Consider the following 72,089-nt stretch of genomic DNA (forward strand, 5'->3'; position numbering starts at 1 on the left):
AACCTCTGTATCCAAACAGGCGACTGCGCCTGCGCAGGGAAACTGAGAAAGAGCCGCTGTGGTCCTGCCAGCAACTGCGCCTGTGCAAACCTCCTCCCCGGAGTCCCTCGGCAGAGGCTGTGAAGCCTCTGTCTTGAAAGCAGGCGACTGCACCTGCACAAACCTCCTCCCTGGAGTCCCTTCGCAGAGGCTGTGAAGCCTCTGTCTTCAAGCAGGCGACTGCGCCTGCGCAGGGAAACCAAAAAAGAGCCGCTGTGGTGCCACAGGCAACCGCACCTGCACGTTCGGTTTCCTTGAAAAAGATAGGAAGAACCGCTGGGTCTTCCAAGCAGGCGACTGCGCCTGCGCGTATAGATTGGGAAGCGGGGACCTTTAAATGGGTGACTGCGCATGTGCACGCGGCCTTACAGTGGACAGGAACCGCTGGGGTTTCCAAGTTCACGACTGCGCCTGCGCGAACCTGGTGTTGGCAAACCTCTCCCCTCAGGCGCGCGACTGCGCCTGTGCGGGAAAACTGAAGAGGAGCTGCTGGGGGTACGGGCTGGGGAACCGTGCTTGCGCGAGCAGCCTCTGTGAATGGATTGGCAGCAGCCTACAGATTTCTAATCTCAGGTTGCTGTTTCTCTGTTTCTGAGCCACATAACTTGTTCAAATTTAAACTTTGGCCAAAACTTAGGTTCCACTGGGGCAGGGAAGTTTCCCAATTTGTGGGCTGGACAACTTTTCCCTGGAAACGAGCCACAGTGCCTGTCTTTACAGGCTGTGAACTTGAACTTGTGTTGTCAGATTTATAAAATTTTCCTGATTTTCCCATCCCTGCCTGTAATCGCTGCCACTGGCCCGGACTCATATGGGTCCCAGAAAGTGCCTGCATGTGCACCCTCCTCGGCCAGCCTACCGGCCAGTCATTGTGGGGAGGCAGAGGTGTGCAAGAGGTCTGCAGCACCACTGATGGCTGCTACCTTTCCCTGATTGGCTCTGAGGAAAGATTTTATCGACTCCAGGAAGGACTCGACTGTATCGGGAGGAGTTTCTGTCTCTGCCTTCTGAGTTGGGGCTGCGGGGGTCCCGGCTTTATCATCCATTGGCAGACCGTACCTCCGTTGTCGGAGGGGGTACACTGGTCCTGGTCCCCGCCTGCCTAGCGGGACCTGCTGGCATTCTCCTACCACCCCTTCTGGCTGCCATAGCTCCTCAAAACTCGGAGCTGTGGGCTGTTGCCTTGGGATCTCTAATTCACTGGCCAACCTTGCCCTGGGTGTTGCCTGTGGGGCAGTTTGATTTGGGCTGCTGGTAAAATCCGGCTGACCTGCCTTCGGGCCGATCAGGCAAATCATCCCCCTTGCTCCTTTTAAAGCCATGTTAAGGCATTCTATCTCTGCCCTACAGGGGCCATGATCTGCTTCACTGAACCTTTGGTCACAGGCCAGCTTATAAGCTGCTGTAACTGCCGAAATGAGGCGGACATTCTCTTCCCACAGTCTCATCTCGCTATCTCTGGCCTCAGTGGCTTCCTGCACAAGGCGCTCTATCTCTGCCTGGCATTTTTCCAACTCTGACTCCCGATTCTTGGCCTCTGTCACCTGGTTCTGCTTCCTCATCTCACCCTTCTTAACCCAGCCACCTATGCTATAATAGGTCAGCTTACATGCTGCCGCTAGCATCTGCAGGGCTACCCACAGACTGAAAGCAAGAAAAGCAAGAGCCGATGCTTTCTCCAGATCCAGACCACACATCATATCAAGAACTGCCTCCAGTCCTGCCGCGGTCGCCAATTTGTAGGGGGGGCATCTTTTCCGTGGTTTATGGTAATTTACCTTCCTTTACCTGGTTTATGGTAATTTACCTGGTCAAGCAGCCTTTTCGTTTCACAGACTGAGACCAATACCAAACAGCAGTTTTGAATCGCTAAACCCACCCTTCCAGTTCTGACTGGAGGACTTATAATTAGTGATATATTAAAACGGACAACTGGTCTGGATGTGGGAAATCAGCTTTTATTAAACTAAAGAAAAATACACCACACAATTTTAGTAATCACTGTACAATTGCTTAAATGGGGGAAGACAGACGGCAAAACGAGTGATAAATGGCTACAATGTTAATTAAACAATCTTAGCAATTTCCCTTAAATTACCACCCCCCTTTAACTCCTTACTAGGTTACCGTGCTGAGGAGTCAGAAACCTGCTCACCTGTGGTCCAAGGAAATAAGAGAGTGAGATAGCTTCTCAGGAGCTATCTTTATATCCTGCCAGCTCCTGCTGTTTGGCGCTGAAAGGGTCTGTGTGCAAATTGGTGCCCAAAAGTTCTAATACACAAGAGAAAGGCTATGATTGGCTGATTCAAATAAAGCTTGGAGTGGTTTGAATGTGTTTCCATTCTGGGGCCAAAATGTTCCCGCCCACATCCAGAGTTTAATGGGTGATTCAAAAACCCATTCATTCCTTATCAAAGTCCTTTCCGTAGTTTTGATGTGTCCCATTATGTGTAAGTGGTGTTGAATGGGGTTGGATTTCTGTGTAATCAGAAGCCCTTTGTCCTGCGGTCAGTCTCAAGTGGTTTAATCCCTTATGTCAACATCCTGCAGTTTCAATAAATAAACATCGATTGTCAACAGGGAAGGGAAATCCCCTTTGATTGACAGAATCTGACTGCCACTGCTTGATCCTCCCACTCTACACAGACACTTCGAGCTGCTTTCTTTTGTCTTTTGGCCATGCCTTTCTGACGGCCATTTTCAAATCTCTTTGCAATATACACCGTTCGAATCTCAGAGGTACCATTTTAACCTTAAAGTCCTGATATTGTCCAAGAGTTCTGGGTATGCTTTTAAAACATTGTCCAACCCAGAGACAATTCAACTCACACAATTCTTTGTCTACGATGTGGACCAATATTTTCCGATCTTCAGGGATTTAGGGGATTTTTGCGAACCCCTACATAGGTCCCTTGCAGTCAGAATCAGGGAAATTTATAATGGGGAACAAAGAAATGGCTAACCAATTAAATACATACTTTGGTTCTGTCTTCACAAAGGAGGACACAAATAACCTCCCAGAGATGTCGGGGAATATAGGGTCTAATGAGAGGGAGGAATTGAATGAAATCAGTATTTGTAGGGAAATGGTGTTAGGGAAATTGATGGGATTGAAGACTGATAAATCTCCAGGGCCTGATCATCTACATCCTAGTGTACTTAAGGAAGTGGCCCTAGAAATAGTAGATGCATTGCTGGTCATCTTCCAAAATTCTATAGACTCTGAAACAGTTCCCATGGATTGGAGGGTAGCTAATGTAACCCCACTATTTAAAAAAGGTGGTAGAGAGAAAACGGGGAATTATAGACCGGTAAGTGTGACATCGGTAGTGGGGAAATGCAAGAGTCCATTATAAAAGATGTAATAGCAGAGCATATGGAAAACAGTGACAGGATCGGACAAAGTCAACATGTATTTACAAAAGATAAATCATGCTTGACTAATCTACTGGAATTTTTTGAGGGTGTAACTGTTAGAATAGATAAGGGAGAACCAGTGGATGTGGTGTATTTGGACTTAACATAGAAACATAGAAGATAGGAGCAGGAGTAGGCCATTTGGCCCCTCGAGCCTGCTCCGCCATTCAATGCGATCATGGCTAATCATCCAAGTTCAGTAACCGGTCCCTGCTTTCTCCCCATACCCCTTGATTCCTTTAGCCTTAAGAAATATATCCAACGCCTTCTTGAATATATTTAATGTATTGGCCTCTACTGCCTTCCATAGGTTCACCACTCTCTGGGTGAAGAAATTCCTCCTCATTTCTGTCCTAAAAGGCCTACCCCTTATCTTTAGACTGTGACCCCTGGTTCTGGACTCCCCGACCATCGGGAACATCCTCCCTGCATCTAGTCTGTCCAGTCCTGCCAGAACTTTATAAGTTTCAATGAGATCCCCTCTCATTCTTCAAAACTCCAGCGAGTACAAGCCCAATCATCCCAATCTCTCCTCATACGTCATTCCTGCCATCCCAGGTATCAGCCTGGTGAATCTTCGCTGAACTCCTTCCATGGCAAGAATATCCTTCCTCAGATAATGCGACCAAAACTGCACACAATACTCAAGATGTGGTCTCACCAAGGCCCTGTACAACTGCAGCAAGACATCCTTGTTCCTGTACTTGAATCCTCTCGCTATGAAGGCTAACATACCATTTGCCTTCTTAACCGCCTGCTGCACCTGCATGCTTACCTTCAGTGACTGGTGCACAAGAACACCCAGGTCTCTTTGCACTTCCCCTTCTCCCAATCTATTGCCATTCAGATAATAATCTGCCTTCCTGTTTTTGCCACCAATGTGGATAACCTCACATTTATCCACGTTATATTGCATCTGCTATGCTCCTGCCCAATCACCCAACCTGTCCACATCATCCTGTAGTTTCTCAGCATCCTCCTCACAGCTCACACGCCCACCCAGCTTTGTGTCGTCTGGAAATTTGGAGTTATTACATCTAGTTCCCTTGTCTAGATCATTAATATATATTGTGAATGGCTGGGGTCCAAGGACCGATCCCTGTGGTACCCCACTAGTTACTGCCGGCCACTCAGAAAATGACCCGTTAATTCCAACACTTTGCTTTCTATCTGCCAACCAGTTCTCTATCCAAGTCAGTACCTTGTCCCCAATCCCATGTGCCTTAACTTTACACACTAATCTCTTATGTGGGACCTTATCGAAAGCCTTCTTAAAGTCCAAATACACCACATCCACTGGTTGTCCCTTATCTATTTTACTAGTTACATCCTCAAAAAATTCCAGCAGATTAGTCAAGCACGATTTACCTTTTGTAAATCCATGTTGACTTTGTCCGATCCTCTAGTGTATGTACCTTTAAGAGAGAACTACTTTTACAGCTCCTATATACTGTAGTACCGGCAGTGACCACACCTGTATATAAGCCTTGAGCATGCCTCTGTACTCTCAGTCTTGAGACTACCCTCCTCCAGTAAACACCTGTTGATTGATAAGTTACAGCCTCCGTGTAGCTATTGGAAAACATCATACTTTAAGAATCACGGATTCAACAGTGGTGACGAGGTCGATTCGAATATGCCTGCAACTCTGCATTTCCCTTCAAGGATTCGCTCCGGGAGGGCGGTGGAAGAAAGTCGAGGCCAGAAGCACGGGCGTCGACCACGAGCAACCGCCCAGTCATCCGGCAGAGAGTGAACATCGCAAGGGAGGCTGTTGATAGCCGGGCTTGGTTCCCCAGCCACAACGATCCAGCAACAGACTGGCAACAGGTACAGCGCAGACCCTTCACGAACAGCGGCGGCTGGAGCCGACCGACGGCATAGAAAAAGCCGAGCAGCGTCGACGGGGTAAGAGAGAGGGTGAAGCGCACAGGGCACGGCCAGGGGTTGAAAACCGAGCGGCGTCGAGTAAAAACAAACAGAGAGAGAGAGAGGGTAAAGCCACAGCCGGGTTCAGGACCGAGTGACGGCAACAGGAAAGGCGCACAGGAGAACGCGCAGAGCACAGCCAGGGCTCAAGGGCTGAACCGCGTCCGCAGGGAGAAGAAGGGAGAGCGCGGGAGATGCCATTGAGCCGCGGAGAAGAAGGGAGAGCGCGGGAGATGCCATTTTAGAAGCCGCAGCGGAGAAGAAAGGCGAGCGCGGAAAGAAAGGAAAGCGTGGGAAACGCCATTTTGTGCCAGTGGAGAAGAAGGGAGAGCACGGGAGATGCCATTTTAGACAGTTAAATCACACTCAGGGACGCCGAAGAGTGGCAGTATCACTGCGTTCGACAATGAAGTCGAAGATTGGGCGACATATGTGGAACGCATTGAGGTGTACTGCAGGGCGAATGAAGTGCCACATGCTAAGAAAGCACTGGTTTTGTTGAATTCCATGTGTGCAAAAACTTATGGCTTACTGCGAAACCTAATAACCCCAGAGAAACCAGTGGATAAGAATTTCGAAAACATAGTGGAAATCCTACAGGACCATTTAAACCCCACACTGCTGCTGATAGCAGAAAGATTTAAGTTCCACAAAAGGAACCAGCATAAAGACGAAAGTAATGCTGAGTACTTAACGGAACTGCGCAAGCTATCGAAACACTGCCAGTTTGGAGTGGGACTAGCAGATACGTTAAGGGACAAGTTTGTGTGTGGGCTTCAAAGTGAAGGAACCCAGAAACGGCTTCTATCAGAAAAGGATCTTACGCTGGACAAGGCTTTCAGCATGGCAGTATCACATGAAGCAGCCGCACGGGGCGCTGCAGAGATACAACGGAGACCGCAAGAATATGGCACCAATGAAATGTCATATAGAGCAGGGAAGTGTTATCGCTGCGGCAGAACAACACACGACCAGAAGGATTGTTGGTTCAAGGACCAAGTGTGCAGACAGTGTGGAAAAGCAGGACACATAGCAAGAGTCTGCAGGTCAGGGAAGAAAACCAACAGCAAGAAATCTCCACAGGAGAAGTACAAAAAGGTATAAAGGTGATGGACAGTAGTTCAGATGAACAGAAAAGTGATACAGATTCCGGAAGCAAGGAGCTGGGTTGTCTGAAACTACATAAGGTAACCATAATGGAGGATCACCAGGTTATCTGGGTCATACTCAAGATAGACGGAGTCCAAGTGAAAATGGAATTGGACACAGGATCAGCCCTAACAGTCATAAAACAAAGGGACTACAAGCGGCTATTTTCACATATACCCTTGAAAGCTACAGAGATTGTCTTGAAGACGTGCACGGGGCAGAAAGTCTACCCCAAAGGAAAAGTAAGGGTGAAAGTGACATACAAAGGCCAGGAAATACCTAAAATGGACTATATGTATTGCCAGATGGAGGATCACCACTACTAGGATGTGAATGGATCCGGAAGATACAATTAGATTGGCATTCCATACAGGCACTGAAGGTTGAGGCCAAAAAGGATGACGACGTCACACCTGGACGACTGTCAAAAATGCTAACTGACGCACAAGAAGTGTTCCAGGAGGGACTCGGAACACTAAAAGGCATAACAGCAACAATTAAAATAGAGGAAAATGCAAGCCCAAAGTTTTTTAAGGCCAGACCGGTGCCTTATGCGATCCGACCAGCCGTCAAAGCAGAGCTGGAAGGGTTGGAACGTTCAGGAATACTGTCCAAAGTAGACTGGAGCGAGTGGGCTACACCCATCATTCCTGTAATGAAGAGGTCATTGAGTAATACGCCTGGGGAATGAAAGAAGGTCCGCATCTGTGGGGATTTTAAGGTGACAGTGAACCCAGTCCTTCACACGGTACAATATCCACTTCCACGGATTGAGGGTATTTTCGCCTCGCTACCTGGAGGCAAACGCTTCACCAAAATTGATCTGGCCCAGGCGTACTTGCAAATGGAGGTAGAAGAAGCCTCAAAACAATACCTCACGATCAACACTCATAAAGGTCTCTACCAATACAACCGGCTGGTGTTCGGGGTAGCATCGGCTCTGGCTATTTGGCAAAGGGCAATGGATCAAGTCCTGCAAGGGATTCCAGGGACCCAGTGTTATTTGGACGACATCCTGGTCACGGGCGAAAATGACAGTGATCACCTCACCAACCTGGAGAAGGTGCTCACTGGTTTAAAGGAATATGGGCTACGAGCTAATCGCCACAATTGCGAGTTTTTCCAGAAGCAGATCTCGTATTGTGGCCATGTTATTGATGAAGAGGGGTTACATAAGTCCCCTGAAAAGATTGAGGCAGTAGTCAAGGCTCCAGCACCGGAAAATGTGTCACAACTGAGGTCGTTCCTCGGGCTGGTGAACTACTACCATAAGTTCTTACCAAATTTGTCTACAGTATTACACCCACTGAACACCCTACTGCAAACGGGGGTACCATAGAAGTGGAATGACTAATGTAAACGAGCTTTCCAGAAGAGCAAAGAATTGATCACATCAAAAGAGGTGTTGGCCCATTACAACCCAGCACTACCAATTCGGTTGGCATGTGATGCATCAACCTATGGTATTGGAGCGGTGCTGTCGCACAAATTCCCAGACGGGTTGGAGAGGCCAGTAGCCTTTGCGTCTCGGTCACTAACCTCAGCCGAGCGCAACTATGCCCAGATCGACAGGGAGGCCCTCAGCCTAGTATGGGGAGTAAAAAAATTCAACCACTGTCTGCATGGGCAGAAGTTCACCTTGCTGACTGACCACCAACCACTTGTCTCCATCTTTAATCCAAAGAAGGGCGTTCCGGTGATGACTGCACAACGGTTACAAAGATGGTCCCTTTTTCTAGGGGCGAACAAATATGGAATAGAATATAAAGGCACGAAACAGCATGGAAACGCTGATGGGCTATCACGCTTGCCACTGCCTACTGTGGAGGAAGCACCAGCAGTGGACCCTATCAAGATATTTTATTCGTCAATAATTGAACGATTGCCAGTAACTAACGTGAATATAGAGAGGAGACCCGCAATGATCCGACACTGTCTCAGGTATATGATTTGACAGTGAGGGAATGGCCAACACATGGCGACTCACTGTTGCCAGCATTCTCATCCAGAAGAGAACAGCTGTCAGTATGCCGGGGACAGTGATGTGTGGATCCCGAGTGGTAATTCCACCCAAGTTAAGGGAGAGAGTGCTCAATGAGCTTCACGAAGGTCATCTGGGAGGGGTGAAAATGAAAAGCCTTATGTGTGGTGGCCGGGGATTGATCAACAAATCGAGGACCTAACCAAGAGCTGCTCAGGATGCCAGAAGGTCCAAAATGCACCACCACATGCCCCTCTACACCCATGGGAGTGGCCCTCCTCTCCATGGCAACGGGTGCATATTGATTTTGCTGGTCCATTCATGGACTCAATGTTCTTAATAGCAGTGGATGCACACTCGAAATGGCCTGAGGTGATAAAAATGTCCTCAACCACTACAGAGAAAACGATTGCAGTCCTACGGACCATATTTGCCAGGAACGGCTTGCCAGAGCAGATTTGCTCTGATAATGGACCACAGTTTGTGTCCGAAGATTTTTGGAAATTTATGAGAAGGAATGGGGTAAGGCATTACACATCCGCCCCGTATCATCCAGCCACAAATGGATTGGCTGAGAGGTTCGTACAAACCTTTAAAAAGGCGATAAAGGCCATGTGCGATGATGAAATTCCACTACAGCATAAGGTGGACAAATTCCTGTTAGCCTACAGAAATGCGACACATGCAGTTACCAACCAGACCCCGGCCATGATGTTCTTTAACTGAAGGTTGAGATCTCGTCTGGATTTGCTCAGACCAAATGTGCGAAGAAATGTTGAGGATAAACAATTCCAGCACATCAATGAGAAGCCGACAAGGAGCTTCAATGTAGGACAACCAGTCTTGGCCCGTGACCACCGAACAGAGAAATGGCAACCCGGAACGATATGCACACGGCAGGGGCCATTAATGTACACAGTGGATGTCGGGGAGAACATTGTGAGACGCCACGTCGACCAGATCTTAGCGTCACAGGAATGAGTCAACCCCATGTCTCGCGTACCTGGGGATGAACCCGACATACCGGTAGCATCTACCTCAGAAACAGTAGCAGTGGAAACTGATGAAATAACCGACTAAAGGGGGCCAGAATCGCCTCTGCACCAAGAACAAGAACCTTAGGAAAGGCGCTATCCAGAAAGGATCAGGAAGCTGCCCCAAAGACTGAATCTAATAATGGACTATTTCTGTTAATGTGCATGTTAAAGTGTTAATTGTTATTTGAATATTATGGGTACTGCTAATCTAAAAGGGGAGGAATTGTAGTGTATGTACCTTTAAGAGAGAACTACTTTTACAGCTCCAGTATACAGTAGTACCGGCAGTGACCACACCTGTATATAAGCCTTGAGCATGCCTCTGTACTGTCAGTCTTGAGGCTACCCTCCTCCAGTAAACACCTGTTGATTGTTAAGTTACAGCCTCCGTGTAGTTATTGGAAAACATCATACTTTAAGAATCACGGATTCAGCAGATCCTGTCACTGTTTTCCAAGTGCTCTGCTATTACATCTTTTATGATGGACTCTAGCATTTTCCCCACTACCGATGTCAGGCTAACCAGTCTGTAATTCCCCGTTTTCTCTCTACCACCTTTTTTAACTTTCAGAAGGCTTTCAATAAGGTCCCACATAAGAGATTAGCGTGCAAAGTGAAAGCACACGGGATTGGGGGTAAGGTACTGTCTTGGATAGAGAACTGGTTGGCAGACAGGAAGCAAAGTGTTGGAATAAACGGGTCCTTTTCCGAGTGGCAGGCAGTGACTAGTGGGGTACCGCAGAGATCGGCGCTAGGACCCCAGCTATTCACAATATATATAAATGATCTAGACAAGGGAACTAGATGTAATATCTCCAAGTTTGCAGACAACACAAAGCTGGGTGGGTGGGTGTGTATGCTGTGAGGAGGATGCAGAGAAACTCCAGTATGATTTGAACAGGTTGGATGATTACACATCCCCTTTCTACACAATTGCAGTCAACATGAGCAAGGACGTGGGGGTCAGAAGGCTGGAGGGAGGGATCGGAGGCCTTGTGGGCAGGGGGAGGGGTGTTGTTGGTTGCCTCTGGGATGAGGTCGAGGGGAAATTGGAGGGGTTGTGGGGGTGTCCAATTGCTGGGGAGACCGGGCTTCTAGATCCAGCAGGTAAGTGGAAAGCCATTTAAATCCTGGATCCAGCAGTCCTTGCCTTCCTTTAGCTGGCGGTTTTCCTGAGGCCAAGGAATCCCGGCCAGCCAGAGTTAAATTTAAAATGGAGCTTAAAAATGAGGCATGCGGCTTCATTATAATATTTGGCCAGCAGCCCTCCGTTCCGCCTCCATTAAAACCAGAAGTGGGTGGGTTGGGTTCGGGATTCAGATTTTAAACAAATTAACCTCCCACCCGACCCCACCCACCCGTTTTTGGGGATAAAATTCCCCTTTGGTTTCTTTAAAAATAATGCCGAATTCGGAGGGTGTTGTGGGGCGGGCGCGTTCTTATAATGTGAAGGACTGCACCAAATACAAAAGGACATAAACAGGCTTAGAGAGTGGGCGCATAAATGGAAAATGGAATTCAATATAGTGAAGTGTGAGGTGGTTCATTTTGGTAGGAGGAATAAGGAGGCTACTTATTCCTTGGAAGGTCGTTGTCGTACGTGTCTTCACACTGTTCCCTTTGGGGAACTGTATGAAGTGGTGGAAGGATTTCTGGCTGCGTTAACACTCCTTCCGTGACCGTAACTGTTAGATCCGTGGTTCAGTGGATAAATAATTACACGGATGCTGTACATAAACAAATAACAGGTCTTTACTGGGGGAGGGCAATCTCTAGACTGGAGTACAGAGGCATGCGCACAGCTTATATACCGGTGTGGTTACTGCCGGTACTACAGTATACAGGAGCTGTAAAAAGTAGTTCTGACTTAAAGCACATACACTATAATTCCTCCCTTTTTAGATTAATAATACCCTCTCAATATTCAAATAACAATTACATTTTTACATGTACATTCAATAACAAAAGTCCATTTATAGATTCAGTCTTTGGGGCGGCTTCCTGACCCTTTCGGGATAGCGCCTTTCTGGAGGTTCTTGTTCTTGGTGCAGAGGCGATTCTGACCCCCTTTCATCAGGTAGTTCATCGGGTTCCACTGCTACTGGGTCTGAAGTAGATACTACTGGTATGTCGGGTTCATCCCCAGGTACTCGAGACATGGGGTTGACGCATTCCTGTGATGCTAAGATCTGATCGATGTGGCGTCTCACAATGTTCTCCCCGACATCCACTGTGTACATTAATGGCCCCTGCCTTGTACATATTGTTCCGGGTTGCCACTTCTCTGTTCGATAGTCCCGGGCCAAGACTGGTTGCCCTACATTGAAGCTCCTTGTCGGCTTCTCGTTGATGTGCTGGAATGGTTTGTCCTCAACATTTCTTCGCACATTTGGTCTGAGCAAGTCCAGACGAGAACTCAACCTTCGGTTAAAGAACATCATGGCCGGGGTCTGGTTGGTAACTGCATGTGTCGCGTTTCAGTAGGCTATTAAGAAATTGTCCATCTTATGCTGTAGTGGAATTTCCTCGTCGCACATGGCCTTTATCGCCTTCTTAAAGGTTTGTACGAACCTCTCAGCCAATCCATTGGTGGCTGGATGATACGGGGCGGATGTGTAATGCCTTACCCCATTCCTTTTCATGAATTTTTGGAACTCATCGGACACAAACTGTGGTCCATTATCAGAGCAGATCTGCTCTGGCAACCTATTTCTGGCAAATATGGTCCGTAGGACTGCAATCATTTTCTCTGTAGTGGTTGAAGACACCTTTATCACCTCAGGCCACTTTGAATGAGCATCCACTGCTATTAAGAACATTGAGTCCATGAATAGACCAGCGAAATCAATGTGCACCTGTTGCCATGGAGAGGAGGGCCACTCCCATGGGTGTAGAGGGGCATGTGGTGGTGCATTTTGGACCTTCTGGCATCCTAAGCAGCTCTTAGTTAGGTCTTCGATTTGTTGATCGATTCCCGGCCACCACACATAAGCCCTAGCTAGGCTTTTCATTTTCACTCCCCCCAGATGACCTTCATGTAGCTCATTTAGCACTCTCTCCCTTAACTTGGGTGGAATCACCACTCTGGATCCACACATCACTGTCCCCTGGCATACTGACAGCTGTTCTCTTCTGGATGAGAATGCTGGCAACAATGAGTCACCATGTGTTGGCCATCCCCTCACCGTCAATTCATATACCCGTGACAGCATCGGATCATTGCGGGTCTCCTTCTCTATATCCGCGTTTGTTACTGGCAATCGTTCAATTATCGACGAATAAAATATCTCGATAGGGTCCACTGCTGGTGCTTCCTCCACAGTAGGCAGTGGCAGGCGCGATAGCCCATCAGCGTTCCCATGCTGTCTCGTGCCTTTATATTCTATTTCATATTTTTTCACCCCTAGAAACAGGGACCATCTTTGTAACCGCTGTGCAGTCATTACTGGCACGCCCTTCTTAGGATTAAAGATGGAGACATGTGGTTGGTGGTCAGTCAGCAAGGTGAACTTCTGTCCATGCAGATAGTGGTTGAATTTTTTTACTCCCCATACTAGACTGAGGGCCTCCCTGTCATTCTGGGCGTAGTTGCGCTCGGCTGAGGTTAGTGACCGAGACACAAAGACTACTGGCCTCTCCAAACCGTCCGGGAATTTGTGCGACAGCACTGCTCCAATGCCGTAGGGTAATGCATCACATGCCAAACGAATTGGTAGTGCTGGGTTGAAATGGGCCAACACCTCTTTTGATGTGATCAATTCTTTACACTTCTGGAAATCCCGTCTACGTTCGTCATCCCACTTCCATGGTACCCCTGTTTGCAGTAGGGTGTTCAGCGGGTGTAATACCGTAGACAAATTTGGTAAGAACTTGTGGTAATAGTTTACCAGCCCGAGGAACGACCTCAGTTGTGACACATTTTCCGGTGCTGGAGCCTTGACTACTGCCTCTATCTTGTCAGGGGACTTATGTAACCCCTCTTCATCGATGACGTGGCCGCAATACGAGATCTGTTTCTGGAAAAAGTCGCAATTGTGGCGATTAGCTCGTAGCCCATATTCCTTTAATCTGGCGAGCACCTTCTCCAAGTTAGCGAGGTGATCACTGTCATTTTCGCCCGTGACCAAGATGTCATCCAAATAACACTGGGTCCCTGGAATCCCTTGCAGGACCTGATCCATCGCCCTTTGCCAGATAGCCGGAGCCGAGGCTACTCCAAACACCAGCCGGTTGTATTGATAGAGACCTTTATGGGTGTTGATCGTAAGGTAATGTTTCGAAGCTTCTTCTACCTCCATTTGCAAGTACGCCTGGGCTAGATCAATTTTTGTGAAGCATTTACCACCAGATAGCGAGGCAAAAATATCCTCAATTCGTGGAAGCGGATATTGCACCGTGTGAAGGATTGGGTTCACTGTCACCTTAAAATCCCCACAGATGCTGACCTTCTTTGGTTCCCCAGGCGTATTACTCAACGACCTCTTCATTACAGGAACGATGGGTGTAGCCCACTCACTCCAGTCCACTTTGGACAGTACTCCTGAACATTCCAACCCTTCCAGCTCTGCTTCAACCGCTGGTCTGATCGCATAAGGCACTGGTCTGGCCTTCAGAAATTTTGGGCTTGCATTATCCTCTATTTTAATTGTTGCTGTTATTCCTTTTAGTGTTCCTAGTCCCTCCTGGAACACTTCTTTTGCGTCAGTTAGCATTTTTGACAGTCGTCCAGGTGTGACATCGTCATCCTTTTTGGCCTCCACCTTCAGTATGGAATGCCAATATAAATGTATCTTTCGGATCCATTCACGTCCTAGCAGTGGTGGTCCTCCATTTGGCAATACATATATATCCATTTTAGGATTTCCTGACCTTTATATGTCACTTTCACCCTTATTTTTCCTTTGAGGTAGACTTTTTGCCCGTATACGTCTTCAAGACAATCTCTGTAGCTTTCAAGGGTATGTGTGAAAATAGCCGCTTGTAGTCTCTTTGATTTATGACTGTTAGAGCTGACCCTGTGTCCAATTCCATTTCCACTTGGACTCCGTCTATCTTGAGTGTAACCCAGATAGTCTGGTGATCCTCCATTTCGGTTACATTATGTAGTTTCAGACAACCCAGTTCCTTGCTTCCAGAGTCTGTGTCACTTTTCTGTTCATCTGAACCACTGTCCATCACCTGGTGTACCTTTTTGTACTTCTCCTGTGGAGATTTCTTACTGTTGGCTTTCTTCCAAGACCTGCAGACTCTTGCTATGTGTCCTGCTTTCCCACACTGTCTGCACACTTGGTCCTTGAACTAACAATCTTTCTGGTCATGTGTTGTTCTGCCGCAGCGATAGCACTTCCCTGTTCCATAGGTCATTTCGTTGGTGCCATATTCTTACGGTCTCCGTTGTATCTCTGCAGCGCCCCTTGCGGCTGCTTCGTGTGATACTGCCATACTGAAAGCTTTGTCCAGCGTAAGGTCCTTTTCTGATAGAAGCCGTTTCTGGGTTCCTTCACTTTGTAGCCCACACACAAACTTGTCCCTTAACGTGTCTGCTAGTCCCGCTCCAAACTGGCAGTATTTTGATAGCTTGCGCAGTTCCGTTAGGTACTCAGCATTGCTTTCGTCTTTGTGTTGGTTCCTTTTAATGAACTTAAATCGTTCTGCTATCAGCAGCGGTGTGGGGTTTAAGTGGTCCTGTAGGATTTCTACTATGCTTTCAAAATTCTTGTTTACCGGCTTCTCTGGGGTTATTAGATTTCGCAGTAACGCATAAGTTTTTGCACCCATGGAATTTAACAGAACCAGTGCTTTATTAGCATCTGGCACTTCATTCGCCCTGCAGTACACCTCAATACATTCCACATATGTCGCCCAATCTTCGACTACATTGTCGAAAGTAGAGATACTGCAACTCTTCGGCATCCTTGGTTGTGCGTCAACTATCACCAATGGCGCCTCCCGCGCTTCCCCTTCTTCTCTGCTGGCACAAAATGGTGTCTCCCGCGCTTTCCTTCCTTCCTGCGCTCACCCGTCTTCTCCGCTGCTGCTTTGCAAAATGGCATCTCCCGCGCTCTTCCTTCTTCTCCGCGGCTCAATGGCGCCTCCCGCGCTCTCCCTGCTTCTCCGCGGCTCAATGACATCTCCCGCACTCTCCCTGCTTCTCCGCGGCTCAATGGCATCTCCCCTTGCTTTGCCCCGCGGACCCTGATCAGCCCGTGATCCCTGGCTGTGCTCTGCACGTTCTTCTCTTGATATTTGTCAATGCCGCTCAGTCTAGAACCCGGCTGTTTCTTACCCAATTCACAATTCACAATTCAAATGCTTTATTGGCATGAAAGTTTACAGAGAACCATATTGCCAAAGCTTTCACAACAAAAAAGTACAGTTTTCCAACATTCTGTAGGTGTGAAACAATTTTGACCCTTGTTGGGTACATACAATATTACTTTTAAACAATATTAATTTAAACAGTCTTTGTACATCATTGGGTACATTCAGTATTAATTTTAAACAGTCCTCAGGTTGTGACATGTTGTTACATATTTGGCACCAAGGTATGGTCTGTCTCCTTCTCCCAGGACTAATCTTAATTTTGACAGGTCATCCAAATCTTTGAAATCTGGGGTTGTTTGGCTGAGCCTGTTAAATAATATGTTTCTTGATGTGTTGAATTTTTCGCATTTTAGGAGGAAATGCATTTCTGTTTCAACCTCGCCGGTCAGACATTGATCACATATTCTATTCTCTCTAGGCTGCCAGGATTTCTTGTATCTCCCTTTTTCAATTGCCAGTTGGTGGTCGCTTAGTCTGTACCTGGTGAGGGTCTGTCTCTGTTTTGTGTCTCTGATGGTCGAGAGATAGTCTGCCAGTTTATATTCTCTTTTTAGGGCCCGGTAACATTCTAATCTGCTTTGGCTTTTGGTTATTTTGTTCCAATGTTCCAGGTAGGTTTCTTTGCATTGTTTAATGATTTGGTTCACTCGGATTGGTGTTTGGACGGCAGTGTTGGTCTGGGACTGGTCAGGGTCCGGCTGAGTAGGAGTACTTAGTCTCAGTAGCAGCTGACTCAGGGGACTCCTTTCTGGGTTTAGCTCTTGGGTCTGGAAGGCTTTAAAATGAAGGGTGTCTGGGGAGCTAGTTTTGAGGTGATTTAGGAATTTTAGTGCTCGTTTTTGGATGTTTATTATCAGTGGGTATCTGCCTAGTTCGGCTCTGCATGCATTTGTTGGTGTTTTCCTTTGGGTGCGAAGGATGCTTCGGCAAAATTCTGCATGTAGGGCTTCTATTGTGTGTTTTTCCCATTTAGTGTAGCTATGGTGATTTAGCGGGCCCCATACTTCACTACCGTACAGCGCAATGGGCAGGATTATGCTGTCAAATATTTTGAGCCAGATTTTGATTGGGATTTGGATGTTGTAGAATTTTCTTTTTATTGCATATAGGGCTCTTCGGGCTTTTTCTTTTAGTGCATTCACTGCTATGCTGAAGCTCCCTGATGCTGTAATGGTTAGACCAAGGTAAGTGTAGCTCATAATGTGTCCTATGATGGTATCACTGAGAGTAAACTGGTATTTGTTTTCCTGACACCTGGGCCTTTTTTGAAAAATCATGATGTTGGTTTTCTTTAGATTTACTGTTAGAGCCCAGTTTTGGCAGTATTTGTCGAGTAGGTCTAGTTGTTGCTGTAATCCCTGTTCTGTGGGAGACAGCAGAACCAGGTCGTCCACATAGAACAGGGATTTCACTTCTCCATCCAGGAGACAGAGACCCGGTGACTCGCTTTGCTCCAGCATGTCTGCTAATTCATTTATGTATATGTTGAACAGGGTTGGGCTCAAATTGCAGCCCTGCTGGACGCCTCTTCTCTGGGTGAAGAAACCGGTGCGTTTGTCTCCAATTTTGACCCCGCATTTATTTTTCAGATACATCGATTTAATAAGGTCATAGACTTTGCCCCCTATTCCGCACTGAAGAAGTTTATAATAGAGCCCTTCGTGCCAGATAGAGTCAAAGGCTTTCTTGAAGTCAATGAAACAAGCGAATATTTTCCCATTTTTTGTTTGGTGTATATGTTTTTCAATGAGAGTGTGAAGGGTATAGATATGGTCGGTGGTGCGGTGTTTTGGAAGAAAGCCTATTTGATTTTTTCTGAGGATATTATGTTTGTTAAGAAAATCCAGTAATCTACTATTTAGAATACTGCAGAATAATTTCCCTAGACAACTGTTGACACAGATGCCGCGGTAGTTATTTGGGTCTGATTTGTTTCCACTTTTATATATGGGAGAGATGAGACCTTGGCACCAGATATCGGGAAAACAGCCTGAACGTAATATGATGTTGAATAACTTGAGTACCGCACCCCACATCTCCATATTGCTGAACTTGAGCATTTCATTTTTGATGTTGTCTGGACCACAGGCTTTCTTTAGGTGGAGAGATTTTGTTTTTGTGGCCAGTTCTTTCCATGTGATTGGGGAGTCTAGAGGGTTTTGGTTGTCTTTAATTGTTGCTTCTAATGTGTGGAGTTTTTCTGTGACATGATGTTGACTTGGGTTTGTTTCGTTTATTGGGATGTCGTTGTAGAGGTTTTCAAAATGTGTTCTCCAGATGTCGCCATCTTGGATTGGTAATGCTTGCAATTGTGTTGTACTCAGGTTATTCCACATTTCCCAGAATTGATTTGGATTAGTGGAGTTTTCAATTTCTTCGAGTATTTTGTGGGTATAATTTTGTGTTTTGTTTCTAATGGTGTGTTTATATCTTTTGAGGGTCTCATTGTATCTAATACGTAGGTCTGGATTGTTTGGTTGGCGATGCTTTTGGTTTGATATTTTTCTCAGGTCTTTTCTGGCATTTTTGCATTCGTGGTCAAACCATTTCTCATTTTTATTTTGTCTTTTGTAACGTTTCCTCTTCTGTTTCACAAGGTCAGCTTTTACAGCTGCCTCATGGAAGATCATATTTATATCCTCTATGGCCATGTTTACACCATCTCTGGTGATCTCATATAGATTTTCTTTAAATTTTGATATTTTACTTGTGAGATCAGGTGAATTTAGTGCTGTGATGAATTTATCTCCACTGTCTGGGGCCCATCTGTATGTCTGGTTTATTTTATGTAGCTTACTGGGTTCCTTTTTTGTGTCTGTAGTTTGGGCAGAAAGTTTAAGGTACACATTTATTTGGTTATGGTCTGAGAGGGGGGATTGCTGCCTGACAGTGAATGCGTTGATATCGCAGGGGTCCAGGTCAGTGATTGTATAATCTACCACACTAGACCCAAGAGTTGAGGAATATGTGAGTCTCCCTAAGGAGTCCCCTCTGAACCTACCGTTGACTATGTACAGGCCTAAGGCTCGGCAGAGTTGCACTACCTCCCTACCGCTTTTATTTATTTCGCAATCGAGGTTGTTCCGATTTGCGATGGCTGGTGTGACATATAGAGGGGCCTGGCCAAACACATGGTTGTTGCCCTGTGGGTCTATGAAGTCAGGTTCACATCCAGTCCTTGCATTTAGGTCCCCACATAGTAGCACCTTTCCTTGGGCCTGGAAATGGCTGATTTCCATGTGGAGAGTATCAAATAACTCCTCTTCAAAATATGGCGATTCTATTGGAGGTATGTAGATCGCACATAAGTAAACATCGTTTTTTGCTATTCCTATATTTTTATCTAATTTTAGCCATACGTGTGATTTTCCCTGTTTTATCGGTGAGATGTGTTTGTTCAGTTCTCCTTTATACCACACCAGGATTCCCCCGGAGGTTCTGCCCTTGCGTGTCTTAGTGTTCTTTACTGAGGGCACAATGATTTCATGGTACATTGGAGGACAGTGGGTCGGCATGTCCTTTTGGCACCATGTTTCTGTTAACACAATTATATCAATGTCTTTTATAGCTTTTAGGAATTCAGGGTCTGTACTCTTCATCCCAAAAGTTGAGGAGCGGAGACCCTGGATATTCCAGCAGCTTATGTGGAAAGAACGCATTTATATAGTTCAAAAAACGAAATAAAATGGACCTATTTTGTGGGATGAGTGTGGAAACACTATTTTCTATAATGCTAAATGACGATTTAGTATAAATTTCATGAGGCATGCACATTTAGCTATCTCTCTCCGGTTTTGCAGTATTTTTCCTCGACGCCGCTCGGTGATCAACCCCCGGCTGCGTCCTGCTCTCTTCACCCTTTTTCTTACCCCGTCGATGCTGCCCGGCTCTCTCTTTCTGCCGTCGGTCGGCTCCAGCCGCCGCTGCTCGGGAAGGGTCTGCTCTGGACCTGTCGTCGGTCTCTTACTGCTCGTTGTGGCTGGGGAACCAAGCCCGGCTCTCCACAGCCTCCCCAGTGAAGTTGGATCTCTGCCTGACTGCTGGGCAGTTACTCGCGGTCGACGCCCATGTTCCTGGACTCGACTCTTTTTTGTTTTTTTTTTGTTTAATGTTGCAGGTAGATTCGCATCAACACTCGTCGCCACTGTTAGATCCGTGGTTCAGTGGATAAATAATTACACGGATGCTGTACATAAACAAATAACAGGTCTTTACTGGGGGAGGGCAATCTCTAGACTGGAGTACAGAGGCATGCGCACAGCTTATATACCGGTGTGGTTACTGCCGGCACTACAGTATACAGGAGCTGTAAAAAGTAGTTCTCACTTAAAGCACATACACTAGAGTAACCATCTACATACCAGCCATTAGGGTGGTTAATCCTATGACGGGAGGGTTTTATGGGCTCCCACAACCCATACGAGGGGGGGGGAGGGACACTCACACCCACGGACGCAAGTATCCTGCTGGATGTCAACCCAGAATTTAGAGCCGGAGCTCCGACTCCACTTGCCAGGACTGTCTGGAGCGGGGTTTGAAACCCTACACCTTCTGGCCCAGTGGCAGGGATGCTACTGCTACGCCAAAGGCCCACTCCCCTTGGAAGGTAAGAAACTAAATGGTGTAGAGGAGCAAAGAGAGCTGGGAATACAGATACATAAATTACTAAAAGTAGCAACACAATTTAATGAAGCCATAAAGAGTGCAAACAAAATGGTGGGATTCACTTCTAGAGGAATAGCATAAAAAATCAGGTAGGTATGTATATAGAAGCATGGTTAGATCACGCCTGAAGTACTATGTACAGTTCTGGTCTTCATACTACTAAAAGGATATTGAAGCACTGGAGAAAGTGCAGAAAAGATTTACAAAGATATGACCAGAATTGAGAGCATGCAACTGTCAAGAAAGATTGGCCAGGCTGGGGCTCTTTTCTCAAAGAGAAGACCTGAGAGAGGTTTGTTAAATTATGAAGGAGTTCGATAAGGTGGATGTGGAGAAACTGTTTGTACTTGTGGGTGAGTCCAGAGCAAGAGGGCATAAATATAAGATCAAATAAAGAATTTAGGAGGAATTTCTTTATAGAGTGGTGAGGATGTGGAATTCTCAGGAGGATTGATTCATATATGAGGGAGAAGGGAATTTAGGGATGGGGGCAGGGTGGGCTGAGGTAATTAGAATGGGAGGAGACTCGTGTGGAGTATAAATGCCAGCATAGGCTAATTGGGCTGAATGGCCTGTTTCTGTGCTGTAGATTCTATGCACCAGCTCTGTGAGCGCATAAGAACATCAAAGCCTTGTTCACAGCTTTGGCGTAGCTGTGTCTGTGTAAATCTCACACGCTTGCAGTTTCTCTTTGTTGCTGAATTCAATGTGCAGAAAATAAAAATACATGGAAGTTATAATACAGAAACTGGGCATTCAGCCCAACTAATTCATGGCAGCATTTACCCTCTATGTGAGCAGATAGTTCTAATCGCATTTAGCCACCCAATATAAATTAAGGAGACTTAGCACCAACAGCAGTTGCCAATATCACTGACTTAGTTCCAAAGGATATTAAGCTTTCTCTCGCAGGTACTGTCGGAGCAGGATTTTTTGTATCTTAGGTGCTGTGCCATTAGTACGGTTAGATGCCTCATATGATTAACCCAGGTGGTTACTGACAGCAATTTCTGCTGGGTTGCAATGGCAACAAACTTCCCATAGTTTCATTCCTGGTCCAACAACCATGCCTCAGCAAATGATTTTAACTACTGTATATGTGAATTTCTGCACACAAGGGCCAAGGTCCCAGGGGATGACAGTGTTTGGGAGGAACTTCCACAGTCAGTAGAAATGGTGCCACTGTAATTTTTGAATGAATGCAGAATACTGAGGTGCTGCTCTGGTGTTCCTGGCATAAAAGTCTGATTTACGCACAAATAATTTATGTGGTGCTGCTTCAAAAGATGATTGTACATCTCTGATACTTAATTTGGTGAAATTAGCCCCATGTATTTTTTTTTTTAAAGCATCAAATTTTGACACGGATTAGCTGACTGTATTGAGGCCTTTAAATATTTTCCTGATTAGTACTGAGAATCCAGAATATTTGCCGAGAAGGCCATAGTTCCATTCTAACAGAACATCAACTACAGCACATATTTGGCATATGTTTACCACCACAATGACTTATTAGCTTTGAGCCACTTTACCAGTCGTGTTGTTGTTCAAATGTTATTCCCTAATATAGAGACAGGATAATGAATAGCTGAGTGTCCTTGGCAGTAATCTAGTCAAAGGGTTCAGATAATGTTAGAAACTGCCAAGGGCAAAGCATGACACTTTGTAACTTTTATGGGCACACAAGATTTTGATTACAGGGTAGATTTTCAACCCGCCACCCAGGCGAAAAACTGGCATTATGGATCGGCTCCCATTATAGAAGCCATGCTGATTTTAATGGAAATGAAAACCGGGCGGTTTCTATAATGGGCGGCTGATCCGCAACTCCAGTTTTGTGACCAGGCACCAAGTTGAAAATCTACCCCTATGGCTTTTAAAAGCATCGCAGAGTATCTGTTACTTTTCTATTGTGTGTATTGCATACTTTATGGAATGTTTTGAGGTCTGCTTTTAAGTTATTAGCTGTTGTCAGTTGGGACACTAACAGACTCCATAGGGGGAGTTTTTCGGGGGGGTGGCGGGTTGGCTGGGAATTTTTTTTTGATAGTGGGTAGGGAACCTGCCTCCATGCTACTTTCCCAGATGTCGGGTCTGTCATCGCTGAACAGACCCGATACCAAGCGGCGAGGGAGGCAATTTAGATTATTAAGAGCTTGTTAACAGGCACTTATAAACTATTTTAAGCTCAACTTTAGATTTTAAGAGTTCGCCCACGGCTTTCCCACTGCTCAGGGAGCACGTCAGGTAAGCAGGTCAGGAGTTGTGTCAGCATGGGATGATTTATTAGAACATAAGAACATAAGAAATAGGAGCAGGAGTCGGCCATTTGGCCCCTCGAGCCTGCTCCGCCATTCAATAAGATCATGGCTGATCTGGTCTTGGCCTCAACTTCACTTTCCTGCCCACTCCTCATAACCCTTGACTCCCTTGTAGTTCAAAAATCTGTCTATCTCCACCTTAAATATATTCAGTGACCCAGCCTCCACAGCTCTCTGCAGAGAATTCCAAAGATTCACGACCCTCTGAGAGAAGAAATTTTGCCTCATCTCCGTTTTAAATGGGTGACCACTTATTCTGAAACTATGCCCCCTAGTTCAAGATTCCCCCATGAGGGGAAACATCCTCTCTGCATCTACCCTATCAAGCCCCCTCAGAATCTTATACATTTCAATAAGATCACCTCTCATTCTCCTAAACTCCAATGAGTATCGGCCCAACCTGCTCAACCTTTCTTCATAAGACAACCCTTTCATCTCAGGAATCAACCTAGTTAACCTTCTCTGAACTGCCTCAATGCAAGTATATCCCTCCTTAAATAAGGAGACCAAAACTGCACACAGTACTCCAGATGTGGTCTCACCAACGCCCTGTACAGTTGTAGCAGGACATCCCTACTTTTATACTCCACACTTGACAGCTGCAAATGTTCTATAAAAGCTCCCATCTCACAGCTATGCACTTTCCAAGGTTAGAAGCTATTGCTTACTGCATTTGGAAGACAGATTGAGCTTTATGCAGCTTGTAAGTGTTTGGAGAAAACTCTCTACCCAGTGCCACCTCATTGGAACAACCTCTCTCACCATTGACAGATCACTTCTGTCATCTCAACTTCACCTGCCATCTATTCCATCAGCATCAGTGCCCTTGAAATTATCTCACCTTGGTCGTCAGAATCCCACTACGATCAGCCCCAACACCAGCAGCACCAGGCACACCAGCAGCAGTAATAAAAACACCAACCTACTCCGCAATCAACTAATGCTGCACAGGAAACAGGGCATCAGCACCCAACCACATTGCCTGGGATGCCAGGAATGGCCTCACCATAGCCAGATTTACTTTACTTGATGCTATACACCCTGGCTGCCACATGATGCACCAGATTGGCACCACCCCACACCAACACCATAAAGCATCCCTACAATGCCCAAGCCATTCCTTTCACATTCATCGCCATTGTGGCGGGTACTGTTATGTCTCACCATTCACTGCAACTCACTAAGCCACTTCCAAAGGTGCACACAAATCTGTCCAAGAATGCAAAGTGTTGAAAATAAAGATTTCAATGTTTGACAGCACATTAACAGAAACTTCACATGAACATTGGCTAAAACACATAAGTGGCTACGCTTGTGTGTTGTTAGTTGGTATGATTGCACTAGGATGAGGGTGAGTGTGAGGGGTGGCTAGTGAGATGGGGAAGTGATAATGTAGATAGAGAGAGAGGGGTGGGTGGAGGTGCAAGGTAAGTTGGTGTGAGCAAGGATGTGCAGGAGTAGGGTAGGGAAGGCAGAGTGATGGGGATGTGCTGAGTGGCACAGCAGGATGAGGTTGAGTGTGGCTTTGCAGTAACATTTTGTGTTCTACTGAGATCATTGAAAGGTTTGCGCCACTGCAGCCTGGTCCTCCTTACAACATCCCTGCTTGTGTCCTCCTGTGCAATGTGCAACCAGGCTGAGTATAGCTACTGGGGAGGTCTCTTCTGCCCATGGGAAGGGAAGAGGACCTCCCTGCGTGTGGTGAATCCCTCCATAAGGATATGGAGGGAGTCATGGGAGAGCCTGGGTGCAGCCGTGCACCTTTGTGAAGTGCTTGTCAGTGTTTGCAGCACCTCAATGCTGTAGAACATTGACAGCACAACTGTCAAAATCAATTTGCGCATGGTCCCTTTAAGGAAACCGGCTGATGACGTGTCATCAAATGACATCATCAGACCCTTCTTGAGTGTTGTTGGAGCTGCACTCATTCAGACAAGTGGAGAGGATTCCATCACACTCCTGACCTGTGCCTTGTAGCTTGTGGAAAGGCTTTGGGGAGTCAGGAGGTTTAGACACTCACCGCAGAATACCCAGCCTCTGGCCTGTTATTGTAGCCACAGTATTTATGTGGGTGGTCCAGGTAAGCTCTAGTCAATGGTGACCCCCAGGATGTTGATGGTGGGGGATTCGGCGATGGTAATGTGGTTAAATGTCATGGGGCAGTGGTTAGACTCTCGCTTGTTGGAGATAGTCATTGACTGGCACTTGTGTGGTGCGAATGTTACTTGCCATTTATCAGAGCACGCCTGAATGTAGTCCAAGTCTTGCTGCATTCGTCATGGACTGCTTCATTATCTGAGGAGTTGTGAATAGAACTGAACACTCTGCAGTCATCAGCGAACATCCCCACTTCTGACTTTATGATGGAGGGAAGGTCATTGATGAAGCAGCTGCAGATGCTTGGCCTAGGATACTGCCCTGAGGAACTCCTACAGTGATGTCCTGGGGCTGTGATGATTGACCTTCAACAACTACAGCCATCTTCCTTTGTGCTAGACTCCAGCCAGTGGGAAGTTTTCCCCCTGATTCCCTTTGACTTCAATTTTACTAGGGCTCCTTGATGCCACACTTGGTCAAATGCTGCCTTGATGTCAAGGGAAGTCACTCTCAGCTCACCTCTGGAATTCAGCTCATTTGTCCATGTTTGGACCAAGGCTGTAATGAGGTCGAGGGCCGAGGTGTCTTGGCAGAACTCAAACTAGGCATCAGTGAGCAGGTTATTGGTGAGTAAGTGCCGCTTGATAGCACTGTTGACGACACCTTCCATCACTTTGCTGATGATTGTGAGTAGACTAATGGGGCGGTATTTGGCTGGATTGGATTTGTCCTGCTTTTTGGGGACAGGATGAAGTTATGGTTCAAGTTTCTGCTAAAAATCATTTGCATAATTTACAAATGCAAAATCGTCCATGAACTAGTGCAATCCGGTAGCGTTTTAGAATGTACCTTTTTTTCTTGCATTAAAAAATATTCCTTGATATATTTAAGATTGGTAACCTGTCATAGTTTTATTAACACAACTGAAAGTGGGGCTATCAACAACAACAACAACAACAATGACAACAACAACTTGTATTTATATAGCACCTTTAACATAGTAAAATGTCCCAAGGCGCTTCAAAGGAGTATTAAAAGGCAAAAAATTTGACACCGAGCCACATAAGGAGATATTAGGGCAGGTAGGCTTTAAGGAGCATCTTAAAGGAAGAAAGAGAGATAGCGAGGTGGAGAGGTTTAGGCAGGGACAAAATAAGGTACTTTTAATCAGATTGTTTAGTCCACCACCTGTGCTGAAACCATCATCCATGCCTTTGTTACCTCTAGGCTTGACTATTCCAATGCAGCCCTGGCTGGCCTCCCATGTTCTAGCCTACGTAAACTTGAGGTCATCCAAAACTCAGCTGCCTGTGTCCTAACTCGCACCAAGTCCCGTTCACCCATCACCCCTATGCTCACTGACCTACATTGGCTCCTGGTTAAGCAACGCCTCGATTTCAAAATTCTCATCCTTGTTTTCAAATCCCTCCATGGCCTCGCCCCTCCCTATCTCTGTAATCTACTTCAGCTCCAGAGATATCTGCGCTCCTCTAATTCTGCCCTCCTGAGACTCCCTGATTATAATCACTCAACCATTGGTGGCTGTGCCTTCAGCTGCCCAGGCCCAAGCTCTGGAATTCCCTCCCTAAACCTCTCTGCCGCTCTGCCTCTCTTTCCTCCTTTAAGACGTTCCTTAAAACCTACCTCTTTGACCAAGCTTTTAGTCATCTGCCCTAATTTCTCCTTATGTGATTCGGTGTAAATTGTATTTCGTCTTAATACTCCTTGGGACGTTTTACTACATTAAAGGCTCTATATAAATACAAGTTGTTGTTGTTGTTGTGAGTAATCCGATTTTAAATAACTGAAAATGACTTTAAAAAACTATACAGAACCATTTACTAGTTTCAATGGCATACAGTAGTCAGTTTCTTAGTAAATTAAATATATTTTTACTATTTAAAGGCTTTTAAAAGATACCTATTAGTGCCCTTGCACCTAAAAAAAAGCTTAATTTTAAGAGCCTCCTTATAGGCCTGCAAATGGGCGCAATTAACAGAAACTCGCCATGGTGATTAATTTGATCTGGGGGTGTGGCTAGTTTTGTGGGCGAGGCCAGCTTCCAATGCAATATTTTTTTAAATTAACGCAAAAGATTGTGGAAACTTGATTTGCATTGGAAGTAAGTTGCGCTTAAAATTCCTCGATCTTTTGCGCTGGTTTGGCCGATTTTGAGCGAATTGTGCCGGGAATACCAGCGCAACCTAATGGAAACTCTAACCCCCCATGTCCACACATGCACTTTCTAGCAGGGGTCATTGGAGCAGAAACACTTTTTTTCTTATTTTGTCCAGCCTGGAGATATTTGAGGCCAATTGTAGCACTCCTCCTGCTGCCCCAAATTACATAACATTTTACAACACAGAAACAGGCCATTCAGCCCAACAGGTCTATTCTGGTGTCTATGCTCCACACGAGCCTCCTCCCACCTTACTTCGTCTCATCCTATCAACAAATCCGATGAGATCAGCTAACGCACCACAGATCAGTGATTGAACCTTGACCTTCTTGAATGGACCAGCCAATACAGAACCACTGAGCCATCAGAGGCAATCCTCCAAAATTAACAACATTGCACATTTTGCAGCATAATTATAAAGTACCCAATGTAAAACTGAGTAACTTTCAGAAAGACTTGCACCACAGAATGGATAATAACGTGGGAGATAGAATATTATCTATTTAGTGAATTATTTAGCAGGGTTTAAATAGTTTGCCTTTCTAAATTTAGACTCTCCACTATATTCAGTGATAATAACTGGCAGAGTGATTTAAAAAGAGCATTTATTTTGTTGGCGTCTTTCATTTAAAATGCTTTATTTAAACCGTGACAAATGTAGAATCTATACATGTATTACAACCAGACTGTTGCAGATGAAAACAAAAGCTAATTGAGATTGTTTGTTGAATTCCAGTATTTGGAGTGACTGCTTATTCATGAGCTTCTGGTGCTGTCTTCTAGATTATTTACATGCCTAAATAGAGAAGCGACAGGTGATAGATATGAATAATGCCAGAGTCTATGCTGTGTTGTAATTCTCCCATTTCTTTTATCATGGATATGCAGACATGTGGGTCTGTAATGTCAACAGCCATTTTTTGCTCTGTAGTTGTTCCAGGGCAGCTATTTGCATCTGAAAACCTCTAGTCCCCGACGACTGGCAAAGCCTGACCTGTTAAGAAGAGGTCTTCAAGCCCTTCAATCATTTTAGCCAGTATAACAGTTAAATAATTCCTTCCTGTCAGAATACTAATGATCTGCACTTTGAAAAAGAGGCACAGATGTGGGTATTTTCCAAGTCCGGTATTACTGGCTGCACCAACAGCTGAATATAAAGAGGCATGGGATCCCACATTGACGTTCATATATCTATTCTGCATCAATCTGATACTTCTCTTCCAAAAGAACAGTCTTTTCTAAGCAATTTTTAAGATCCACCCATAGGCTAAGGCTTGTGGTGAAACAATAGACAGACAGATTTAGCAGTTGGTTCCTATTGATAGAGAGAGACAGGGTGGGCCACATCTGTTGAAATTGATTGCTTCAAAAGCATTAGAGATGAATAGGGGGAAAAAAGTTCTTTCAAAGTCACATGAAAATCAGGCTAATAATTGACTCCCTCTGTGTTCTCTAATTATAAATATAGTCAGTACAGGATGTGAGGCCCTAAACCATCCTGAGAAAATAATCTCCTTGTGGAATAAGTAAAGCTAATTTTATTTTGGCTTATGACTGGTTCAGAATTTTAATAACGTGGGCTAAGCTGGCAGTTTTTTGAATCTGTTCTAGAATAAATGGTGTGAAAGCTTCAGCTAATTGATATTCAAGAGTATTTCAAAACTGAGCACGGGCCGAATGTGCAACTGTACCTTTAGATAATCTACGGTTGTGCCAGATGGTGACTTAATGGAAACTTTCAAACTGCAGAGTGCTCATCAAAGGTTCCGTCTGTCTTTGTTGGTAGTTTTTTAAAAATGGGACCCAAAAAGTTTTCAGTCTGTTAGTTGGTGTATTGTTGTTAATACAGCATGTTGCTGGACAAATACATGTGGCAGCAGAGCAGACTTTCTCATTTATCAACTTTTCTCAATTTTAGGTGCTAAGAATTCTTTTGTAAATACTGTACATGATAAAATCATTTTTTTTTTTAAAGCCCAGTTTGTATGTCTGTCGTTTATTTTTACTCCAGTTATTTGTCTTTAAAGGGACACCACGTTCATCAAAAAGTGTTTAGCAAACGTTGGGGGTGAAATTCCTCCCATCAATAATTTTGCTGGAAGATTCAGCGTGAGTCTTGTTTTCTGTTCATAGTGACTTTTTCAGTAGAATTATCAATAAGAGAAAATTCATCCCTTTTACATTTTTTGTTTTGGAGAGGGAGAAGAGCCAGAGGTATCTTGCACTATTTTTTCCCGATGACATCTAATGTGAGTGACACGATGATGCACGTCAGTGTGATTAACAAACAAACATTTATCAAACACAACTTCATGAATATAGTGCCCCTTTTATAAAGCTACTCTAATTTATTGATGAGAATCTAAACGAAGAAGGTAAAGTGGAAAAATAAAATAAAAGCCTGAACACTGATTCATGAATTAATAAATGAAAAACATTTTAAAACATTTTAAAACACGGGTGCAGGTTCTGCAATGAAGGGCTTTGATATAGTATTGTGTAAATTTTAACATACCAAAGAATTTCCATTCCTAAAAAGAATGATTACAGACATGGTTATTCACCTTATTTTACATACAATTGTTGAGATTGAACTATAGGGTTTTATGTTTAGTATTATTGACAGTTGTCATCCTGTATTCGTTTATGTACATGGGGATCAGTGCCATTGAAACTGAACTGATTAGACTGACCTAGTATTGAGAGATGGATTGTTGGCAAAGATTTCTTTAGCTTTTACTAATGGATCCTTAAATAAGATAGAGGTAATAATTGCTGATGTAAAGTTCAAAGTGAATCTTCTTAATGGGAATAAAAATATTTAATTCTGTAGCAAGTTATCCAATAACTATCTGAGCCCTGTAGATTAGGAAGCATATGGGTTTGATCCCCAGTCTCTGCTGGATCACCTATTCTCAGCCAGGATGCCGGAAGGTGTGTTATAATTGTCCTCAGCACCATTGGGCAAGGGAAGGGAAAACTATTGGGAGTTCCTGCTGCTGATTGCTATACAATGATCCCTACTGAAAGGGCACATGTTCGGTGAGGACAGGAACTGGCTCAGTTATGTTACTCCCTGTGGTCAATCTAACACTCACCGTCAAGGCTCACATAGGTGTGATAGTCACTTGGCAAGGGCTCAATGCCTTCAAGAAAGAAAGAAATTGGCAAGAAGAAAACATAATCCAAATGAAAGCAGATTGGACCAATGATATTTTTTCCTTCACCTCTCTTTTCCCTCACCCTACTCACATTCACACTCACACACTCATTCTTTTACACTGTTGGACCAGTGGCCCAGAAAAATGTGGCGTGTATGTGAAACCAAGAAAGGAGGTCCATTAGCCCCATGAAGCTTTGGACCTCTGCAAAATTCAAACCAATTGTCTTAATGAAGACCCCCTGCAAACTTCCCCCGTTCGCCCTACACACACACACCTTACTCACAGACACACATCCCTATACACACACACTTTCTAGTAGGAGTCACTGGATGATAAGTGGTGTCTGGGTTGATTTTATCCCCTTTCTAGCCAATTTAGTTGGTAAATGTGCTGCCCTGTGAGAAAGAGTCATATAGACTGCTGAAAAGGGCACATGTCTGACTATTAGGTGAGAATAGGATCAGGCTTAGTCATGATACTCCCCAACACTCACGGTCTAAGCGCATGGCAGAAAAATAGCCACGTGGGCAAATTACTGAAATGTGGCCAACACCTAAGGAACTGCACTCCAATCTGAGTCAATGCCTTGATTTGTAGAGGGGAAAATTTGGGGGGAAAAGAGTACAAATACAATCTTGTTTAGTCCCATTGTTTGTGTGTACTGACATCATAGGGGTTAAATGTACTTCTGTTTGCACCAGCAATGCAAATTGGAAATTTGGGCACACATTGCGCACGATTTTGCAAATATTCATTTCAACAGTCTCATACTATTTCCCTCGATATTGTAAAGGAAGAAATGGCTCTAAATCCGAAATGACCTAAATCTGAACAAAATTTAGGCCTATAAATAAATTTAATTTGGATCATATCAAACTCTCAATTTAGTTTGCTGCTTAACCCTCAGAGATATATCATGATTGACTGAGTCCTTTGTCACTACACATATTTGAGCTTTGCTACCTTCTGGCTCAAAATGTTTCTGAAATTGTGCTGTGTGAATGCAGATGAACAGATTGCTTCAATGCAAACTGTGCATTCATTTAGGAGTTTCTGCAGTATTGTTTACACTCGGCAGTGCTTTCAGAGCTGGATTATTATTACAAAGAGGAGCAACATGGAAAAAGCATCAGAATTGTAAAGGAATCCGGTGAGAAATAAAACAGAAGAGAAATGCAAATAACACAAAAGAAGTTAAAGAAACAGATTATCCTTTGTCTACATCAGACTGTTGCTCCAGCAATCCCCAACTGATCCCACCCCACCACATGTGGCTGATATCTTTGACACATTCAACTATTTATTTTCTTATCTTCTGTCAACATGCTTGAACTAGAAAACTGTGCCCAGATAGCAAGTTTTACATTGCATTAAATCTTGTACTATGTGTTTTTTTAATTGGTTCCTGGGATGTGGGCATTGCTGGCAAGGCCAGCATTTATTGCCAATCCTAATTGCCCTTGAGAAGGTGGTGGTGAGCCACCTTATACAACTGAGTAGCATGTTAGGCCAACCATTTAAAATGCTGTTGAAGCATTCATCTAGATTAAATTACCTTTAGCAAGTTCACTACGTTGCAGGTATGATCCCATTCCAGTTTAGTGCAGCACTTGGTACACTAATCCATAGATTCCCTGGGCTTCTAAATTAAAGCCATCCTGGTATCAAAATCATGAGGGGTCTAGACAGAGTAGATAGAGAGAAACTGTTCCCATTGGCAAAAGGGTCGAGAACCAGAGGGAACAGATTTAAGGTGATTGGCAGAAGAACCAAAGGAAAAACTTTTTTACGCAGCAAGTTGTTAGGTCTGGAATGCACTGCCTGACAGGATGGTGGAGGCAGATTCAATCGTGGCTTTCAAAAGGGAATTGGATAAGTACCTGAAGGAAAATAAATTGCAGGGCTACGGGGAAAGGGCGGGGGAGAGGGACTAGCTGAAGTGCTTTTGCAGAGAGCTAGCTCGAGCACGACGGGCTGAATGGCCTCCTTCTGTGCTGTAACCATTCTATGATTCTATGATATCCAGCAACTCTATGCCTTTTGGTCTGACTCTATCACCTTTCCCAATTGCCCTCTCAAGCTAAATCCAGAGGTGCGCAGCCAAACATCTGATTTACCTGAACTGAGGTTTTTATTGTATATTTGGTCCATTGGCAAGACCACATTTTTTCCATTTCCAGAACATTGCCTGCATACCTCATACCTCTCCACACTACTGATTAAATCCTAATCCACAACTTCACCTTGAAGGCTCACTTCTCCAATGCTTTCATTGCTGGGCTTGTCCATCACAAACTTCATCGAATACTCCCCAGCCTGTTCTCTCTGCCATACAGTCTTGCAATCCAGTTACCCCCATCCTAGCCAAACTCCACTTATTGCCTGGCTCTGAAAAGCCAGTGCTGTTCTGTCACACTGCTACCGTGAATTCAGCAGAAATATGATGGAACAGCAGGCAAGCAGGGAGTTGATTCTGTATGGCGTGCATATCAAAAGGGCGGTGGGCAGTGGGCGGGGTGACTACTACACCTGCTGGATGCTATCCGAGGGCGGTGATTTTGTTGATTGGGTCTCATTTAATACAGGCCAGTGCCAATCAAATTGCTTATGTGCAGCTTGCTATTTGAGAGGGTAGGAAATCTGGCAGAGCAGGTATTGAGGTGTGCCTGCAGCAATACCTTAAAGGGGGTGGCTGAAATGACTAGGGTGAGGCAGGGGAGTCAACGGTGCAGCAGATCGAAGTGGTGGGAAATGTAAGGAGCATACCAAGCAGCAAAGGGATGAATTTATGAGAGCCGTTGAGGCTTGAAAGTCATAAAAGCTGCATTCTTCTTCAGTGGTACATTGCAGGCTCCCTTGCCTCCTCTGTTTCACTATCAAAGGCTGATATTTCAGTCAATATGCTCCTGCCATCTGGAATTCTCTCTTAAAACCTCGTAACATTGCTCCCTACCTTCCAAAACACCTGAAAACCCTTCTCATTGCATTGTCTTCAGTCAACCAACCTAAATTTTATTGTTTCCTGTTCAATGTCGAGCAATCGGGGCTATTTTCTTTTGTACGAGCAGAGATATATAAAGTTATTTTTGTTCCAAACTGAATGTGATTAAGTCAGTAATTATATCCTTGTGGCAATTGGAGCACTTCTGTATATTTTAAATGAATATCATAAAGAGCTTTTAAAGCTCGTGATTTTATATGTGTAGATTAACATGTATCACTGGTTTTATGCGGTGGTATTGTGATCAGTATTTATTTTCTGAGAGGCTGTCAGAAATCTTCCCCAGCCAATTTATACCTGAAGTTTTCAGGTCACTTCCCTCCCTCCCATTGATTCCAACTGACCACAGCACTTTGCAAAAGTCACGTGGTCCTTGTACCCTGTGCTTGATGAGATTACAGTAAAATGACCTTTTCTCCCAGAAGGGGAGCCACAGCAGATTAGTGGATAAGCCACAATTAGCGGTACATCTTTCTATTTTTATTCATTTGCAAATCCCACTAGAGGCTTTCATTAAGTCCATCAACCATTGCAGCAATGTCTCTGCAATTAGTTGTCGGGTCATGCAACTACCAAGAAAGATTGAGCAGACTGCGGATCTTTTTGTTCTGGAAAAGAGAAAACTAAGAGGAGATCTGTCAGAGGTCTTTAAAATGGGGTTTGATAGGGTGGATGTGGAGAAACTGTTTCAATTTGTGGGTGAGTCCAGAACAAGGGGGCATCAATAGAAGATAACCACTAACAGACCAAATAAAGGCCTAGAAATTCATTAAGGCGCCGGCAGCTTTGCGGCCAGTTACCGCCTAAAGAGGGCTTCTGCGCCAATACAGGAGTTTGCGCTGATATTCAGCGCAGCGGTAATGGCGGCGGTAGCCGTTAGCGCTGCGCCGGCACCGATGATGTCATCGGTGTGCGCAGTGCCTCGGTTCCGCCCCGATACCGGCCCGATCCCCATATTTAGTTGCGGCCGCCTCTTCCGCAGCGGCTGCAAACAGCGACCAGAAAACGGGGCCGTACTGTAGCCTTAGTGGGGCGCTTTAAGGTGGAGGTGCGGCCGGCCGCTTTTTCGGCAGCCGCCTGCCCGCACCTCCTTCCCCGGCCTCCTCCACGCCCCCCCCCCCCCGCGGCATTGCCGGTTGCTTTCCGCGAACCCGGCACTTCTCCGTGGTGCCGGGCTCATTTGCCGGCACTATCCAGCGGCGACCTCCCCGTGGCAGGCACCTCCCCCTTAAGAGAAGGAGGAGGCCTGCAGTACTGCAGCCTGCCACTCCACAGCGGGTGGCGCAGCGGCGCCTAGAGCGCTGAAATTCAGCTTCAGCGCCCCAAGCGGGGGCGGGCACACCCTGGAATAGCACCCGGTTCCGACTTGGGGCGCAAAAACTGAATATCTGACGGTTGCAACTGGCTCCGCGCCCAGCGCTAACTTTTGGGCGCTAGCCAGCTGGCGGGGCCATAGTGAATTTCTAGGCCAAAGAATTTAGGAGGAATTTCTTTACAGAGGGTAGTGAGAATGTGGAACTCGCTGCCACATGGAGAAGATAGCATTGACACATTTAAGGGGAGGCTTGATGCATACATGAGGGAGAAGGGAATAGAGGGATATGGTGGCAGGTTGGAGAGAGGTAATTAGACTGAGAGGAGGCTTGTGTGGAGTATAGACCAGTTGTGCTGAATGGCCTGTTTCTGTGCTATATATTCTATGTAATTCAGTCTTATCTCATTGCAGGTCACAAGTATCTGTAATGGGTCACATTATGAGTCTGCGCTGCAGGTGGAGAAACCTCGGCCGCCAGAAGAGCATATTAGAAATTCTGCCTACACTACTCACAACTTTACAACTATTAAAATTGTGACCGGCATGAACCTGAAATTCTGATAGATGTCGCTGAATGGGCATTGCTCCCTGCCAAAACAGTGGACTTGTAAAATTAGCCCCATAATCTTATATGCAGCAATATATAAAGGTACCACTTTTCCTTTTATTTGTAGATGCACAAAGTCCTGTTCCACTACAATGCACCCAAGGTCCTGTTGGCACATTTTGCCTGACTCATCGGTTCTTGAATAGTTTCCTCAACTGCTGACTGAATGCAGTCCTCTTTTTCTTCCTTTCTTAATATTTTTACTAAAATAGCCAATTCTGCACTTCCAGGGAGTGTATTGAGGGTGCATAGTCGATGATTTTCCGCCCAATAAATCGCCCAAGATGCACTCTCTATAAGCAATCATTTCTGTTGAGAGCACACAGTACTAGTAAGCTTACCACTGCTTCTCTAGGTAGTTTCACCCTACCCATTAAGGCATTCACTTGCAGGACTCTGGAGCTCCAGTGATATGTCTACCACTCCAGGTCCCACTAAGGAGCCAGGCTAGCTGCTTAAACATCTACAGTGCTCCAGCGTACTGTGGACCTACCTGGCTCAGTAAACAGATTATCGAGTCTGCCACAGAGGGTTGGCTTGGTTTCAGTATTCCAGCAGCAGGTGTATCATTTGGAGTCAACTCAACCCCAAAGAGACCTAACTTGCCTTTCTCCCCACCCCCCTCCCCCGGCCCCTCCGCAAAGAACAGTGATTGGTCATTGGACAACTGACAACGGAACTACAGTATTGCAGGCCAAAAGCTGACTACATTTTAGATCCTATTCCGATGCTGAATAGCTGTCTTCTGCATTCCTGACTGCTTCTGGACTTGGTGAACTCTCCCCTGATGCTGACTGCTCCAGGACCTGCATGGGTCTCCTATGATGGAGATTCCTCTGGGTCTGCTGCTCTCTCTTGATATCAGCTGCTTCTGTTTCTTGATGTGCTGGTTTTCCTTTTTAAATTTCAGATATTAACTGCCTGCCTCTCACGATAACCCTTGATGAGTCAAAATAGAGATAATGGCCAGAATCATTACCTGAGCATTGGGGCGGGTGCGTGCGGGCCACATAGCGCGTCACCATCCCGAAATTTTCAACAGCGCATTCTGCACTGCGCATTTAACTCAATTGCATCAATTGAAAGAGGGTTTCCCGGCCCAATTGAATGGAGCGGGTCTGATGATGTTACTGATGACTCATTTTCAGCGTGGATATTTAAAACAGACTTGCACACATCTCACTTAAAGGTTGTTGTAGGAGAGATCAAGGTGTTTGGGAGAGCTACAAATTGCTGTATAATATTCAGATTTCGGTGGGTAATGGAGACACACATACAGAAGGCTGCGCCAAGATTCCCTGATGGATCCTTGGAAGTGCTTGCCATTTATCAGCCCAAGCCTGAATGTCATCCAGGTCTTGTTGCATGCGGGCATAGACTGCTTCATTATCTGAGGAGTTGTGAATGGCACTGAACACTGTGCCGTCATCAGCAAACATCCCCACTTCTGACCTTATGATGGAGGGAAATTCATTGATGAAACATAGAAACATAGAAGATAGGAGCAGGAGTAGGCCATTCGGCCCCTCGAGCCTGCTCCGCCATTCAATGAGATCATGGCTGATCATCCAAATTCAGTACCCTGTTCCTGCCTTCTCTCCATATCCGCTGGAGCTGCGGATGGATGAGTTTTGGAGCATTTGCGATGCTGAGAGGGTCGTGGATAACACGTTTAGTGAGTTGGTCACACCACAGGCAAGGGCTGCACAGGCAGAAGGGAAATTGGTGACCATCAGACAGAGCAGTAGAGGCAGGCAGGTAGTGCAGGGGACCCCTGTGGCCATCCCCCTCTCAAACAGATATACTGATTTGGATACTATTGAGGGGGATGACTTACCAGAGGAAGGCAGCAGCAGCCAACTTCCTGGCACCAGGGGTGCTTCTGCTGCTCAGGAAGGGAGGAAAAAGAGTGGGAGAGCAACAGTGGTAGGGGATTCTATCGTAAGGGGAACAGATAGGCGTTTCTGTGGTCGTAGACGTGACTCCAGGATGGTTTGTTGCCTCCCTGGTGGCAGGGTCAAGGATGTCACTGAACGGCTGCAGGGCATTCTGAAGGGGGAGGGTGAACAGTCAGAGGTCGTGGTTCACATTGGGACCAATGACATGGGTAGGAAGAGGGATGAGGTCCTGCAGCAAGAATTTAGGGAACTAGGTAGCAGATTAAAGAGCAGGACCTCAAAGGTTGTAATGTCTGGATTACTCCCGGTGCCACGTGCTAGTGAGTATAGGAATAGGAGGATAGAGCAGATGAATGCGTGGCTAAAGAGTTGGTGCAGGAGGGAGGGCTTTAGTTTCCTGGATCACTGGGCCTGCTTCTGGGGAAAGTGGGACTTGTACAAGTCGGAAGGGTTGCACCTGAACCAGAACGGGACAAATATCCTTGTGGGGAGGTTTGCTAGCGCTGTTCGGGGGGGGTTTAAACTAAAATGGCAGGGGGTTGGGAACCTGAGCAGGGAGACAGAGGACAGGGAAACGGGGATAAAAGCAAAACATAGGAAGGAGAAAAACAAAAGTGGCAGTCAGAGAAATCAACAGTTTAAATCAAACGTGGCCACAGTAAATAATAATTCTAATAGGTCTAAGAGCATTAAAAAAACAAGCCTGAAGGCTTTGTGTTTTAATGCGAGGAGCATTTGTAATAAGGTGGATGAATTGGCTGTGCAAATAGAGGTAAACGAATATGATTTGGTTGGGATTACGGAAACGTGGCTCAAGAATGGCTAAGACTGGGAACTCAACATCCAGGGGTATTCGATATTCAGGAAAGATAGGCAAAAAGGAAAGGGAGGTGGGGTAGCATTACTGGTTAAAGAAGGGATTAATACAATTGTAATGAAGGATATTAGCTCTGATGATGTGGAATCTGTTTGGGTAGAATTGAGAAATACTAAGGGGAAAAAACAATAGTGGGAGTGGTATATAGACCTCCCAACAATAAGGCGGAGGTTGGGGATGGCATTAAAAGGGAAATTAAAGAAGCGTGCAATAAGGGCACAGCAGTCATCATGGGTGACTTTAATCTACATATAGATTGGGCCAACCAAATTAGTAACAATACTGTGGAGGAGGAATTCCTGGAGTGTTTACGGGATGGTTTCCTGGACCAATATGTCGAGGAACCAACCAGAGATCAGGCCATCTTAGATTGGGTATTATGTAGCGAGAAAGGATTAATTAGCAATCTTGATGTACGAGGCCCCTTGGGTCGGAGCGATCATAATATGATTGAATTCTTCATTAAGATGGAGAATGAAGTAGTTGACTCAGAAACTAGGGTCCTCAATTTAAATAAAGGAAACTACGATGGTCTGAGGAGCGAGTTGGGTAGGATTGATTGGGGAATGTCACTCAAAGGGTTGACGGTGGATAGGCAATGGCAAACATTCAAAGACCGAATGGATGAGCTACAGAATTTGTTCATCCCAGTTTTGCATAAAAATTAAACAAAAAAGGTGACCCAACCGTGGCTAACAAGGGAAATTAGGGATAGCATAAGATCCAAGGAGAGGACATATAAATTGGCCAGAAAAAGCAATAATCCTGAGGATTGGGAGCAGTTTAGGATTCAACAAAGGAGGACAAAGGGATTAATTAAGAAAGGGAAAATAGAATATGAGATTAAGCTATCAGGGAACATAACAACTGACTGTAAAAGCTTTTATAGATATGTGAAGAGAAAAGGATTGGTGAAGTCAAGCGTAGGTCCCTTGCAGTCAGAATCAGGGGAATTTATAATGGGAAACAAAGAAATGGCAGACCAACTAAATTCATACTTTGGTTCTGTCTTCAAAAAGGAGGACACAAATAACCTCCCTGAGATGCCGGGGAACATAGGGCCTGATGAAAGGGTGGAACTGAAAGAAATCAGTATTAGTAGGGAAATGGTGTTAGGAAAATTGATGGGACTGAAGGCCGATAAATCCCTAGGGTCTGGTAATCTACATCCCAGGGTACTTAAGGAAGTGGCCCTAGAAATAGTAGAAGCATTGCTGGTCATCTTCCAGAATTCGATAGACTCTGGAACGGTACCCATGGATTGGAGGGTAGCTAATGTTACCCCACTATTCAAAAAAGGTGGTAGAGAAAAACGGGGAATTATAGTCCGGTAAGCCTGACATCGGTAGTGGGGAAAATGCTAGAGTCTATTATAAAAGATGTAATAGCAGAGCACTTGGAAAGCAGTGACTGGATCGGACAAAGTCAACATGGATTTACAAAAGGTAAATCATGCTTGACTAATCTACTGGAATTTTTTGAGGATGTAACTGGTAAAATAGATAAGGGAGAACCAGTGGATGTGGTGTATTTGGACTTTCAGAAGGCTTTCGATAAGGTCCCACATAAGAGATTAGCATGCAAAATTAAGGCACATGGGATTGGGGGCAAGGTATTGACTTGGATAGAGAACTGGTTGGTGGACAGAAAGCAAACAGTTGGAATAAACGGGTCATTTTCCGAGTGGCAGGCAGTGACTAGTGGGGTACCGCAAGGATCGGTCCTCGGACCCCAGCTGTTCACAATATATATTAATGATCTGGACGAGGGAATTGGATGTAATATCTCCAAATTTGCAGATGACACAAAGCTGGGTGGGAGGGTAAGCTGTGAGGAGGGTGTCGTGAAACTCCAGTATGATTTGGACAGGTTGTGTGATTGGGCAGAAAAATGGCAAATGCACTATAATGTGGATAAATGTGAGGTTATCCACTTTGGTGGCAAAAACAGGAAGGCAGATTATTATTTGAATGGCAATAGATTGGGAGAAGGGGAAGTGCAAAGAGACCTGGGTGTTCTTGTGCACCAGTCGCTGAAGGTAAGCATACAGGTGCAGCAGGCGTTTAAGAAGGCAAATGGTATGTTGGCCTTCGTAGCAAGAGGGTTCGAGTACAGGAACAAGGATGTCTTGCTACCGTTGTACAGTGCCTTGGTGAGACCGCACATTGAGTATTGTGTGCAGTTTTGGTCGCCTTACCTGAGGAAGGACGTTCTTGCCATGGAAGGAGTGCAGGGAAGATTCACCAGGCTGATACCTAGGATGGCAGGAATGACGTATGAGGAGAGATTGTGTCGATTGGGCTTATACTCACTGGAGTTTAGAAGATTGAGAGGGGATCTCATCGAAACCTATAAAATTCTGTCAGGCCTGGACAGACTAGATGCAGGAAGGATGTTTCTGATGGTCGGGGAATACAGAACCAGGGGTCATAGTCTAATGATAAGGGGTAAGCCATTTAGGACTGAAATGAGGAGGAATTTCTTCGCCCAGAGAGTGGTGAACCATTGGAATTCTCTGCCACAGAGGGCGGTGGAGGCCAGTTCATTAAATATATTCAAGAAGGAGTTGGATATATTTCTTAAGGCTAAAGGGATCAAGGGATATGGGGAGAAGGCAGGGACAGGGTACTGAATTTGGATGATCAGCCATGATCTCACTGAATGGTGGAGCAGGCTCGAAGGGCTGAATGGCCTACTCCTGCTCCTATCTTCTATGTTTCTATGATCCCTTTAGCCTTAAGAAATATATCTAACTCCTTCTTGAATATATTTAATAAATTGGCCTCTACTGCCTTCTGTGGTAGAGAATTCCACAGGTTCACCACTCTCTGGGTGAAGAAATTCCTCCTCATCTCTGTCCTAAATGGCTTACCCCTTATCCTTAGACTGTGACCCCTGGTTCTGGACTCCCCGACCATCAGGAACATCCTTCCTGCATCTAGTCTGTCTGGTCCTTTAAGAATTTTACAAGTTTCAATGAGATCCCCTGTCATTCTTCTATACTCCAGCGAGTATAAGTCCAATCGACCCAATCTCTCCTCATACGCCATTCCTGCCACCCCAGGCATCAGCCTGGTGAATCTTCGCTGCACTCCCTCCATGGCAAGAACATCTTTCCTCAGATAAGGCGGAGCAGGCTCCAGAGACCGTATGGCCTACTCCTGCTCTTATTTCTTATGTTCTTAACCAAAACTGCACACAATACTCAAGATGTGGTCTCACCAAGGCCCTGTACAACTGCAGCAAGACATCCTTGTTCCTGTACTCAAACCCTCTCGCTACGAAGGCCAACATACCGTTTCCCTTCTTAACCGCCTGCTGCACCTGCATGCTTACCTTCAGCGACTGGTGCACAAGGACACCCAGGTCTCGTTGCACTTACCCTTCTCCTAATCTATTGCCATTCAGATAATAATCTGCCTTCCTGTTTTTGACACCAAAGTGGATAACCTCGCATTTATCCACGTTATATTGCATCTGCCATGCTTCTGCCCAATCACCCAACCTGTCCAAATCATACTGGAGTTTCTCGGAATTCTCCTCACAGCACACACGCCCACCCAGCTTTGTGTCGTCTGCAAACTTGGAGATATTACATCTAGTTCCCTCGTCTAGATCATTAATATATATTGTGAATAGCTGGGGTCCAAGGACCGATCAGTGCGGTACCCCACTAGTCACTGCCTGCCACTCGGAAAAAGACCCGTTTATTCCAACTCTTTGCTGAGGATGGTTGGGCCGAGCACACTGCCCTGAGGAACTCCTGCAGCGATGTCCTGGGGCTGTGATGATTGACCTCCAACCACCACAACCATCTTCCTTTGTGCTAAGTATGAGTCCAGCCAGTGGAGAGTTTTCCCCTGACTTCAAGTTGCTAGAGCTGCTAGATCTGTTCTGAATCTATCCCCTTTAGAACAGTGGTAGTGCCACACAACATGATGGTGGGTGCCCTCATTGTGAAGACGGGACTTTGTCTCCAAAATAACTGTGCTGTGGTCACTGCTACCAATGCTGTCACTGACTTCAGTTTTACTAGGGCTGCTTGGTGCCACACTCAGTCAAATGCTGCCTTAATGTCAAGGGCAGTCACTCTCAGCTCACCTCTGGAATTCAGCTCCTTTGTCCATGTTTGGACCAAGGCTGTAATGAGGTCGAGAGCAGAGTGATCCTGGTAGAGCCCAAACTGGGCACTGGTGAGCAGTGTTATGTTCATTAATAAATAGACATTCTTATTATGAACACAGCTAGCTTTTGCTAGTTACTTTATTGAGCCATGTGGACTTGGTACAGTATCTGTAGAGAGGCAGCATTGTGCTCCTGTGTGCAGGCTGCCATCTTGACTGTTGCCTTGTGGGTAGCCTAGCGCCTCATGGGTAATGTAGTCTTAATATCATACAGCTGGGTAGTGTAGTCTTATACATGCAGCTATATACAGCTCTACACAGCTCCACCTAGTGTCCACTATAGAATGACATGCTATTGATCACTACATCCCCCTTTCTTTGAGGTTTAACAAAATCAATATCAATCAACTTTCAAGAAAACAGTGAAGATAATATCAGTAACACTTTTGTTAGTGCTCTATAAACATAAACATTTTCAAAACAGTCAACACATTTTCAAAGCTTTACATTGTACTCAAAGATTAAGTCTATCAGGCTTTTTTACTTCACGTGTGGATCTTCTCAACACGGGGAAGTCTGATGTGTCTTCATGAGATTGTTCTGGCGGTGAATGACAAGATGCAGTTGCGGCATTGTCATCAATCTGCTCTTGTATAGATCGAGGTCTCCTTGCGATCTTTGCTTGGAGAGGGTTTCAGTGTTTCCTTCACTCTTCATGCCATAACTCTCAATGTAGTCAATGCACTCTCGAAAAAACTGCTGGCAGCTGGATCCCATCATACAGCATAGTCCTCTCAGCAGCCTTGGCTAATGGAACACCAAAGATTGGCCTGAGGGAAGAAGGAGTATCCACCGGAATTGCTTCCTGCTCTGGTGCAGCCTTCTTCTTTTCCTTTTTCTCTTTCCATTGCTTAACAACATCTGCTGCGGTTATATCTTTGGACTTTTTCTCCTTGTGTTTTTCCTCTTTGTGCTTTTCTTCCTTTGGCTTCTCTTTGACCTTAAAGTCTTTCTCTTTCTTCTTGGAGAAACTAGGCTTTTTTAAGCCATGGATACCCTTTGGCCTTTTCATCCTTGCTGGGCTCACTGCTTCATCACCTGAGTCATCTGGTCTGCTTACGGCACAGTTTATACGGTAGACTCTCTTGACCAGTTCTAAGTCTTCACAATCTTTGTCACCTAATAGTGAATCAAGTCTTTCAGCCACAACAGAAAACATGAGATGATGCACTTTGTCTTTGACTGTCACTTTAAGTCTGCATACACCTAAGCTATCTATTTTCTGTCCATTATAGTCCTTCAGTAGTACTGACTTTTTCTGTATTTTGGGCTTTTCTTTCATATTGTTAATGTCACTCATACTGATTAAGTTTGCTTTTGCCCCAGTGTCCAGTTTCAATGTAACTAATGCTCCATTTATCTGCAGTGTGATCATCCATTTGTCCTCTTTTACTGCATTAACTTTATGTTCAGCATTGTCTATTTCTGAGGGCTGCACATTTTCTGTATCTTTTTTGATATCGTCACATGACACCATTCCGACAAAAAATGTCTCACTTAAATCAGTGTCTTCAATCACATTAACTTGTTGCCCTTTCGTCGTTTTTCCTTTTGAAAAGCATTGCTTGACAAAGTGATTCTTTCCATTACACTTTGTACACATTTTTCCAAACGCTGGGCATTGTCTTAACTGGTGTTTGTAACCACAGCGTTTACAATTAAAAATTTCATCCTCCGATTGCTTTTCATTTCTGTTCTGCCCACGTTTCTTCCCCTTGTAGGACACAGCACCGACAGCAGCATTATCACTCATTACATTCGCATCATTATTGATTTCACTGAAAGTCTTCGCATGATTTCGAGCTAGCTCGCTGGCTTGGCATATTTTCACCGCATTTTCCAAATTTAGTTCGGTTTCTGTCAACAGACGTTCCCTGACTTTTTTATCATGAATACCAAACACAATCTGGTCACGAATCATGGATGCTTTGAGCTCAGAGAAATTACATGTCTGTGCTTTCAGTTTCAGATCAGTTATAAAGCTATCAAAAGTCTCATTTTGCTGCTGTGTCCGAGAACAGAAGATGTATCTTTCATAGGTCTCATTCCTTTTGGGAGAGCAATGTGCATCAAATTTTTTTAGCACATCTTCTAATTTTTCTCTGTTCTCATCTGGATTAAATACAAATGTATTAAATACCTCTATCGCCTATGGGCCTGCAATGCTATCTTCCTTGCGTCTGGCTTCGTACCGAATCCGATGGCTGCAATGTAGAGTTCGAATTGCTGTTTAAAAGTCTACCAATTGTAGTCGATTTTTTCTGTGAGATTCAAACGCTCTGGTGGCTTCAAATTCTCCAAGTCGCTTTTCACAATTTTCAGCAGATCTTCACCACCCTGGTTCCATGTTATGTTCATTAATAAATAGACATTCTTATTATGAACACAGCTAGCTTTTGCTAGTTACTTTATTGAGCCATGTGGACTTGGTACAGTATCTGTAGAGAGGCAGCATTGTGCTCCTGTGTGCAGGCTGCCATCTTGACTGTTGCCTTGTGGGTAGCCTAGTGCCTCATGGGTAATGTAGTCTTAATATCATACAGCTGGGTAGTGTAGTCTTATACATGCAGCTATATACAGCTCTACACAGCTCCACCTAGTGTCCACTATAGAATGACATGCTATTGATCACTACAAGCAGGTTAAGAACATAAGAAATAAGAGCAGGAGTAGGCCATACGGCCTCTCGAGCCTGCTCCGCCATTCAATAAGATCATGGCTGATCATCAACCTCAACTCCACTTTCCTGCCCAATCTCCATATCCATTGATTCCCCATGAGTCCAAAAATCTATCTATCTCAGCCTTGAATATACTCAAAGTCTCAGCATGCACAGCCCTCTGGGGCAGAGAATTCCAAAGATTCACAACCCTCTGAGGGAAGAAATTGCTCCTCATCTCATTCTTAAATGGTCTACCCCTTATCCTGAGACTGTGGCCCCTAGTTCTAGACACTCCAGCCAGGGGAAACAACCTCTCAGCATCTACCCTGTCAATCCCCTTCAGAATCTTGTATGTTTCAATGAGATCACCTCTCATTCTTGAAACTCCAGATAAAGACACAACAAACCTCCCAGAAATACGAGGAAACCAAGGGTGTGACGAGAATGAGGAACTTAAAGAAATTCTTATCAGTGAAAAAACAGTACTAGCAAAATTAATGGGACTACAAGTTGATACATCCCAAGGACAGGATGACCTACATCCTAGGGTTTTGACAAAGGTGACCATTGGGATAGTGGACACATTGGTTGTTATCTTCCAAAATTCTATTGATTCTGGAACGGTTCCTGCAGATTGGAGGATAGCAAATGTAACCCCACTATTTAAGAAAGGAGGGCGAGAAAAAACAGGGAACTACTGACCTGTTAGCCTCAAATCAGTAGTTGGGAAAATGCTGGAATCTATTATAAAGGGTGCAATAACTGGGCACTTGGAAACTAATAGTAAGATTGGACAGAGTCAACATGGATTTATGAAAGGGAAATCTTGTTTGACAAACCTATTGGAGTTCTTTGAGGATGTAACTAGTGGTGTAGACAAAGGGGAACTGGTAGATGTGGTGTATCTGGATTTTCAGAAGGCCTTCGATAAGGCCCCACACAAGAGGTTGGTGAACAAAATTAGGGCACATGGAATTGGGGGTAATATACTAGCATGGATTGAGAATTGGTTAACAGACAAAAAACAAAGAGTAGGGATAAATGGGTCTTTTTCAGGATGGCAGGCTGTGACTAGTGGGGTACCACAAGGATCGGTGCTTGGGCCCCCGCTATTCACAATCTATATCAATGATTTGGATGAGGGGGCTAAATGCAACATTTCCAAATTTGCTGATGATACAAAGCTAGGTGGCAGTGTCAGTTGTGAAGAGGATGTGAAGAGCCTTCAAGGGAATCTTGACAGACTTAGTGAGTGGGCGAGAACATGGCAGATGGAATATAATGTGGATAAATGTGAAGTTATCCACTTTGGTAGAAAAAACAGAAAGGCAGAGTATTTCCTAAAAAGTGAAAGATTGGGGAATGCAGATGCTCAAAGGGACCTGGGTGTCCTTGTACATGAGTCACTGAAAGTGGATGTGCAGGTGCAGCAAACCATTAGGAAGGCAAATGGTATGCTGGCCTTCATTACAAGAGAGTTTGAGTACAGGAGTAAAGAAGTCTTACTCCAATTATATAGGGCCTTGGTGAGACCACACCTGGAGTACTGTGTACAATTTTGGTCTCCTTACCTAAGGAAGGATGTACTTGCCATAGAGGGAGTGCAACGAAGGTTCACGAGATTGATTCCTGGGATCGCGGGACTGTTGTATGAGAAGAGATTGAGTAAACTAGGCCTGTATTCTCTTGAATTCAGAAGAATGAGAGGGGATCTCATTGAAGCATACAAAATTATCACAGGGCTTGAGAGAGTGGATGCTGGGAGAATGTTTCTCTTGGCTGGAGAGTCTAGAACCAGGGGCCACAGCCTCAGGATAAAGGGTAGGCCATTCAAGAGTGAGATGAGAAGAAATTTCTTCACACAGAGGGTGGTGAATCTTTGGAATTCTCTACCCCAGAGGGCTGTGGAGGCTCAGTCATTGGTTATATTCAAAACAGAAGTCGATCGATTTCTGACTAGTATAGGCATCAAGGAATATGACGATAGGGCCGGTGAATGAAGTTGAGGCAGAAGATCAGCCATGATCTCATTGAATGGTGGAGCAGGCGCGAAGGGCCGAATGGCCTACTCCTGCTCCTATTTCTTATGTTCTTATGAGAGTATAGGCCCATTCTACACAATCTCTCATCATAGGACAGACCCCTCATCCCAGGAATCAATCTAGTGAACCTTCGTTTCACCATCTCTAAGGCAAGTGTAGCCTTCCTTAGATAAGGAGACCAAAACTGTGCACAGTACTCCAGGTGTGGTCTCACCAAGTACAACTATAGCAAGACATCCTTACTCATATATTCCAACTCCCTTGCAATAAAGGCCAACATGCCATTTGCCTTCCTCATTGCTTGCTGTACCTGCATGCTAGCTTTCTGTGTTTCTTGCACGAGGACACGCAAATCTCTCTGAACACCAACATTTGAAAGTTTCTCACCATTTAAAAAATATTCTGTTTTTCTATTCTTCCTACCAAAGTGAATAACCTCACATTTCCCTACATTATGCTCCATCTGCCACCTTACTGCCCACTCACTTAGTCTATTATTTCCCTTCGCAGATTGTGTTCTCCTCACAGCTTACTGTCCCACCTAGCTTTGTATCGTCAGCAAACTTGGATACATTACACATGGTCCCTTCATCTAGGTCATTAATACAGATTGTCAATAACTGAGGTCCCAACACTGATCCTTGCAGCACCCCACTAGTTACAGCCTGCCAACCTGAAAAAGATCTGTTTATCCCTACTCTCTGTTTTCTGTCCGGTAACCAATACTCTATCCATGATATTATATTACCCCCGACCCCGTGAGACCTAATATTGTGTAATAACCTTTTATGTGGCACCTTATCGAATGTCTTTTGGAAATCCAAATATATAATACATCCACTGGTTCCCCTTTATCTACCCTTTATCTACCCTGCTAGTTACATCCTCAAAAAACTCTAATAAATTTGTCAAACACGATTTCACTTTCAAAAAGCCATGTTGGTTATTGGTTATTCGTGTGTAAGTGCCGCTTGATAGCACTGTTGATGACACCTTCCATCACTTTGCTGATGATAGAGAATTGACTGATGGGGTGGTAATTGGCCAAATTGGATTTGTATTGCTTTTTGTGGACAGGACATACCTAGGCAGCTTTCCACATTATCGGATAGATGCCAGTGTTGTATTTGTACTGGAACAGCTTGGCTAGAGGCACAGGTAGTTCTGGAGCACAGGTCTTCAGCATGACAGCCGGGATGTTGTCGGGGCCCAGAGCCTTTGCTGTATCCAGTGCGCTCAGCCATTTCTTGATATCACGTGGCGTGAATGGATTTGGCTGAAGACTGGCTTCTGTGATGGTGGGGACCTCAGTAGGAGGCCGATAAGGATCATCCACTCGGCACTTCTGGCTGAAGAGGGTTGCAAACGCTTCAGACTTGTCTTTTGCACTCACGTGCTGGGCTCCGCCATCATTGAAGATGGGGCTAATCATTCAGCCTCCTCCTCCCGTTAGTTGTTTAATGGTCCACCAGCATTCGCGGCTGGATGTGGCAGGAATGCAGAGCTTTGATCTGATCCGTTGATTGTGGGATCGCTTAGCTCTGTCTATAGCATGCTGCTTCCACTTTTTAGCATGCTTGTAGTCCTGTGTTGTAGCTTCCCCAGGTTGGCACCTCATTTTTAGGTATGCCTGGTGCTGCTCCTGGCATGCTCTTCTACACTCCTTATTGAACCAGGGTTGGTCCCCTGGCTTGATGGTAATGGTAGAGTGAGGGATATGCCGGGCCATGAGGTTACAGATTGTGGTGGAATATAATTCTGCTGCTGCTGATGGCCCACAGTGCCTCATGGATGCCCAGTTTTGAGCTGCTAGATCTGTTCTAAATCTACCCAATTTAGCACGGTGGTAGTGCCACACAACACGATGGTGAGTACCCTCATTGCGAAGATGGGATTTTTTCTCCAGAATAACTGTGCGGTGGTCACTGCTACCAATGCTGTCATGGACAGATGTATCTGTGACAGGTAGATTGGTGAGGACGATGTCAAGTAGGTTTTTCCCTCATGTTGGTTCTCTCACCACCTGTCGCAGGCCCAGTCTGGCAGCTATGTCCTTCAGGACTCGTCCAGCTTGGTCAGTAGTGGTGCTACCGAGCCACTCTTGGTGATGGACATTGAAGTCCCCCACCCAGAGTACATTCTGTGCCCTTGCTACTGTCAATGCTTCTTCCAAGTGGTGTTCAACATGGAGCAGTACTGATTCATCTGCTGAGGGAGGGCGGTAGGTGGTAATCAGCAGGAGGCTTCCTTGCCCATGCTTGACCTGAAACCATGAGACTTCATGGGGTCCAGAATCAATGTTGTGGACTCCCAGGGCTACTCCCTCCCGACTGTATACCACTGTGCCGCCACCTCTGGTGGGGCTGTCCTGCCAGTGGGACAGGACCTACCCAGGGATGTTGATGGAGGAGTTTGGGACATTGGCTGAAAGGTATGATTCGTTGAGGATGACTATATCAGGCTGTTGCTTGACTAGACTGTGGGACAGCTCTCCTAAATTTGCCACAAATCCCCAGATGCTTGGTCATTGCAGGACTGCTTTGTCGTATTGTTGCCGGGGGAGGGGGGGTGGAACTTAGTACAACATCTGGGAGCCGCATGGTTGCACTGATGCAAGTTAAGTAAATCTGGCCATTGTGAGGCCATCCCGGGACTCCCGGGCTGCAATGTGTGCCACTGTGGGTGCCATCTCCACCTCAGGTTCCTCCTCCTCATGTTCCACCCGTTCCTCCTCCTCCTAATCTGTGTTGGGGGTATCACATCCGGCACAGGCCACCCCTGTGCTGACCCCCTTTCTCCTGTGGAGCATCAGGTCATTGAGGAGAAATCTGCTGTTGTGGCTGCTGGTGTGGCTGGTGTTGTTGGTGCTGGGGCTCGTCTTGGTCCGATTCTGAGGTCCAAGGTGAGACCACATAAGCGGCACCCATGCTAATTTAATAGTATTGCGTTTGCAAAGATAATCCACAGACCGTCAGTGAGTTCAGTTCATGCTGCTTTTAATATCGCTGCCACACACACACACTTCCAGGCACAAGCAATCGAATACCTATACACAATACAATGATCACAGCACTATCAAACTCCATGTGCTCAGGCCAAGGCAATCGAGTACCTATCACCAAATGTCAGACATAACATTTCCTCCCCCCTCACAGAATTTCAAACATGAAATGTAGTGACAAAGTCCTGTAGGTGGCCAGGGCGATAATGTGTACGAACAGGCTGAGGTGTGGACTGGTTGTGATGAAATATGCCATTCATCACTCATCTGTATTCTCTGTGTGTGATTGTGCCTGTGACTGTGGTTTAGATTCAGTTTCATTTCCCTTACCTCAGTTCCATTTCCTCACCTGTATTTTATTGTGTGCAGGGCTCTGCCCATACCTGGCCTCTACTTAAGCAGGCCCAGCGTGTCTCACATCCAGTACAGCCGACCTCTGGATGGGAGACACTTCTCCACTGTGTGTTACCTTCTAAGTTAATAAAAGCCTTGCTTTGTTCAGTTAACATTGAGTCTCGGATTTATTGAGGCATATCAATTTTATTAACTTATTTTTCAACACAATGGATCAACTCTTGAAACCCGAACGTTTGGATTTGGACCAGCATGCTTCGGACGCATCGGCACGCTTCGGACACTGGTTTAAGTGTATGGAATTCTTCCTGGACAATTCCGCAGCCATCACAGGCGCTACGGACGCTGAAAGTATGAAACTCGGAATCCTGCGGAATTGGGTAAGCCACCGGGTTTACCCCCTCATCCAAGACGCCGACACGTACCCGGCCGCCTGCGACATCTTAAAGGTGAATTACCAGCAGCCTACGAATGAGGTGTATGCTAGGCATCTGCTCGCTACTCGCGCACAGCGACCTGGGGAATCGCTGGATGAGTTCCTAGTCACCCTGAAAACGCTTGGCAAAGACTGCAAGTGCCAAGATGTAAAAGCCGCAGTGTACACTGACGAGCTTGTTCGTGATGCCTTTATCACAGGCCTCAGCTCCACTTACATCCGGCAGAGACTACTGGAGAAAACGGGATTGGACCTGAAACAGGCTGTGGACACAGCGCGATCCCTGGATGTGGCCCAGAGAAACTCGGACGCCTACTCTTCAGCCCGCGCCGCCCACGCCGCCACGTGTGCACCAAGGGCGCCGCCATCTTGGAAGGCACCTTCCCCGCCCGGCAGCCCGACACCGTCGGGGCTCCGCTCACCCCCCCAGAAGACCTACGACAGCCGCGACGCGTCGGGGCCCCAACTGCTACTTCTGCGGACAGCCGAAACACACCAGAAACCTGTGCCCGGCGAAAGGCACCACCTGCTTCAAGTGCGGCAAGAAGGGGCACTTCAGGAAGGTGTGCAGAGGGAACCCCGCCGGAAAACCCGCCACCGCTGCGTGTGCGCCGTGGGAGCGGCCATCTTGGACGCCATCTTGCCCGACCTCGTGGGGTCCGCCATCTTGTGAGCAGACAGCGTGGACGCCATCTTGTCTCGATCAGGGCCCTACAGTGGCATCGGTCACAGTGGACCAGATCAGGCCACACCCGCTATCCAAATCAACGGTGGACATCGAGGTAAACGGGTGCAGGGTTAAAGGTTTAATTGACAGTGGAAGTACGGAGAGTTTTATCCACCCTGAACTAGCACAAAACTCTCTCTAACGGTGGTCCCTACTCGGGGTACCATCTCTATGGCTGATAAAACCCAGACATCGACCGTTATGGGTTAATGCGCGGTACAATTGTCCGTTAACGGAACTGTATACGATAATTTTAAATTACTAATCATGAAGAATCTATGTGCGAGCGTGATCTTGGGCCTGGATTTCCAATGCCACCACCAAAGCATCACGCTCAATTACGGTGGGTCCCAGCCGCCCCTCACAGTGTGCGGCCTGGCTACCCTGAAGGTAAAGCCGCCTTCGCTATTCGCGAACCTTACCCCTAACTGCCGGCCAATAGCGACCAAAAGCAGGAGGTACAGCTGGGAGGACAGGCGGTTTATCGCGACCGAGGTAGACAGGCTCCTGAAGGAGCGCATTATTGAACGCAGCAACAGCCCGTGGCGCGCCCAAGTGGTGGTGGTGAGGGGTAGCGAGAAGAAACGGATGGTGATCGACTATAGCCAAACGATCAACAGGTACACCCAACTAGACGCCTACCCGTTACCCCGCATATCAGAAATGGTGAACCAAATCGCCCAATACCGGATGTTCTCCACCATCGACCTCAAGTCAGCATACCACCAGCTCCCTATCAGACCAGAGGACCGCCCGTACACCGCCTTCGAGGCGAACGGACGCCTCTACCAATTCCTCAGAGTCCCCTTTGGGGTGACGAATGGGGTCTCGGTCTTTCAGAGGGAGATGGACCGCATGGTCGATGACCACCACTTGCAGGCAACCTTCCCCTACCTCGACAACGTCACCATCTGCGGTCACAACCAGCAGGATCACGACTCGAACCTCGAGAGGTTCCTGAAAACCGCACAAAAACTCAACCTCACTTACAACGAGGACAAGTGCGTTTACAACACCACGCGCCTCTGCATACTAGGCAGCGTGGTGGAGAATGGGGAAATCGGACCAGACCCCGACCGATTGCGCCCCCTACGGGAGCTGCCCCTGCCCAACACTCCCAAAGCCCTGAAAAGGTGCCTGGGGTTATTTTCTTATTATTCCCAATGGGTCCCCAACTACTCCGACAAAGCCCGCCCCCTCTTGAAAGCATCCTCTTTTCCGCTCTCTGCTGAGGCCCATGCCGCCTTCAAAAGCATTAAGCGGGATATTGAGTGGGCCACGCTACAGGCAGTGGACGAGAACACTCCCTTTCAAGTGGAAAGTGATGCGTCTGACTTTGCTTTGGCGGCCACCTTCAACCAGGCGGGGCGGCCCGTAGCTTTCTTCTCGAGGACCCTCCAAGGGCCCGAGATCAGACACTCCTCCGTGGAAAAGGAGGCCCAAGCCATCGTGGAGGCAGTGCGCCACTGGCACCACTACCTAGCCAGCAAACGCTTCACCCTACTTACCGACCAGCGGTCGGTAGCGTTTATGTTTAATAATAAACAGAAGGGGAAGATTAAAAATGATAAGGTTCTCAGGTGGCGGATCGAGCTCTCCACCTTCGAGTATGACATCATTTACCGGCCAGGGGCCCTTAACGAATCCCCCGACGCCCTCTCACGAGGGATGTGTGCCAGCGCCACCGGGGATCGGCTATAGACCCTCCACAATGACCTCTGCCACCCAGGGGTCACACGGCTGTTCCACTTCATAAAGTTCCGCAACTTACCCTACTCGATTGAGGAAGTTCGGTCTCTGACCAGGAACTGCCGCACTTGCGCTGAGTGCAAGCCTCGGTTCTACCACCCAGATAGAGCCCACTTAATCAAAGCTAGACGGCCCTTTGAGCGGCTCAGCTTAGATTTCAAGGGCCCCCTCCCGTCAGCCGACCGCAATGTTTACTTCCTGAACATTGTGGATGAATACTCCCGTTTCCCATTCGCCTTCCCCTGCCCAGACATGACCAGCGCCACGGTCATTAAATGCCTCAACAGCCTGTTCTGCCTGTTCGGTATGCCGAGCTACATCCACACGGATAGGGGGGCGTCCTTCATGAGCGAAGAGCTACGCCAGTACATGCTGTCCAGGGGGATCGCCACGAGCCGTACCACCAGCTACAACCCCCAGGGTAACGGCCAGGTGGAGCGAGAGAACGGGACAGTATGGAAAGCAGTCACTCTAGCTCTAAGGACCAAGGGCCTCCCTATCTCCCGCTGGCAGGAAGTCCTCCCAGATGTGCTCCATTCGATACGGTCGCTATTGTGTACTGCCACTAATGCCACGCCTCATGAACGAATGTTTGTTTTTCCCCGGAAATCCACCTCAGGCGTATCCATGCCGTCATGGCTCTCGACCCCAGGTCCGGTATTTGTACGAAGGCATGTGAGGGGCCACAAGACGGACCCTCTCGTGGAGTCAGTGCACCTACTCCACGCCAACCCCCAATACGCGTATGTCCGGCACGCCGACGGAAGGGAGGACACCGTGTCCATAAAAGACGTCGCCCCAGCCGGTAACAACAACAACCACAACAACGATCACAGCAACTCTTACCCACCCACTACTCTTTCATCACCCCCGGAAGAACATCGACCAACGGTACCCCCACCAACCACCCCTTCAACAACCCTGGCGGCGCCCCCGGCAGAGACCCAGGAGGCCACCGGGGACACCCAGCCGACACCCGCGGCACCACAACAGCCACGTCGGTCACAGAGGACTATCAAACCCCCGAACAGACTAAATCTATAGAAGGGGTGAATGTGATGGAATATGTCATTCATCACTCATCTGTATTCTCTGTGTGTGATTGTGCCTGTGACTGTGGTTTAGTTTCAGTTTAATTTCCCTTACCTCAGTTCCATTTCCTCACCTGTATTTTATTGTGTGTAGGGCTCCGCCCATACCAGGCCTCTACTTAAGCAGGCCCAGCGTGTCTCACATCTAGTACAGCCGACCTCTGGATGGGAGACACTTCTCCACTGTGTGTTACCTTCTAAGTTAATAAAAGCCTTGCTTTGTTCAGTTAACATTGAGTCTCGGATTTATTGAGGCACATCACTGGTGAGGAGCAGGCTGAGGCACAACATCTGCTTGAGGGTTGGCTGGCTGAGCCACATGTGCATCCCGCCACTCTGGGGGTAAGGCTTGGGGGTTAGGTCCGTATAATCCCGCATCAGGGGGTGCTGGCACCTTCCGAAGGCGGCTGGCATGCCACCGAGAGCCGTCAGTGAGGCAGAAAGTGGCTGGTCCAAGTTGGCGGCTGATTTGGAGAGGGGAGGACCAGAATGACGCCATCTTATTATTGCGGTGAGGCCTGCGGACTCTGACCCAATCGGAGACTGAGATGTTGGGCGCCTTGGCCCTCTTCGACTGGTCGAAGTGGAGTTTCATCTTCTCCTGCTGTCTAGCGACTGTGGCTTGAGCCGGTGGAGCAGGGCTCTGAGCTAGCGAGGGGCGGAGCCTGCCAAGGGGCAGCATGAGCTCACGGCCTAGCATGAGGGATGTGGGTGAGACCCCTGTAGTGGAATGCTGGGAGGCTCTGTAGTGCAGCAGTGTGTGGAGGAGGGCCTTGTCAAACGCACACCCCTGGGATAGGTGTGCTCTGAGGCCATTTTTCAGTGTCTGGTTAAAACGCTCCACCCCCCCATTTGATTCGGGGTGGTAGTATGTGACGGATGCCCTTGCTGTCAAGGTAAGAGGAGAGTTCCGAAGAGACCATTTGGGGGCCATTGTCTGTGGTGATGGCCTTTGGATGCCCCCAGCAGGAGAAGAGGGACTCAAGGATATCAATGATGACCCGAGAGGTGACGGAGCCCACGGCAGTGACCTCTGGCCATTTTGAGTGCAGATCATAGGTCACAACTAGGAACCGTTGTTGGTGGGGGACACCATGGATCTCCCCGCAGACGTCCAGCTGCAGGTGCTCCCAGGGCTGAGAGGGCCAGGCAAGGGGTTGCAGGGGTGGGGGAGCTTGGTGGCCAGTCTTGCCACTTACAAGGCAGGCTGCACAGTCCTTGACCAGGGCCTCAATTTCCCTGTCGATACCCGGCCACCACACTAGGTCTCGGCATCGTTGTTTGAGCTTCACTATGCCCAAGTGGCCCTCGTGCGCCATGGATAAAACACACGCACGAAGGGCACTTGGGACCACAGTGCAGAGCCCACGTGCAACACAGGAGTCATTCCAGCAGGAGAGCTCCTCTTTAACTCTGGAGTAGGCAGACAGTTCCTCAGGCACCTTGCGAGGCCAGCCATCTCTGATGAAGGTGCACAGCTGGGAGAGGGCCGGATCCTGTTCAGAGGCCTCTTTGAGCTCCTGGAGAGAGACTGTGGTTTGGAGAGGCGTGTGCAGCATCTGGACGATATCCTGTTCCACTTGTTCCGACCCGACGAGTGGGGCTGGGGCAGAGACAGTGCTGGAGAGCAGATCTGCAACAACATTGTCACGTCCTGGTGTGAACTGGAGACTGAAATTGTATTGGCGGAGGCGGTCAGGCCAGCGGTGTAGACGCAGTGGTCTGTGGCCCATGCCGGATGTCGACAGCAGAGCAGTGAGAGCCTGGTGATCGGTTCGCAGGGCGAAGGCACGGCCATATGTGTACAGGTGCCACCGCTCACATGCCCAGACGCACGTCAGTGCCTCACGCTCGCCTACTGAGTACTTCTGTTCGGTGGGGCTAAGGGCTCGGGAGGCAAAGGCGATTGGTTTCTCCACTCCATTCTGTATCTGCAATAACACCGCCCCCACAGCTGCAGCGGATGCATCGCAGGTGACGAGGGTGGGGCTGGCGACGTCAAAGTGAGCCAACACTGGAGGCGACGTGAGCTGCGATTTGAGGAGGCGAACAGCTTCCGTACAGGCTTGTGACCACACCCAGGGCTCATCCTTTCGCAGGAGCTGGCGCAGTGGGGCTGTGGTGGCTGAGTACTGGGGCAAAAACTTCAGGTAGTACCCAGTCATGCCAAGGAAGGAGGCAACCTGTGCTACAGAGCTGGGTTCTGGGATGCTGTGAATGGCATCCACGTTTGACTGGAGTGGGGATATACCATCAGCCGACAACCGAAACCCCACAAATTCGATCTCTGAAACAGCAAAGACACACTTTTCGCCATTCAGTGTGAGCTTGTGTTTTGCTAGAGCTGTGAAAACTCTGTGAAGGCGTTCGTCGTGAGTGGAGGTCGAGGGCCCATGCACGACGATGTCATCCAGGTAGATGACCACCCCAGGAATGCCCGCGAGCACAGAGGCCATCACCTTTTGGAAGCAGCTGGGTGCAGAGCTAAGTCCAAATGGCATCCTGGTGTACCGAAAGACGCCAGCATGTGTCACAAAAGCAGTGAGGTCCCTGCTGCTGGGGTGGAGGGGAACCTGTAGATAGCCCTGTCGAAGGTCTAGTTTCGAGAACAGGATGGAACCATAGAACTGCGCTGTGAGTTCCTCTGACGTGGGCAGTGGATACTTGTCAGGGATTACGGCCTTATTCACTGCTCGAAGATCAACACAGACGCGTAGACCACCTGACTTTTTTGTTGCGACCACCAGGTTGGAGACCCATGGGGAGGCATCAACTGGTTCGATGATGCCGGCTTCGAGTAGCTGCTTTAGTTCAGCTGTGACCCCGTCACGGAGAGCAAGCGGGATGCGGCGCAGTGGCTGAATGACAGGGGTAATGGTGGAGTCAACCATGGGCTGGTGGGTGAAGGCAGTCAGGCAGCCCAGACCCTTGAAGAGTGCTGGCCATGTTTGGCGCAACGGTGAGGCGACGTGCAGAATCGCAGACCCGCCGGTGTCCAAGAGAGAAAAACCCAGGTCAGTGAAAAGATCCAGTCCCATCAGGTTATCTCCTTGGCGTGCTACATGAAAACAATAATCTGGCAAAACTTTTGTTCCATAGCGTACTGTGAGGTTGACTGAGCCCACTAGTTCAATTTTTGAATTACCATACCCGCAAAGGGTAGTGGAGGGCGCAGAGAGTGGCAGGGAGCTGAAAAAGCATTTGAATGTGTCCACATTCAGCAGTGAGATGCTGGCACCGGTATCCAACAACAGCGGGATGCACACATCATTCAGGTTAATTGTGCATGATTTGAAAGCCACTACTGGCCCAGAGTTCACGTTGTGAATTGTAGGCCAACTGCTTGAGGACTGAGAGTGTTCATCTGTAGCAACAGGGGCAGAGCGGCAGACCTTGGTAAAGTGATTTTGTTTTCCACAATTGCGACAGGCTTGGCCGTGTGCGGGGCAATTCTGCGCTCTGGTAGCATGTGAACGAGATCCGCAGTTTCCACACTGTTGCCGCGGTAGCGCGTGTTACTGCCGTCGCGCGAGCATTACCGTGTCAGAGCTGTCGGGGCCGAGGGCGCTGTCACAGGGTGTGTGTGCTCGTTTCGCTGCACATTCGGCTGCAGACTCCACTTGAAAGGCAATGTTGACTGCCTGTGACAACGACAGATCGTTGGACTTGAGTAACAGTCTTTCATGCACTCTCACGTTGTTTGTGTGCTCTATTAGTTGATCATGCACCATCTCATCTTGTAATGCACCAAACTTGCACGAGCTAGCTAACCCCCTCAAATTAGCCACGTATTGATGCACTGACTCGCCGAGGAGTTGGTGACGCTGTCTAAAAATGAATCGCCGCAGGAGTGCACTTTGTGGGGCAGAGAAGTGTGTGCTTAACAGAGCCACAGCCTCATCACATGTTTGGATTGAGTCTGCTGTGCATAATGTCCCAAGAACACGCTGGCCCTCCGCTCCCAAGCAATGGGATAACAGTGCCTTTTTCCGAGCCATACTCACAGTTTCTAGTCCAAGAGCAATTAGATAGGTTTCAAAGGACTGTAACCAGCGAACCCATGGGATCGGGGGCTCACCGGGTAGTGCAAGGAAGGGAGGAGGTGGTGGAAGAGAGATTTCAGCCATCCTTGTCGCCAAATATTGCGTTTGCAAAGATAATCCAGAGACCGTCAGTGAGTTCAGTTCATGCTGCTTTTAATATCGCTGCCACACACACACTTCCAGGCACAAGCAATCGAATACCTATACACAATACAATGATCACAGCACTATCAAACTCCATGTGCTCAGGCCAAGGCAATCGAGTACCTATCACCAAATGTCAGACATAACAAATAGATGGCAGGTAAAGTGGAGACCAGAGGCACAATCCTTCAATTTAGTGATAGTGACTTGCAATGTGGTGAGAGTGGCTTCCGAGGTTGCAGAAATGACCTGCAAACTCCTGAAAGCTAAATCCCTGCACAAAATGGAGTCAGCAAGAGCCTTTCCAGTAGATGTAATGTGGGAGTATTTATGTGTTTTTTCAGCTGTCAACTAATGGACTCACACAATGACCTCTGAGCTTCTGCCTCCCCTTCACAGGTGAGGTTCCCAAGGTGTGTGAATCCTGTGTGCAGCAAGTTAAAGCCAAAACCTGAGGTTAAAAAGGCAGTTAAGTGTCTGTAAACGAGCAGTTAAGTACCTCAATGAGGTCGCCCGCCTCTCCCGAACGGGTCCGTGAAGCGTCTCGCAACACACCCGAGTTAAATGCGGATGTCTGCCAGTTCCTGACGCACTGTCAATTTTCGCGCTTTTAACTGCCGACCCGCCTCCAAACCCGCATGCTCTGTAATGGGAAAATTCCGGCCAATGAATTTGTCTATTTCCTCTAGTTAAATGGGACTGACCCAGGCTTCAACAATTTGCATTTATATTGTACTTTTGATATGAGAAAAAAATCTGAAAGCACTCAAAAAAGAGAAAGGAAATGGCGGTCAAGCCATTGTGAGACGTTTAGGAGAGGTTATCAAAATCTTGGTCAAAGAGAAATGCTTTGAGAACGCTTTTAAAGGCAGGGAAGGAAGCAGCGAGGTAGAGTGATTTGGGGAGTGAGATCCAGAATGTAAGGCTGAAGTAGTTCAAGGTGATAACACAGAAGATGGAGTGGAGAGAGGTGGGGGGATATAGGAGGCCATAGTCAGAGGACTGGAGGAAACATAAGGCTGGAAAATATTGCAGAGCTAGGGTGGGGTGAGGTCATGGAGGGATTTGCAATTGAGTGCAGAGATTTTAAGTTCAATCCATTGGGGAACAGGGATCCCATATAGGTGATGGGAGATTGAGGCTGGGATGGAGGTGATGGGAGAAGTGCAGGACAGGATGTGGGCAGCAGAGTTTCAGATGATTTGCAGTTTATAGAGGGTAAAGGTGAAGAGGCTGTTGGAAAAGTCACATTTAGAGGCGCTGAAGGTATTCATAAGGGTTTCAGTGGCAGTGAGGGTAAGGTTGGAGTGGAGATAGGCAATGTTGTGGTGGTGGAAGTGAGAAGTGGTAGATAGGATATGGCTATCTCTGGGTGAAGTAGAATGTTAAGCTTGTATATAGCCTTATTTAGCCACAGTGAAAAATCGGGGAGGAGAATAGAGTCGATGGTAAGGGTGTGGAATCTTAAGTGGGCACCAGAAACACTGGTTTAGATCTTCCTGATGTTCAATTGGAGGAAATTCTGTCTCATCCATGAGGGAGAGGGAGCGAGGTAACCAAAGATGATTCCTTGAGGAACACCAGAGATGACCACCATGAACTGGAGGAGCCATTGCTGCAGATGTGTTGGGACAAGAAGGAATAACGGTGGAGGAGGATGGTGTGATTGAGTGTCTCAAATGTCACAAAGTGTTCAAGAAGGGATAATATGCCAACATTGCAATCACAGAGGATACTGTTGGTGACTTTGACTAGAGTGGTCGCGGTGCTATGGGCAAGGTGGAAACTGTACTGAAGTGATTAAAGCATGGTATTGTGGGAAAGGCAACAAGAGCTTGGGAGGTGATGACACATTCAAGGACCTTAGACAAGACAGTTAGAGATGGGGTGATAGCTGAATAGCGTACAAGAGTGATGATAGTGGTTTTGAAAGATAGTGGGGCACTGCCTCATAAGCTTGAGATGGCTAAATGAATGGTTTTTTTTGTGATGGAGAAATCCATGATCTCCTCTCATCTGGTGTTAGAAGTGAGCATGAAATGGGGTTTAAGGGAAAAAAGGAGTCATGGATTATCCTTACTCTTCAGGATGATCCTGGAGTAGTAGAAGGATTTGGCTGTGGAAGGAGAACAGTAATGCTTGACATGAATTATCAAATTATATGAAATACAGACAACAACAGTAATGACAAAAACAACTGCAACAGATGTCTCTTATTTAAATATAGATGAATCAGGAGAGGTTTGTATAGTGGCTGAACTTCTTAGATAAGAAACTTTCTAAAGGTACAGCTATCCTGAAAATAATCTTAAATGTACATTAACATATCTATCTAAATCATATAAAAATATATAATAAAGTGTTTAGAAAAAAAGTAGGAGCAGGAGTAGTCCATTCGGCCCTTCGAGCCTGCTCCACCATTCAATATGATCATGGCTGATCCTCGATCTCAATACCATATTCCCGCTCCCTCCCCATACGCCTTGACGCCTTTTGCATCTAGAAATCTATCTATCTCCTTCTTAAATATATTCAGTGACTTGGCCTCCACAGCCTTCTGTGGTAGAGAATTCCACAAGTTCACCACCCTCTGAGTGAGGAAATTTCTCCTCATCTCAGTCCTAAATGTCCTACCCCGTAACCTGAGACTGTGACCCTCGTTCTAGAGACCCCAGCCAGGGGAAACATCCTCCCTGCATCCAGTCTGTCTAGCCCTGTCAGAATTTTATACATTTCAATGAGATCCCCTCTCATTCTTCTAAACTCTAGCGAATGCAGGCCTAGTCGACCCAATCTCTCCTCATACGACAGTCCTGCCATCCCAGGAATCAGTCTGGTGAACCTTCGCTGCACTCCCTCTATGGCAAGTATATCCTTTCTTAGGTAAGGAGACCAAAACTGCACACAGTACTCCAGGTGTGGTCTCACCAAGGCCCTGTATAACTGTAGTAAGACATCCTTGCTCCTGTACTCAAAACCTCTTGCAATGAAGGCCAACATACCATTTGCCTTTCTAACTGCTTGCTGCACCTGCATGTTTGCTTTCAGTGACTGGTGTACAAGGACACCCAGGTCCCTTTGTACATCAACATTTCCCAATCTATCACCATTTAAATAATACTCTGCCATTCTGTTTTTCCTACCGAATAGGATAAATTCACATTTATCCACGTTATACTGCATCTGCCATGTATTTGCCCACTCACTCAACTTGTCTAAATCGCCTTGAAGCCTCTTTACATCCTCCTCACAACTCACAATCACACCTAGTTTCGTGTCGTCAGCGTTTATTTTTCTCTTTGGTGGATGATGAAGCTTGGCTGGTGTTGCAACACTTTCCAAACCAATACAAACAGGAAAAACTAGCAGAGCAAAAAATAGAAGCACATTTTTGCAGCATCATTAAGCACGCTGAGAATACATCAGGTTAGAAAGGTGTACAAAAACAACAACATGCACTTGTATAGCACATAAGGAAACATCCTAAGTTGCTTCACAAAACGAGAGGGGAAACAAAGTAGAATACTTCAAGGAGGTGATTGAAGTGATCACCAATAACCTGCTCACCGATGCTCAGTTTGGGTTCCGCCAGGGCCACTCAGCTCCAGACCTCAGTACAGCCTTGGTCCAAACATGGACAAAAGAGCTGAATTTCAGAGGTGAGGTGAGAGTGACTGCCCTTGACATCAAGGCAACATTTGACTGAGTGTGGTATCAAGGAGCCCTAGTAAAATTGAAGTCAAAAGGAATCGGTGGGGGGGTGGTGGGGAAACGCTCCACTGGCTGGGTTCATACCTAGCACAAAGGAAGATGTTTGTAGTTGTTGGAGGTCAATCATCTCAGGACCAGGACATCGCTGTAGGAATTCCTCAGGGTAGTATCCTGGGCCCAAGCATCTGCAGCTGCTTCATCAGTGACCTTCCCTCCATCTTAAGGTCAGAAGTGGGGATGATCGCTGATGACTGCACAGTGTTCAGTTCCATTCACAACTCCTCAGATAATGAAGTAGTCCATGCCTGCATGCAGCAAGACCTGGACAACTTTCAGGTTTGGGCTGATAAGTGGCAAGTAACATTCGTGCCACACATGTGCCAGGCAATGACCATCCCCAACAAGAGAGAGTCTAGCCACCTCTCCTTGACATTTAATGGAGGGAGTGAATGGAGTGAATCCCCCATCATCAACATCCTGGATGTTATGATTGACCAGAAACTTAACTGGACCAGCCACATAAATACTGTGGCTGCCAGAGCAGGCCAGAGGCTGGGTATTCTGTGGTGAGTGACTCACTTCCTGACTCCCCAAAGCCTTTCCACCAGCTACAAGGCAGAAGTCAGGAGTTTGATGGAATACTCTCCATTTGCCTGGATGAGTGCAGCTCCAATAACACTCAAGAAGCTCAACACGATCCAGGACAAAGCAGCCCGCTTGATTGGCACCCCATCCACCGCCTTAAACATTTACTCCCTCCACCACCGACGCAGCGTGGCTGCAATGTGTACCATCTACAAGATGCACTGCTGCAACTTACCAAGGCTTCTTTGACATCACCTCCCAAACCCGCGACCTGTACCATCTAGAAGGACAAGGGCAGCAGGCGCACTGGGGACACCGCCACCTGCAAGTTCCCCTCCAAGTCACACACCATCCTGACTTGCAAATATATCGGCATTCCTTCATCATCGCTGGGTCAAAATACTGGAACTCCATCCCTAACAGCACTATGGGAGAACCTTCACCTCACGGACTGCAGTGGCTCAAGAAGGTGGCTTACCACCACCTTCTCAAAGGCAATTAGGGATGGGTAATAAATGCTGGCCTTGCCAGTGACGCCCACATCCCATGAATGAATAAAAAAAAAGTAGTAGTTAAAGAGATAGGGAGCCATTGGGAGAGTGAATTGGCAATAAAAATCCTCTACCTTCCTCCCAAAGACCTGTAAGCGGTTTTGATCCTAGCCCAATTGCTAGAGGGACGGTTCGAATCACCCCCGCCTTATGAAAGTTCTATACCCGGGAATTATTATTCAGAGTGTAAATGGAATAAGTCACGAGCAGGAATGCTTCAGTGAAAAATCAAACTTATATTTATTTGGTCTTACATACACTGGTTAAAACATGCACTACTAAACAAAATCACTGTCTCTGTGGAGAATAAGATCCAGGTTACAAACAACATACATACAGTACACAACTGGGGACTATAACATGCAGTAATTCCCTTGTTTCTATGGTGGACTCTAACTCCACCCCTACCAATGAATTACCCAGTCGCATAAGCCCCTTTGCCTGGCTGAACCAAATGAAGCTTCCACCCTGGAATAGCCCAAAAACTTCACTTCTGAGAAAAACCCTGAGTCCTCACACCTCACCCAGCTCGCCTGGGATATCTGGTTACTGGCTTGGGACACTCGAGACCATGCTTACCACCACACATAGTCGGTCTCGATCACTCCGCTCAGCTATGGGAAGTCACTGCCCGGGGGCCGTTCCCTGTGAGAGGAATGCAGTTCTCAGTCTCAGCGGCTTCTTCCACTGGTACTTCTTGTTAGGTCGATCTTGGTGGAGCGAAAGCGAGAGAGAGAGAGAGAATGGTGGAAAAGGATCTATCTTTATAGGAGTCTTGCTACCCCTATCTTTCCCGCCAATTTTTAAAATCCTTTTGTTTCTAAGCACACGGTGCTTAATCAGTGATGGGCCATCATCAGACCCATGAGTATTCTGTGATTGGATTAATGGCCCTAAGTCTGGGACATCTCTCAGTTTTTGTGTTGGGAAAAATTGGCTCCTCTTCGGCTGGCTAGGCCAGTGGGTTCATTGTTCTGCTTCTCTTCTGAGATGGAGGTGAGAAGTGCTTTTGCATATTAGAGTGGTTTTCTAATAGGTTCAAGTTCAACGGGTGCCTCAGGGTCCTCAGCCCCTTCATCAATGGCCCCCTTTTTTTTTCCAGGACTGTCGGGCGAACCCATACATTGTGGATGACTGACAGTTCTTTTGTCACAGCCAACTGCCATGCGTTCTCTGGAGTTTTAACAAAACAGTTTTTCACATATCTGCACAGGGCGATCCCATCACAAGGAAAATACCCTCGGAAAAATCCCATAAAGTCCACAAAATATTCTCGACTGAGTCCATTCTTCAAACAGAGGCTTCGCGATCTCTTCAGTCCCCTGTTTGATGCTTTTCCTTCCACAAAGCATCACTCGACGAGAGAGCAAAAGCCAAAGTCTCCCACAAGTGAAGCTGTTTCCCTGATTTTACGTTTTAAACCCCAGAACTGTACGCCTTACTGCGTGTCATAGTTCCCTTCTACTGAGTCAAAACATCAGCGAAACGGCTTCTTAAAACATTCAAACAGCTGGGTTCCAATTCCCACCGACAAACTTCAAGTCAAAATACAGAACATTAATAAGATCCACAGAACATTACCAAAAAGTCACCGCGCACATCACAGAGTACAGCATTGACAGGTGGTAACACATTACAAAAATGCAACAGCGCACATCGCACGATACAGAGTGTAAAACTATAACCAGAATACAAACACTTGCTTACAGAACTTTGGTACATTACAAGTTTTGGCAGGGAGAAACCATCATCAACACAAATCAATGACACCTTTCCAGATCGATCTAACACCCTTTGCCACCGCGCTCGGAGCATCTGGCTCCGTCGCCTGCAGCTGGTGTAAAACAAGTAGCTTTCAAGCAACAGTTGTATGAAAACTAATGCATGGGAACAGATGCAGATCCAGGGAGGAATCTCTATACTCAGACCGACGTCCCACCATGGTGGCGAGACAACCCCCTTGATCTCCTCCTCGACTTCTACTGTCATTTGTGCTAAAGTGTAAAACTGTTTCTGGGAGAGCTCAACGGTCTTTATTAACTCAGTGAGGTGTTCCAGCAGAAAAGGAACCGGGTACCCGAAATGCTCCACATAGTCCTGGAGACGCGTGAAGGTGTTGTTCATAGTGAGGTGAATGGTCAAGGATTTGGGGATGGGAGTAATTCGCTCTTGTGCCACTTGAACCTCAGCCTTGGGTTTGAAGCAAAAACTGCTCTCGCTCACCGGACACTGTAGTGTCTGAGGATCAATAATACTCAGACTGCAGGAGAACAATAAAACAGGTATTTACTGAACAGAGAGTAATTCAAGACTGAAGTACAGAAGCCTGCTATGGCTTTATATACAGGGGTGGTCACTGCCGGTACTGCAGTATAGAATCAGTTCTTCTCTTAAAGTTACATACACAACAATTCCTCCCCTTTTAGATAAACAGTACATAACATTCATTTAACAACGAAATAATAACTAATTACAATTACAATTTTCTCTGTACTATATACATCAACTGAAATAATCATTTATAAGTTCAGTCTTTGAGGAGGCTTCCTGATCCTGACTGGATAATGCCTTTCTCGAGTATCCTGTTCTTGCGGCGGAGTTGATTCTGGCTCATTGTCATTGGTTGGTTCGTCAGCTTCCAATACAACTGCTTCTGAGGTAGACGCAATCTGTACTTCGGGTTGATTACCAGGTGCACCTGCTCGTGGTATGGGTTTGGCTTGTTCCTGTGACTCTAGAATCTGGTCAGCATGGCATCTCACGATGCTCTCTCCAATGTCCACTGTGTACATTAGTGGTCCCTGCTGTGTGCATATCGTTCCTGGCTGCCATTTTTCTGTTCGGTAGTCGCGGGCCAAGAATGGTTGCCCTATCTTGAAGCTCCTGGTTGGCTTCTCATTTATGTGCTGGAATTGCTTATCCTCAACATCTCATCTTATGTTTGGTTTGAGCAAATCCAGGCGACATCTTAGCCTTCGGTTGAAGAACATTATGGCTGGAGTTTGGTTGGTGACTGCATGTGTCGCATTCCGGTAAGCAAACAAGAAATTATCCACCTTGTGTTGTAGTGGTATGTCGTCATTATGCATTGCCTTTATTGCCTATTTAAAGGTCTGAACAAACCTCTCAGCCAACCCATTTGTGGCTGGATGATATGGGGCAGATGTGTAATATTTCACCCCATTATTGCTCAGAAACCTCCGGAAATCCTCGGACACAAATTGTGGCCCATTGTCGCAGCAAATCTGTTCTGGCAAGCCATTCCTGGCGAAGATGGTCCGTAGGACTGCAATAGTTTTCTCCGTGGTGGTGGAGGACATTTTGATGACCTCTGGCCATTTTGAATGGGCGTCCACAGCAATTAGGAACATTGAGTCCATAAATGGACCAGTAAAATCAATGTGTACCCGTTGCCATTGAGATGAGGGCCACTCCCATGGATGTAGCGGGGCCTGTGGTGGAGCGTTTTGGACCTTCTGGCATCCTGTGCATCTCTTGGTCATATCCTCGATTTCTTTATCGATTCCCGGCCAGCACACAAACGCCCTGGCTAGGCTCTTCATTTTTACCCCTCCCAGATGACCCTCATGAAGATCATTGAGCACTCTATCTCTCAACTTGGGTGGAACTACCACTCGGGATCCACACATCAAGGTCCCCCGGCACACTGACAGCTGTTCTCTCCTTGGCGAGAATGCTGGCAACAGTGAGTCGCCATGTGCTGGCCATCCCTTCACCGTCAAATCACAGACCCGAGAGAGTGTCGGGTCATTTCGGGTTTCCTTCTCTATACTTGAGTTTGTAACAGGTAGACATTCGACTATGGTCACATGGAATATCTCAACAGGGTCCACTGCAGGTACTTCCTCTACCGTAGGCAACGGTAGGCGCGACAGCCCATCAGCGTTTCCATGCTGTTTCGTGCCCTTGTACTCTATGTCGCACTGATGTGCCCCTAGAAAAAGTGACCATCTTTGCAGCCGTTGCGCCGTCATCACCAGAACGCCCTTCTTTGGGTTAAAAATGGAGACCAGGGGCTGATGATCAGTCAGTAGGGTGAATTTCTGCCCGTGCAGATAGTGATTGAACTTCTTCACCCCCCACACCAGGCTGAGGGCCTCCCTGTCAATCTGGGCGTAGTTACGCTCGGCTGAGGTTAATGAGCGCGACGCAAAGGCTATTGGCCTCTCTGAACCGTCAAGGAATTTGTGTGACAGCACCGCTCCGATGCCGTAGGGAGACGCATCACATGCTAACCGAATCGGTAGTGTTGGATTGTAATGGGCCAATACTTCTTTTGAAATGATTAGGCATTTACATTTCTGAAAGGCACGCTTACACTAATCACTCCATTTCCATGTTCTCCAGTTTGCTGTAGGGCGTTCAGTGGGTGCAGAATTGTAGATAAATTCGGCAAGAACTTATGGTAGTAGTTCACCAACCCGAGGAACGACCTCAGTTGCGACACATTTTCCGGTGCTGGAGCCTTGACTACAGCCTCAATCTTGTAAGAACATAAGAACATAAGAAATAGAAGCAGGAGTAGGCCAATCGGCCCCTCGAGCCTGCTCCGCCATTCAATAAGATCATGGCTGATCTGATCCTAACCACCAATCTACTATCACAGAACCATCTCCTGAATCTAACAGAATTAGACACACGAAATAGGAGCAGGATCAGGCTACACGGCCCCTGGGCCTGCTCCGCTACCCATAGGGCCATGTCCGATCCGAACCTAGACTCATGTCCAAATTCCTGCCCGCTCCCTGTAACCCTTAATTCCCTTTACTTCTAGGAAACTGTCTATTTCTGTTTTAAATTTATGTAATGATGTAGCTTCTACAGCTTTTTGGGGCAGCATATTCCATGGACCTACCACCCTCTGAGTGAAGTAGTTCCTCCTCATCTCAGTTTTGAAAGAGCAGCCCCTTATTCTAAGACTATGCCCCCTAGTTCTAGTTTCACCCATCATAGGGAACATCCTCCCCGCATCCACCCGATCCAACCCCTTCACAATCTTATATGTTGCAATAAGATCGCCTCTCATTCTTCTGAACTCCAATGAGTAGAGTCCCAATCTACTCAGCCTCTCCTCATATGTCCATCCCCTCATCCCCGGGATTAACCGAGTGAACCTTCTTTGTACTGACTCGAGAGCAAGTATGTCCTTTCTTAAGTATGGACACCAAAACTGTACGCAGTATTCCAGGTGCGGTCTCACCAATACCTTGTACAACTGAAGCAATACCTCCCTATTTTTATATTCTATCCCCCTAGCAATGAAAGCCAACATTCCATTGGCCTTCTTAATCACTTGCTACACCTGCATACTAACCTTTTGTGTTTCGTGCACCAGGACCCCCAGATCCCTTTGTACTTCAGTATTTTCCAGTTTCTTGCCATTAAGATAATAACTTGCTCTACGATTTTTCCTGCCAAAGTGCATAACCTCACACTTTCCAGTATTGTATTCCATCTGCCAAATCTCTGCCCACTTAATTAGCCTGTCTATGTCCCCTTGCAGGTTTTTTATGTCCTCCTCACTCACTACCTTCGCTCCCATCTTAGTATCATCTGCAAACTTTGATATGTTACACTCTGTCCCCTCCTCCAAATCGTTAATATAGATTGTAAAGAGTTGGGGACCCAGCACTGACCCCTGCGGAACACCACTAGTTACTGGTTGCCAGTCTGAGAATGAAACATTTATCCCAACTCTCTGCCTTCTGTTAGATATGGTGTGGAGATGCCGGAGTTGGACTGGGGTGGACAAATGTAAGAAATCACACAACACCAGGTTATAGTCCAACAGCTTTATTTGAAATCACAAGCTTTCGGAGCGCTGCTCCTTCTTCAGGTGAAGTGGAGAAATGCATAAAGACACAGCTTATATAGTCAGAGAATTATGTCAGATGTTTACAGATAACCTTTCCAACTGCCATTTATCGCACCTCGGCAGAGAGATAATCACAGCAGTCAAAGGTGTGAATGGTGTCCAAACAGGTCAGTCAGGGAAACATTACATCAAAGAACAATGAGGTGGGGTCACAAGGGGTAAAATATTGCAGATGCTGGGGTCTGTATGAAAAACAAAAAAACAGACAAAAAACATTTTTTTTTGGCTGGAAATCACAGCAGGTCCAGCCGCATCTGTGTAGAGAGAACAAGTCAATGTCGACTCGAGTCTGGATGACCCTGCATCAGGTGGGGTTACATGTAGCGTGACATGAACCCAAGATCTCGGTTAAGGCCGTCCTCATGGGTGCGGAACTTGGCCATCAGTTTCTGCTCGACGATTTTGCGTTGTCGTGTGTCTCGAAGGCCACCTTGGAGAATGCTTACCCGAAGATCGGAGGCTGAATGTCCTTGACTGCTGAAGTGTTCCCCGACTGGGACTTTACCCCTTGTGACCCCACCTCATTGTTCTTTGATGTAATGTTTCCCTGACTGACCTGTTTGGACACCATTCACACCTTTGACTGCTGTGATTATCTCTCTGCCGAGGTGCGATAAATGGCAGTTGGAAAGGTTACCTGTAAACATCTGACATGATTCTCTGACTATATAAGCTGTGTCTTTATGCATTTCTCCACTTCACCTGAAGAAGGAGCAGCGCTCCGAAAGCTTGTGATTTCAAATAAAGCTGTTGGACTATTACCTGGTGTTGTGTGATTTCTTACATTCTGTTAGATAGCCAATCCTCTATCCATGCCAGAATATTACCCCCAATCCCGTGATTTTTTATCTTAAGCAATAATCTTTTGTGTGGCACCTTGTCAAATGCCTTTTGGAAGTCTAAATACACTACGTCCACTGGTTCCCCTTTATCCACCCTATATGTTACTTCCTCAAAGAACTCCAGCAAATTTGTCAAACATGACTTCCCCTTCATAAAACCATGCTGACTTTGTCCTATTAAATTATGATTATCCAAATGTCCTGTTACTGTCTCCTTAATAATGGACTCCAAAATTTTACCTACCACAGATGTTAGGCTAACCGGTCTATAGTTTCCAGCCTTCTGTCTACTGCCCTTTTCAAATAAGGGTGTTACATTAGCAGTTTTCCAGTCTGCCGGGACCTTTGCTGAGTCCAGGGAGTTTTGGAAAATTATTACCAATGCATCCACAATCCCTACCACCACTTCCCTCAAGACCCTAGGATGTAAGCCATCAGGTCCAGGTGATTTATCCGCCTTGAGTCCAATTATTTTACCGAGTACCACTTCCTTAGTGATTTTGATCGTGTTTAGCTCCTCCCCCCCTATAGCCCCCTGTTTGTCCAGTGTTGGGATATTCTTAGTGTCCTCTACTGTAAAGACTGATACAAAATATTCATTCAGTGTTTTTGCCATCTCCATATTTCCCACCATTAATTTCCCGGTCTCATCCTCTAAGGGACCAACATTTACTTTAGCCACCCTTTTTCTTTTTATATAACTATAAAAACTCTTACTATCTGTTTTTATATTTTTTGCTAATTTACTTTCATAATCTATCTTCCCTTTCTTAATCAATCTTTTTGTTATTTTTTGCTGTCTTTTAAAGTTTTCCCAATCCTCTATCCTCCCACTAGATTTGGCTACCTTATATGCCCTTGTTTTTAGTCGAATACTATCCTTAATTTCTTTACTTGGATGGCTGTCTTTTCTTTTACACCCTTTTCTTCTCAGTGGAATATATATTTTTTGGAAGTTGTAGAATAACTCCTTAAATGTACACCACTGATCATGTATCGTCTTACCCTTTAATTTATTTTCCCAATCCACTCTACTCAATTCCACTCTCACACCTTCATAGTCTCCTTTATTCAAGCTTAGCATGCTTGTTTGAGATCCAGCCTTCTCACCCTCTAATTGAATATGGAATTCAACCATGTTATGGTCACTCATTCCAAGGGGATCCTTTACTAGGACATTTTTAATTAATCCTGTCTCGTTACACAGGGCCAGATCCAAGGTTGCTTGCCCCCTGGTCGGTTCAGTTACATACTGCTCAAGAAACCCATCCCTAATACACTCAATGAACTCATCCTCAAGGCAGCCCTGCCCAATTTGATTTGTCCAATTAATATGATAGTTAAAATCCCCCATAATTATAGATGTTCCCTTATTACAAGCCTCAACTATTTCCTGATTGATACTCCTTCCAACAGAGTTGCAACTGTTCGGAGGCCTATAGACTATGCCCACTAGTGTTTTTTTCCCCTTATTATTCCTTACCTCCACCCAAACCGTTTCATTATCCTGATCTTTTGACCCAATATCATTTCTCTGTATTACAGTGATTCCTTCCTTTATTAACATAGCCACCCCACCTCCCCTTCCTTCCTGCCTGTCCTTCCTGATCGTTAAATAACTTGGTATGTTTAATTCCCAGGCATTGTCACCCTGCAGCCACGTTTCTGTAATGGCCACAAGATCATGCCCATATGTAGTTATTTGTGCCATTAACTCGTGTATTTTGTTACGAATGCTACGTGCATTCAGATAGAGAACATTCAAATATGTTTTGTGACACTTAGTTCCTGCTTTTGCCCTTTTTATTACTTTACCTTTTACTCCATACCTTCTGCCCCTTCCTGACACGCTCTGGTTTTTAATTTCCCCACTGCTACCTAAGTCTATGACCTTCTCTGTTGTCATTTTTATTATTTGCACTCTAGGAACCTCCCCCCCCACTAGTTAGTTTAAAGCCCTCTCTACAGCCCTAGTGATATGATCCGCCAGGACTCTAGTCCCAGTACTGGCAAAGTGAAGCCCGTCCCAACGGAACAGCTCCCTCCTGCCCCAGTACTGGTGCCAGTGTCC

Source organism: Somniosus microcephalus, chromosome 5 (genome assembly GCF_052327205.1).
Source record: "Somniosus microcephalus isolate GS21.2 chromosome 5, FLI_Smic_1.0, whole genome shotgun sequence".
Classification (NCBI taxonomy): domain Eukaryota; kingdom Metazoa; phylum Chordata; class Chondrichthyes; order Squaliformes; family Somniosidae; genus Somniosus; species Somniosus microcephalus.